Source organism: Panthera uncia, chromosome A2 (assembly GCF_023721935.1).
Source record: "Panthera uncia isolate 11264 chromosome A2, Puncia_PCG_1.0, whole genome shotgun sequence".
Lineage (NCBI taxonomy): Eukaryota > Metazoa > Chordata > Mammalia > Carnivora > Felidae > Panthera > Panthera uncia.
The window spans coordinates 157746298-157808716 of record NC_064816.1 but is presented as its reverse complement, the minus strand read 5'-3'; the positions used below and the strand labels follow the sequence as shown (position 1 = coordinate 157808716).

The window sequence follows — 62419 nt, the reverse complement described above, 5'->3', positions numbered from 1 at the left end:
CGCCCGAGGCGCCGAGGGGACGACGGAGGCCGCGCGGGCTCAGACGCCGCCGAGGCCGGCCGCGCGCTACTCACCCCGACGCCGGCAGCGCAGGATCCCGGCCTTCTGGGACTCGGGCCGTGGCATCTTCTCTCCCGCCACAGCCCGGGTCCGAGCCGCATGAGCCGCAGCGGGACCGAAGGAAACGCTGCACCGGGCGCTCTGGCGGCCGCGGGCTCGCCCAGTGCCCGCGCCGCAGTCTCAGCCCGAGCGCGCGTGCCCCTGGGGCCACGTGACGGAAGGCCCCGCCCCCCGCGCGCGCGGGAGTGACGTCACCCGGCTCGCCCGGCGTGGGCGCCCAGCGGCCGCGGCGAGGTGCCGGGCGCTGTCGAGGCTGAGGTTTGGGCTAGAGCCTTGAGGGTCTGTGACGGGCGGCCTTCGGGTTTCTTCTCGTATAAAAAGGCCTCGTTAAGGACAAGTGGGCTTATACGTTTTAAACGATGTTCAAGTTCCGTTGTGATAAAAGACACGTGGGTTCAAGTGTGAAGGCTTTGCGGTGCACGCCCCCGAGAAGCCGTGGGGAGACCGACCGCACGCGCCGGTGGGAGGAGTGCAGGGGTGCGGGGCTCCCGTGCGACCTTGGCCGCAGCGCCGCCAGTGTCGCCGGGGGCTTGTTACAACTGCTGAATCTTAAGCCCCGTGCGGACCTACCTAGGAAGGGAAGTCTGCATTTTACCAAGATCTCCGCGTGATTCGCATACAACCTAAGTTTGAAATCGGCGCCGTAGGGAACGGTCAGTGCCAGAGAGCTTCCGTTACTGCACCTTCTCCCGACCTTTGATAGCGTCAGATGTTTAAATGTGTGCCATTCTGATGGGTCTTCAACGGATTTTTTTCCTAGCTGTTATTTTAAAGGGTTTGGGTGGGTGTATATCCTAGTCTAGCAAATTGATGTATAATGGTATACTTCTAGCATTTGAGGTTTGGGGAGAGCTCCAGTTTGACCGTTGTGAAGAATGACACTAAAATGCTCTTTGCAGTGTAATGTGGTTCAACCCAGAGTCTCAGACTGGGCGGATCCTGCTAGTGTATGGGCTGTGTTAGTTTGCCCCTAGATGAAGTTACCAGATGAAATCCACGATGACCTGAAATGTGATTTCAGAGAAATAACAATGTTTTAGTATAAGTATGTTCCGTGGAATATGTGAAATACAGCAAAATGTTGCATATCCGTAATTCAAATTTCAAATACAGAGCATCCTGCATTTTTATTTGCTAACACTGGCAACCCAACCCTGGACAAATCTAACTTTGGTTTTCTCGTCTAGGAAATGGGCATGACAATAGGGCCTATTTTACAAAGCTGTGTGAGTGAAATGAGATAATCAAGGAAGAGTACTTACTGCAGAGTATGGAACATAATGGGAGCTCAATTTTCACGCAGGTGTATGTTAGGCTAAACTCCTAGATGTCTGCTTTAGCTACAGAACTCCCAGGCTTACTTTAGGGCTTGTCTGAGCATTTGATCATACCAAAAACTGTGTTTTGAGAAAAGCTTTGAGAGGGTTAGCAAATATTCCTCAATTAGCTCCAGAACATAAATCAGATTTTTAAGTTTCCACCTGAAATAAAAAGTTGCCACCTACAGGCTAATGTAGATTTCCTTTCAATCACACCAAATACTTTGATGTTGGGTTTTTTATGACTCTAAGAACATTTCTTTCTTTTTTTTTTTTTTTGCAAAGATGGAATTTATAGCATCCTCTGTTATGCTTACCAAAGAAAACAATTATTCTCAACTTTCAAAACTAGAAAAAGTTATTTCAAGATGATACTCTTATATTTACTCTCTAGTATTTATCCTAGAATTCTTTTCTCCTGTTAAAGATTTCTGTTTTGTACTTTACACTAATTTTAATAGACTCATGGGTTTATTATAATCATTTCTATTGCTTTCTAGAGGCAGAGATGGTATAAAAATGGGCCAAGAACAAAATCATAATGTGGTGCTTATTTTGTATTGCCAGATTGACTTTTTAAAGTCTCAATCAAGATACCCTGGCCATCTGTAATATCTGAGCCCAGGTCTCCCGATGTCTATCTATCAATAGATTTTATAGAGTATCTTGCTAAAATACATATGTAAAAAGAGATTATACACTGGTTCTTTCATCTTCACATTATGTAGATTATCCCAAAGAATACAAGTTCCATGAAGGGAGAGATGTTTTCCTGCTCCCTCACTTAGAAGGATACCTAGCCCTAGATAACCAACCACTCAATTATTGATTGAGCACAATAGATAAGTTGTTTCCTGCTATAAAAACCAGCTTCTATTTTCTTCAATGTAGGCTAGGTTTAGTGATCCCACCCTAAGTCTCCCCCAGTCCTTTTATTCCTTTCAGTGTGTTCTTCCCCTCATTTTCTCCTTGTCTTTGTGAATCAAATACGTTTCCCCTCTCTAGCCACCTTCACCAGGGTGAACACAACAGCCATCCCTCTAACCCAAGAGAAGTGCTTTAGACATTCGGGAGTGTGTTCACACAGGGTAGATAGGGAGCCTAGCCACTCCTTCCCCCAATCCCAGCTAAACAGGTCTGAGTCAGAAAATCAATCATCAACAAAGTGCAGAATGCAAGAAGTGTTAGGACAACTGTAGGCCAGAGCCATAGGAGGGGAGAAATAGGAACAAGGCAAAACCAGAAGCAAGGCAGGGGGACTGTCTCCAAGTGACAAAGGGACTGACAGCCACAGACAACAAGGCTGGTCTACAGGACTGGACTGGGCCACCAAGGCAAGTGGACGGGACATCTGGGACTCAGGAACCCAAGCAAGAAATCACCAAAATCGACACTAGCAGCAAGAAAAGGAGCTAGACACAGTTGAGCCAACGTTGGCACGTGTCAACCAAGGCTCTCTGTGAACGTCTTTCTGAGTTCTAGAGTAGGAATGGACAAAGCCTCCCAGAGTGGAGCATCCCCTGTGGTTTAACGGGACCAAGCGAGTTGGGCAAATTCTAGAGACAATACACTTCACCTCAATCAATGGTGTGATAGTTTGCACTGTGTGACAGCGTATATTTCTAATGTTCACGGTTTTGCCACCCCAGAAATTCAGTGATGTGTAACGAAGGGTTACACAAGGTTAAGAACCATCATCAAAGCAAGACAGAAAGGCACTCTTATTCTAGAGCACTCTGGTTGTATTTCTTAACTGCATTTCACACAATTTCTTGATGTTCCGGACTTTTCTCCTCTATGTTGAAGACATAGGGGTTTTTTAACCCTTTTTTAATGAAAATGATTTATTTGTGTTTCATCTGCTGCCCTCAGATGCCTCCAGTTCTGGGAAGACATTATCCAAATACCACTGAAATGATTTGCAACCCAATCGTTTCCTTAATTCAACACGCTCGCTAATGTTTCCATAGGCAACAGATTTCAGGCCAGGTCTTCGTAAAAAAAACTGCTCCTAAATGGAAATAGAGAGTAGTTTCATTAAAACCAAACAAATCTTTGGTAATCAAATCGTATCTAACATAGCAGTGTATATTTTCATCACCTGAACTAAAAAAAAAACAAAACAACAAACCCAAAAACAGAACAAAATATCTTCCAATTTCATCCATACGGTGTGGGCAGAGACCCACGTGGTGCCTGGAATTCACTCACTCTGCACATATTTGCAGGATGTGTTGTGATGAACCACAACACAGAGGTGGTGTAGTGGGATCCAGGAAGGTTGGGTCCTGCTTCTTAGGAGCCCAAGAATCACAGCCACCTATTGTTGTATGTCTCCTTTCTCTTGCTCTCTCAATACTCCAGGAAAACCCTCCCTCCCTGGTCCCCATCAACACTTCCGTGGTTTCAGAAATGAGAGATGGTGTCGTGGCTTAGGGCAAATGGACTGTGGGGGGAGACAGCCCGGGTTCAAATTCTTGCTCTGTCATTTGTTCTGTGACCTTTGCCCTCACCCTCATGAGGTTGTCCTGAGGACTGAACACTTTAATACGTACGGAGCACTGGGTAAACGCAGGCTGACACAGGGTGTCACATCAGCATTGGCCATTGTTATCACCTGGTTAGTCTTCTACGCGCTCTGGATTTAAGATAGTACTGAGTACAAAAGTCTAATGGATTCAGCCTGCCCTGTATTCAAAGAGCTGTCCTAAAGAGACCAAAGCCTCCTTGAAAGCAGAACTCCGTTCTGTGTCTCCCTCTCTCTCTGCCCCTCCCCTGCTTGCACTCTGTCTCTCTTTCTCTCTCTCAAAAATAAGTAAACGTTAAGAAAAAAATTTTTTTAAACATGAAAAACCTTTAAATGTTATCATGATTATGTATTCACGTCTTTGCTTTTCCTTTTAGCTTTGCTATCTAATTATGAATACATAAATTGTATGCCTTAATTTTACTCACTTTTAACATATAGACATGGAATAAATCAGTATATTGCGTTGGGCTGCTTTTGTTCACCATGATGTCTGTTTTTATTTATTTATTTAAAAAAAATTTTTTTTACTGTTGTATTTATTTTTGACACAGAGAGAGACAGAGAATAGCGGGGAGGGGCAGAGAGAGAGGGAGACACAGGATCCGAAGCAGGCTCCAGGCTCCGAGCCGTCAGCACAGAGCCCGATGCGGGGCTCAAACTCACAGACCGCGAGATCATGACCTGAGCCGAAGTCGGACGCTCAACCGACTGAGCCACCCAGGCGCCCCTGTAGGCCTCACGCCCAGTCCAGTGCAGGGCTCGAACTCACGACTATGAGATCGAGATCCGAGTCAAGGTCAAGAGTTGGATGCTTTACCGACTGAGACACTCAGGTACCCCCAGCAAGATTTAAGATTTACTGTACCGTTGTGTGTATATCTCCAGTTGGGTAATTTTCATGGCTGTATAGAATTATATCAGCTAAATATGACCCATTTATCCATTCTGCTCTTTATGAGCAGCTGGGCTGTGTTTTGTTTGGGCTCACATCCACCATGCTGTTTCTAAACATTCTTGTTTAGATGTTGTTTAGATGTTCTAAACATTCTTGTTTGGGCAACCAGAAGAATGGACAACCATTCTTCTGGTTGCCCAAAGGCGTGCCTTTCTGTGGTGTGGACACAGAATGGAATTGCTGGGTCATGGGATACTCATGATCTTTACTCGACTTTGCCAAACGGTTTTCCAAAGTGAGTTTGTAATAATACTCCCACCAGCCGTGTCTGAGAATTCCTGTGTTTGCCAATACTTGGTCCTACCAGACGTTTGACATTTTTGCCAATCTAAACGGCCATGTAGAAATATTGACGTTTTCAAAAAAGACTATTACTCCTTTTATAATTTAAAATGATAAAGAAATATTAGATTGGAACCAGGACATATAACATCACAGCAAGTTCTCCCATTTTTCTCCCCATATATCTGAAAGGAGGTCTTGGGGCTACTGCTGTCTATGTGCGTGGATCCTGGAGGGACACCTTTCAAGTTCAAGTGGGGCCATGGCTACATGTTCTCTGTGTGTGCACCCTTTTAGGTCCTGGCCAGGGGTTGCAGCCTTGGGGAGACGTGCAGATGAAGGGGTCTGGCTCTGATAGAGAAATCGACTGTCGGTAGAAGAGAGGTAGTGAAGTCTCTCGCGTGGTCTCCAGACCACAGTAGCCGCACCCTTGGGAAGTTGGTACCAGAGGAAGAGAATCTAAAGAATTGCCTGTGGGGATGGGAACAGCGGGAGATGTTTGCTTCAGAGGGGGGATCCCACAGGGTGGGGGGCGGGAGGGACATAGATCTGGGCCAAACAAACAAAACAAACTTCCTGGGTTGATGAATTTACTTCTGAGAAACTTGAGTTTCCCCAGCAATTGAAATACAAAGGAACGTTCAAGTGTAGTGGGTTCGAATGAACTAATTGAGAATAGGGTCTGGGGAAGGTGGATGAGGGGTTGAAGGTGTGCCAAAAATTTAAGGAAGCTTGTTATCTGGAAAGGCAGGAACGGGTTCCTGGGGACCAAGCCCCATTCTGTATTCTTGCTTGTCTTTCCAAATCAGAGACCTTTCCCTCACCTTGTATTCATCCAGCCAAACGTGCGCCAGTCTGAGACTGTTATATGTCATGGCTTCTGCAAACTCAGGTTGGTTTGGAAAGCGCTGCTTACTGATGTGTCCTACCCGCGAGCAGGGGAGTACAAAGAGTTGGCCTCCACACATCCAGATCTAGACGAAAACAGACAACATTGACGTATGTGTGCTGGTACGAAGCAACTGCTGAAGTTTTTTTCACAACCATAGCAATAGCTAACATATCTTAAGTTGTTTATTTAATCCTAACAGCCCTATAATATAGGTCCGGTGACTATCCCCATTTTACGGATAAAGAAATGAATACGTATATTGGCGAAGAAGCTTGCCCAGTGACACCGAGCAGAGTTTAAGGTCAGGAGGTCTGGCCTCAGAGCCAACACTCCGAATGCTAAGTGATTCTGTCTCCCTCATACGTGACCAGTTCCGAGGCTGCTTACGTAGGAAAAGTGGCGGGCTATTTTGTCCTAAGGTATCCTCAAGAATACTCTGAGAATAATTAAGTATTGCTGGATGTCAACAGGTAATGAGAGAAATGGCTAAATTTGATGATTCATGTGTTCTGTACTTAACACACTTATAATGCTTTTTTTTTTTTAATTTTTTTTTTAATGTTTATTTACTTTTGAGACAGAGAGAGACAGAGCATGAATGGGGGAGGGTCAGAGAGAGAGGGAGACACAGAATCTGAAACAGGCTCCAGGCTCTGAGCCATCAGCACAGAGCCTGATGCGGGGCTTGAACTCACGAACCACGAGATCATGACCTGAGCCGAAGTCCGACACTTAACTGACTGAGCCACCCAGGCGCCCCTATAATGCTTATTTTTAACAAAGTCTTTACTACACAAAAGTAAACTATGACCTTTGAAAAATCAGCAAATGTCGAAAATCACACAGAAGAAAATAAAGATCACTTCTTGTCCTAACGCTTGGTAGGTCACTATTTAACCCAGGTCCCCTGTTCTTACACACATGTATACACAACATTGAGATAACTTGTGGTTTTTTCATTTAAAGCTATGTGAAGTTATGGGGTGCCTGGGTGGCTCAGTCGGTTAAGCATCCGACTCTGGATTTCAGGTCAGGTCATGATCTCACAGTTCATGGGTTCAAGCCCCACATCGGGCTCTGCAAAATCAGTGTGGAGCCTGCTTGGGATTCTCTCTTTCTCTGCCCCTCCCTTGCTCTCTCTCTCTCAAAAATAAACATTTTTAAAAAGTTATGTGAAGTTATTTTAAAAGTTTTGTATTGTTTGGATATTTTGGTACTTTCCAATTTTTAGTTATTATAAATAATAACACAAAGAATGTGCTTATAGTATAAATCATGTGCACGCCGCTTACGTATCTCACAGTATATTAGCCATGACTTCCTAGTTGACTCTGATTCAGTGATCCTTGCATGGTTCGCCAACTAAAAGCATCCTATCACTCGGGAACTTCAAAATGCAAAAGCCTCGGGCCCATCCAGCCCTAATGAATCAGGAACTGTGGGGCTGGGCCCAGTGTTTGCATTTTAACCTGGTCTTCGGGTGATTTTGGTCACATTAAAATGAGAATCACTGTTCTGACTGATCAAGATCATACATCCCAGCTTTATAGACACTTTTTAATAAAATCCATCTAATCATTTAGGAAATAAGGCTTTCACTGAAACAAATACTCAGACTTGCTTATGAGAGCAATACTTAGGGTGACACATATCACCTGAGTAGTCAGAAGGGATTCTGTTTAAGAAAATGAAACTTCTGGGGCACCTGGGTGGCTCAGTCAGTTGGGCATCCAACTTCGGCTCAGGTCATGATCTCGTGGCTCGTGGGTTCGAGCTCTGCGTTGGGCTCTGTGCTGACAGCTCAGAGCCTGGAGCCTGGAGCCTACTTGGGATTCTGTGTCTCCCTCTCTCTCTGTCCCTCCCCCGCTCACACTCTGTCTTTCAAAAATAAATATTTAAAAAATTTTTAAGAAAATGAAACTTCTGACATAACACTGAGATGTAATGACCCCCTCACCTCTAGAGTTTGTTAGAAATAGCCGGAAATAGCCCCTCAGAATGTCGAGAAAAATATCGATGGAATTCGTTTTCCTTAGGAAAACCCTTAGATCAGAACTCTGAAGAATTAGGTTCTTTTATCATATCTGCCCCATGTTTATGATCAGACCCTTCCTCTCTGGATCTCATTTTCATCTGAAGCTGAGAACTACATAGTTGCTCATTTAAGCTACCGTTTGGGGGTGCTTTGTTATACAGCCAAAGCCAACTGGTACTGGCTATAATGTCCTATTCTTTTTTTTCAAGTGAGAACCTAACAAAATTTGGAAAATCATGAATATCTGTTCAATAACTAGACTGCAAACAGCACTGTTTATTATTTTTGGTATATTCTTACATGTTTGAAATGTTTAAAAAAATTTTTTTAATGTTTACTTTTGAGAGAGAGCGAGAGCATGAGAGAAAGAGACACTGAGCAGGGAAGGGGCAGAGAGAGACGGAGACACAGAATCCGAAGCGGGCTCCAGGCTCCAAGCTGTCAGCACAGAGCTCGACGCGGGGCTTGAACCCACGAACCGCGAGATCACAACCTGATCCGAAGTCGAACACTCAACCGACTGAACCACCCAGGCACCCCGAAATGTCTCTTTATTGGAAAAGAACTCTGGCCATGAGTGCAGAATAGAAAATCAAAGTAATCAAAGTGATAAAAGAGGTACCAGAGTAAAAATGTTATCAAAAACCTTCCTTGAAAATCAAATTGAAGGAAGCTATAGCAACGTTGCCTAACCTTCATAGGGCTCATGTGTTTGTTCTTCTCAATGCATTTGTGTCTCAGTTTCCTCATCGGGAAAGTGAGAATAACAGTACCTACCTCATGGGGTTGTTATGAGCATCACATAACTTGATACCTGTAAAGTGTTTAGAGTTTTTATTTTTCATATTGTTTTTAATTTAAATTTTAGTTAACATCCAGTGCAGTATCGGTTTCAGCAATTCATCACTCACGTACAACACCCAGTGCTCATCCCAACAAGTGCCCTCCTGAGTACCTGTCACCATCTAGCCCATCTCCAACCCACCTCCCTCCGTCAACCCACAGTTTGTTCTCTATCATTAAGAGTCTCTTGTGATTTATTTCCCTCTCTTCTCTTCCCCCCCTTCCCCATATGTCCATCTGTTTTGTTTCTTAAATTCCACATGAGTGAAATCATATGGTATTTGTCTTTCTCTCATCGACTTATTTTGCTTAGCATAATACATTCTAGCTCCATCCATGTCATTGCAAATGGTAAAATTTCATTACTTTTGATGGCTGAGTAATATTCCATCGTGTGTGTGTGTGTGTGTGTGTGTGTGTGTATACCACATCTTCTTTATCCATTCATCAGTCAATGGACATTTGGGCTCTCTCCATAGTTTGGCTATTGTTGATAGCACGGACATTGGGCTGCATATACCCGTTCAAATCTGTATTTTTGTAACCTTTGGGTAAATTCCTAACAATACAATTGCTGGATCATAGAGTAGTTCTTTTCTTTTCGAGAGAGAGAGAGAGAGAGCATGAGCAGGGGAGGGGCAGAGAGAGAGAGAGACAGAGAGAGAGAGAGAGAGAAAGAGACAGAATTCCAAACAGGCTCCAGGCTCCGAGTTGTCAGCACAGAGCCCGATGCAGGGCTCAAATGCACGAACCATGAGATCATGACCTGAGTCCAAGTAGATGCTTAACCGAGTGAGCCACCCAGGTGCCTCTAGAATAGTTCTATTTTTAGTTTCTTGAGGAGCCTCCACACTGTTCTCCAGAGTGGCTGCACCAGCTTGAATTCCCACCAATAGGGCAAGAGGGTTCCCCTTTCTCCACATCCTCACCAACACCTGTTATTTCTCGTGTTATTAATTTTAGCCATTCTGACAGGCGTGAGGTGGTGTCCCATCATGGTTTTGATTTGTATTTCACTGATGAGTGATACTGAACATCTTTTCATGTGTCTGTGAGCCATCTAGATGTCTTTTTTGGAAAACCGTCTATCCATGTCTTCTGCCCATTTATTAACTGGGTTATTTGTTTTTTTGGGTGTTGAGTTCGATACGTTCTTTATTTTGGATACTAACCCTTTTTCCAATATGTCATTTGCAAATATCTCCTCCCATTCTGTAGGCTGCCTTTTAGTTTTGTTCATTGTTTCCTTCACTGTGCAGAAGCTTTTTGATCTTGATGAGGTCCCAGTAGTTCATGTCTGTTTTTTTTCCCCTTGCCTTTGGTGACGTGTCTAGCAAGAAGTTACTCCAGCCAACGTCAAAGAGGCTGCTGCCTGGGTTCTCCTCTAGGATTTTGATGGTTTTTGGTCTCACATTTAGGTCTTTCATCATTTTTTTTTTGTTATTTTTATTTAATATGTTTTTTAAATTTACATCCAAGTTAGTTAGCATACAGTGCAACAATGATTTCAGGAGTAGATTCCTTAATGCCCCTTACCCATTTAGACCATCCCCCCTCCCACAATCCCTCCAGCAACCCTCTGTTTGTTCTCTATATTTAAGAGTCTTTTATGTTTTGTCCCCCTCCCTGTTTTTATATTATTTTTGCTTCCCTTCCCTTATGTTCATCTGTTTTGGATCTTAAAGTCTTCATATGAGAGAAGTCACATGATATTTGTCTTTCTCTGACTAATTTCGCTTAGCATAAAACCCCCTCGTTCCATCCACGTAGTTGGAAATGGCAAGATTTCATTCTTTTTGATTGCCAAGTAATACTCTATTGTATATATATACCACATCTTCTTTATCCATTCACCCATCGATGGACATTTGGGCTCTTTCCATCCTTTGGCTATTGTCGATAGTGCTGCTAGAAACATGGGGGTGCATGTGTCCCTTCGAAACAGCACACCTGTATCCCGTGGATAAATACCTAGTAGTGCAATTGCTGGGTCATAGGATAGTTCTCTTTTTAATTTTTTGAGGAACCTCCATACTATTTTCCAGAGTTGGCTGCACCAGTTTGCATTCACCAGCAGTGCCAAAGAGATCCTCTTTCTCTGCATCTTTGCCAACATCTGTTGTTGCCCGAGTTGTTAACATTAGCCATTCTGACAGGTGTGAGGCAGTATCTCAGTGTGTTTTTGATTTGTATTTCCCTGATGATGAGTGATGTTGAGCATTTTTGTGTTGGTTGGCCATCTGGATGTCTTCTTTGGAGAAGTATCTATTCATGTCTTTTGCCTATTTCTTCACTGGATTGTTTGTTTTTTTGGGTGTTGAGTTTGATCTTTCATCCGTTTTGAATTTAATTTTTGTGTATGGTGTAAGGAAGTGGTCCAGGTTCACTCTTCTGCACATTGCCGTCCAGTTTTCCCAACACCATTTGTCAAGGAGACTGTCTTTTATCATTGGATATTCTTTCCCGTTTTGTCTAATATTAGTTGATCATATAGTTGTGGGTCCGTTTCTAGGTTTTCTGTTCTTTCCATTGATCTATGCGTCTTTTTTGTGCCAGTAACATACTGTCTTGATGACTACATCTTTGTAATGTTGCTTGAAATCTGGAATTGTGATGCCTCCGGTTTTTTCTTTTTCAGGATTGCTTTGACTCTTCAAGGTCTTTTGTGAGCCCATGCAAATTTTGGGGTTGTTTGTTAGAGCCCTGAAAGACATCACTGGTGGTATTTTGATGGGAATTGCATTAAATATGTAGATTGCTTAGACATTGTATCGACATTTTAACAACGTTTGTTCTTCCAATCCATGAGCATGGGATGCTTTTCCATTTATTTGTGTCTTCTTCAATTTCTTTCCTAAGTGTTCTATGGTTTTCAGAGTATAGATCTTTTCTCTCTTTAGTTAGGTTTATTCCTACGTCTCCCATGGTTTTTGGTGCAAATGGGATCTTTTCCTTAATTTCTTGTTCTGCTGCTTTATTATTGGTGTATAGAAATGCAACAGATTTCTGCACATTGATTTTATATCCTGACACTTAGCTCAATTAGTGTATTCTAGCAATTTTTTTGGTGTAGTCTTTTGGGTTTTCTACAGAGAGTATCATGTTGTCTGCAAATAGTGAAGGTTTGACTTCTTCCTTGCTGATTTGGATGCCTTTTATTTCTTTTTGTTGTCTGATTGCTGAGGGTAAGACTTTCAGTACTATCTTAAATAGTAATAGAGTGGATATCCTCGTCTTGTTCTTTACTGTAGGGGAAAGGCTCTGTTTTTCCCCATTGAGGATGGTATTAGCTGTGGGTCTTTCATATATGGCTTTATGATGTTGAGGTATATTCCCTCTATCTCTATTTTGTTGAGGGTTTTTATCAAGACTAGATGCTGTATTTTGTCAAATGCTTTGTCTGCATCTATTGATGGATCATATAGTTCTTATCCTATCCTTTCTTCTTTTTTTTTACGATTTATTTTTGAAAGAAAGAGTGGGCACGAGTGGGGAAGGGACAGAGAGAGAGAGGGGGAGACACAGAATCTGAAGTGGCTCCAAGCTCTGAGCTGTCAGCACAGAGCCTGATGTGGGGCTCAAACTCACAGGCTGTGAGATCATGACCTGAATCAAAGTTGGATGCTCAACCTACTGAGCCCCCCAGTGCCCATCCTTTCTTTTATTAATGTGGTGTATCATGTTGATTGATTTGTGGATATTGAACCAGCCCTGCATCCCAGGAATAAACCCCACTTGATCATGGTGAATAATAATTTTAATGTACTGTTAAATTCAATTTGCTAATATCATTGAGAATTTCTGTATCCATGTTCATCAGGGGTGTTGGCCTGTAATGCTCCTTTTCAGTGAGGTCTTTGTCTGGTTTTGGAGTCAAGGCAATGCTGGCTTCATAGAATGAGTTTGGAAGTTTCCTTCCATTTCTATTTTTTTGTTTGTGTTTTTGGAACAGTTTGAGAAGAATGGGTATTAACTCTTCTTTAAATGTCTGGTAGAATTCTCCTGGGAGGCGATCCGGCCCAGGACTCTTGTTTGTTGGGAGACTTTTGATTACTGATTCAGTTTCTTTGCTGGTTTTGGGTCTGTTCAAATTTTCTATTTCTTCTTGTTTCAGTTTTGGTGGTTTGTGAGTTTCTAGGATTTTGCCCTGTGTTGGACTCTGCTGACAGCTCGGAGCCCAGAGCCTGCTTGGGATTCTGTGTCTCCCTCTCTCTTTGCCCCTCCCCTGCTCACGCTCTGTTCCTCTCTCTCTGCCCCTCCCCTGGCTCACACTCTGTCTCTCTCTGTCTCTCAAAAATGAATAAACATTTAAAAAAATTTAAAAAAAAAAGCCTTTCTGAATAATTACATCAAAGCTGTAACTGTGGACTGTGCTGGTAGGAAGGAGCAAAGTGGACAGAAATGAGTGATGATTTAGACCTAGATCTAACCACACATGATGAAGGAAAGTGGGGCATGAAAGGGAGATTGGAGACCAAGAAAGTACTCTGGGGGGCTGGATGGTTGCGGGTGGGTAGAGGGCATCACATTATCCACCCGAAGAGGAAAGGACCATGGGAGGAAGAATGGGTTCGAGGGAGTAGAAAGAGCTCTCCTTTTGAAACGTTGGGGTTAGGATGCCTATGGGACACACATCCTACAGGAGAGTAACCTGTAGGCAGTGAGATGCGCAAGCTTCTGGCACAGAAGGACCTGGGAAGGAGCTAGAACTATGTCACTGGCATGTAGTCATTGAGGCACGATGCGGATGAGGTTACTGAGAAGGGGAAGGGAGAAAAGAAACAGGGCCTTGGGGAAACCTATGGAGTCAATGGCAGGGTCCCAGGTCCAGAGCAGTGTACCTTGTCCGCATCTAGGGCCACCAGGATGGAGTGCCAAGCCACGCAGGCTGTTGGGGACAATTGGAGGCCAGCCTCCAGTCCACCAGGAAACCAAAGTGCAGATCTGAAGCCTGGTTAGTACCATCCCGAGGCTGGGGGTCAAGCTGCAGCTCCGTGGGCACCCAGCCAATACCCACTTTCCCGAGTGACGGTAACACTGAGGTCAGGGCAGCTAAAACAAATTCAGAGCTTTGGGGGCTTCCAGAAATGACTTAGAATAGAACCGAGCTGGTGAGGTCTCCAGGCCTGCCGTTGAGTAGATAGTGGAAAGCAGGACAGAATAGGCTTGGGGCATATACCTCCGGTTCTGCGAATTGAGCCAAGTTGCTGGAGCGCTCAGAGCCCCAGTTTCCCCCTGTAAGTAGGAGATCCTGGTGGCACCCACCTCACAGGTTTATTATGAAGACTGAGTTGATATTTGCAAGATTTCAGAGCAGTGCATGTCACACAGATGAGCACTTGTTAAACAAAGGAAACGTATTTTTCTCCTTCACCCCATGACTGAAACATGCCATTTCTGCAGGGAAGGCCATCTAAGACACACACCTCCCTCAACACAAGTCTAGATTCCCCTCTCATATGATCTGTTGGTACCCTGTACTTCTCCTCCACTGTACGTATCAAAAATACCTAATCATTGGGTCGCCTGGGTGGCTCAGTCAGTTGAGCATCTGACTTCGGCTCAGGTCATGATCTCACGGCTCGTGGGTTCGAGCCCCGCATCGGGCTCTGTGCTGACAGCTCGGAGCCTGGGGCCGGCTTCGGATTCTGGGTCTCCCTCTCTCTCTCTCTCTCTCTCTCTGCCCTCTCCTGCTCATGCTGTCTCTCTCTGTCTCTCAAAAATAAATAAACATTAAAAAAATTAAAAAAAAACAAACAACCTAATCATCTCTCTCTACTTCAACAGAATGGAAGCTCCAAGCCATCGGAAGCCACGTTTGCACTGCATGAGGCTGCATTGCACACAAGGCACAGCCCTTTGCGCATAACGGGTTCTCAGTATTGTTGAGTGAATGAACGAACGAACGAATGAATGAACGGGCAAGGGTTGTGCCTTCTTCCGAATGCCCAGCATGTGGCAGAGCCTCACATAGGAGGTGTCCCTTAAATGACGGCTACGTTGACTCTAACCAGAACTCCTGAGAGAGTCTAACCTAGCAAAATACAGATCTGGGTACTGTCACCATACAGGTGTTAGCTACGGCCTCGGGAGTAGATACAGGTATGCCACGGCCCCTGGCCGGTCAGCACGGAGGTGCTACACCCAGTCCTGGTGACCTGCCCTGCCAGGTGCTGTCTCTTTAGTCTCTGGATCATGGGAAGCCCACAGGTCTCCCTGGGAGCAGGTGCGCTGCCTGTGGGAGGCTATCAGTTCAAAACTGAGGTTCTTTCCCACCAGATAAGGAAATACTGCACTATATTAAGTCAGCCCAGAGGAGCACATGGAGGGAGAAGGGACAGCTGATAAGATAACAGTCCTGGGAATACCCACGCTTCAGAGATGCACAGAAGAAATTCCTGCAGAGGAAACTTGAGAGCAACAGAGCTATGGAGGAGGAACCAGAACACTGTTCTAGAGTGCCAAATGTTGCAGCCACCTCCAGTACATAGAAGAACAAAGCCGTCCACTAGGGACATCAATATTAAATGGGTGACAGTTCCCTGAGGGATGTCCCCGAGTGCTGAGGGCCGCCAGGATGCTGATTTATTGGAAAGAAGAGTGAGGAACGGAGACGAACGTACAGGTGTCAATGGTCTCGTATCAGGAAAGACAGGGCCCCTTATCTCAGTTAGAGACCGCTGGTGATGTCAAGAGAGCTCTCTAGCTATTTATTAACTTACGTGTTTGTGAGAAGAGAGACTCACACACACTTAAAAAAATATGAAGGGGCCATTAGGAACGGAGCAGTCGACGATACTGAAGCAAGGATAATTAGTACCTTTGAATAATAAGTTAGCTGCTATTGGCTATCTGGAGGGAAGAGAGAGCCAGAAAAAGGAAGACACCCCCTCTTCAAATATGTACGTATCTATCATTCACAAAATTGATTTTATTCTGAGACAAACAATGTGCTCATTAAGATATTAGGTCTTGAAAGGGGGAAAGCCCATATACCATATTCACAAAGAGCGATGTAATAAAACAGGGAATAATCAACCAACCAATGAAAAGCACTAAAGGCCTGGATATTCTAAAATAATGCCTGCATCAAAAGGGAACAAATGATTGGGGCTGGGGCCGGGGGTTGCGGGGGAGAAGCAATAAAAAATAATCAGCTCACAACATACTGCCAAAGTATGTTATGTATTGCTCTAGATGTGTTTATATTCACAATAAAGTGTCTGAAGCATTATGAAAGAAGTCTGTGCTTAAAAGAACACTAAGCCAGTGAACAAAGCCAAAGGAAGGAAGTGGGAGAGAAAAAGTCAGAAAAAGAAAACACAAAAAAAGCAATTACAGTAAACATTTTAATGCATCCTAAGAAAATATATGCAGTTCCAAGCATGATCTCTGCAGATGATTTCAGAATGTAAAGAACAGATGGCAACATTTAAAGAATAATTATAGCTGTCACTTATTAAGTAGCTTCCATAAATTATCTGTCTTTACAGCTTTGTACTAAAGATCTTTTTCTTTTTCTTTTTTTTTTTTTTTTCATTTTACCCGCAAGGAAACTAAAGCTCAACCAGAATTTGAATTTAGTCATTGATTAAGCTGTTTCCTCTACACCAGGTTGTCTCTGTTGGCAAGAGACAAACAAGGCAGAGAAAAGTGAGAAAAATTAAGGGTGATCAGGGTGAGCGCACAGCCCAGATTTTCATGCACAGTTCAAAGTGGCCGTTATAAAAATCTATTAGAATTTAGTCAAAAGCCAAAACTTATCTATGATAAACACACCATAAATATCCGAACAGTACCTTAGTGTTTTCTTCAGCCTCTCTCTCCAGGAATATTTACCTTGTACTTTATTCTCTACCCCAATTATTTCATTAAATCTTCACAAAATTGGAATTTAAGAAACCAAATGAGCAAAGGAAAAAAAAAAAAGAGAGAGAGAAAACCAAGAAACAGACTCTTAACTCTAGAGAACAAATTTCTGGTCATCAGAGGGGAGGTGGGCCAAGGGGTGGGTTGAACAGGTGACGGGGTTCAAGGAGTGCACCTGTTGTGATGAGCACAGGGTGAAGCATGGACTTGTTGAATCACTATATTGTACACCTGAAACTAACATAACGCTGTGTGTTAACTATACTGGGATTAAAACAAAATAAACAAACGGGCGCGTGGGTGTCTCAGTCGGTTAAGCAACCTCCTTCGATCTCACAGTTTGTGAGTTCAGGCCCCGTGCTGGGTTCTGCGCTGACAGCTCAGAGCCTGGAGCCTGCCTCAGATTCTGTGTCTCCCTCTCTCTGCCCCTCTCTCACTCGTGCGCGCGCACTCTCTCTCTTAAAAATATATTTATTTTTAATTTTTAAAAATTAACTTTAATTAAAAAAAAAAACAAATATTCACAAAATCCTGAGAATGGCATTTACATTTATTCCTATTTACTGGGTGCTGACCAAGGATCCTACAGAGCTGGGACCCATTCTGACGTCTAACGTCCACTGATCTAATATCACGGGAATATCTACAAGCCAAATCTACGTTCACATTTGAGATGTAATTCACATTCCACAAGAAATTCACCCTTTTACAGTATACAATGACTATTTTCACAAGGTTGCCCAATGATCACCACTCTCTCATTCTGGAACATTCTCACCACCTCACAAAGAGCCCTGGGACCTATCAGCACTCACTCACCTACCTTCTGTTTCTATGGATTTGCTTAGGCTGCACCTTTCCTAGGGCCGGACTTAGTCATATAAATATGTGGCCTTTTGTGTCTGACTTCTTTCACTCACCATACTGTTTTCAAGGTCCACCATGCTGTAGCAGGTATCCCGGGATTCAAGAGTTGAAAGACCAACCCAGACGTCCCCTACCAAGTCCTCTCAACTTGCAGATAGAGAAACCGAGGCCTAAGATAGCCCACAGAGTTAGTGGCACCCGAGTCCGCCACCGTCTAATTCTGTTATTTCTACCGCACCACAACCACCAAGAAAATCGGTGTAACAAAATAGAGTTTTCACAAATAAATAAAAATATTGCATTAGGTCAACACCTCATACGTTAGAAATAAAACAGCATACAGTAATATAAGCTGATATTTTACTATTGTCAAATTTTGCAAGGAGCCCCCTAGATCCTTTATTTCATGTGATGCGGGAACGGTACCGGATGTTCAGGCGGGAAAACGGGGCATAAATACCACGGCACGCCTCTGGACTTGACGTCAGCTTTCACTCTCTCTGTACAAAGTGAACTATTTAGAAAGTAGAGTCTGAATTACCCTTAACGAAAGCTCCAAATTTTCTGCTCCCCAGAGGTTCATGCCCTTGTCATACTGTCCGATCTCATGAAAGTAATGTCTATTTATAGCAAAAATTCCCCCAGCCATTGCAGGTGACCTAAAAAGGATACATAAATATTAAATCACAGGTTCAGCCATTATGGATTTTTGCCAAAATTACGGTGAATGTTAGCAATAACATGAAAACTAGAAAATGACGATATTAATACCAAAATCGTTAAGTTAATGTATATTTAACTTGATGGATATACATTACATTGAATGTAAAATTAGTAAATTGAAGCCATAACTACCTAAAAGTAGGCAGTAACTTTCCACTTAGCTCTCACCAAATTGTGTAAGCTATATATTCTAAATGTTGTCTTTTTCTTTTTCTTTTTTTTTTAAAGTTTCTTTAGTTTTGAGAGAGAGAGAGAGAGAGAGAGAGAGAGGGCATGAGCAGGGGAGGAGCAGAGAGAGAGGGAGACACAGAATCCGAAGCAGGCTCCAGGCTCCGAGCTGTCAGCACAGAGCCTGACATGGGGCTTGAACTCATGACCTGTGAGATCACAACCTGAGCCAAAGTCGAATGCTTAACTGACTGAGCCACTCAGGCGCCCCAAATGTTGTCTTGTTCTTAAAAGGGAACATTATCTTTAGAATGTGAGTTTCCCCTGGAGATAACTACTTGACTTGGGGAGCAGAGCTTACAGATCTCCCTTTCTAAGTGCGTTAAGTGAATATACTATTTACTTCTGGGAAAACCATGAAGTTACAAAGCATCTTTTTTGTTTTGTTTTGTTTTGTTTTGTTTTGTTTTGTTTTGTTGTCCCACAACAGCAAGGCCCAATAACACCGAACTGAGTAGTATGAAAATAATTTCAAGTTCATTTATTCGTTCATGTTTGAAAAAGTACACATGAAGCACCTGTGATGTGTTAGGGGGAAGTTAGTGCATCAACGGGCCAAGATCCCAGCTCGTGCGGGGGGCCAGGGTGGAGGGAGGGACACTAGTCGCTGCAGTGGTGCCAGAGAAAGACGATGGAATCGTGGATAAGGTAGCGGGACGTGGTCCAGTGTCTGATGTATTTTGAGGACGGGAGCCAGCAGGTTTGCTTACAGGTGGGGGGTGGGGTGAAGGAAGAAGAGAAGGGTGAAGGCTCACTCCAGCGTGTTGGCCCGGGGACCTCACATCTGCACTGAGATGGAGATACCGAGTGGGCAGGTTTTGGGGGGAAGATTCAGCTGGGGACATGAGTGAGCTCTCCATTCACTCTAGGGGAGACGCCAGTAGGCAGGTGCATGGAAGCGTCTGGCACTCTGAGAGTGGCCGGGGGCAGAGACATAACTTTGGGAGTCCTCAAGATACGGCGGATACACAGCACTCTGGCAGCGAGGGGCGGGGGGGGGGGGGGTGGAGGAGACCACGAAGAACCGTCCCGGGCACCGTGACAGCAAGAGGTCGGAGGGAAGAGAGGGAAAGCGGAGCCACCGGTGTAGGAGGAAGACAGGAAAACCGTCTGCCGATGGGCCCCGAGGTGAGGACTGAGAACCAGCGCGGCACTGACACGGGAAGACCACCAGCGCGTTTTAGCGGGTGGGGGCGCAGAGCCAGATTCAAGCGAGTCTGAGACACCAGAGTTCAGAGTTGGAGATCGTGACACAGCCAGCTTTTTCTAAGAGGCTTTAATGCAAAGGAGAGCAGAGGAAAGGAGAGGCGGCCGATAAAGGAAGATTGTTTTTTGTAATTGGGAGAGGAAACGGTGGGCCTCGAGAGGAGCGGTCTCATCTGGTGGGCCAGATGCGACCCGCGCCGTCTGCGCCCTGGGTCACCGTGATCCTGGCCAAGCCAGGGGGCCCCGCTGCCACAGCGTTGCATTGAAATTACATCTCTACCCGACTTCCTTCGCACTGGACTCTACACCCTCGAGGGCAAAGGCCACGTTTTCTGTTGTGACCACAGTGTCTGGCAGCAAAGAGTTGTTAAACTGGTAACTGAAGCAGGTTCACAAACGGGTCTTTAAAGTTAGGCTGTAGGTTCTGTTGAAAATAGGGTTAAAAAATACTTGCAGCTCAGAGAACCCAAGTTACACCCTTTCGAAAGGGAAAGCTTTTATTCTAAAAAAAAAAAATATCTCGAAACCGCTGGGAAGTGTGTGCATGTGTGTGTGTGTGTGTGTGTGTGCACATGCGTGTGTCTTACCGGAGAAACGTTGAGTCGTGGTGCTAACTCAGGCACGTCTGAGACACCGGGAGAAAGGATAAAATGTCGTGATGCGTCCTTGAAAAGGCCCCGGGTGGAGTACAGGGGGCACGTCCCTTGGTAGCGGTGATCTCCCCGCACCCCTGCACGTCCCCTCCCTGGGGAAGCTGCGGGGGGAGCCACTGGTGTGAGCTCAACGCCACAATTCTCCTTGCTTCCTCTAAGTTTGCCAAAATTCCTTGCATCTACATTTTTTTTTTTGAGCTGTTGCAAATGTGAAGAAATGTATCTTCAGATGTGAATGCTAATTAATGCCATGGATAATACCTAAAATTCATTTTTCCTTTTAACCCTTTAAAACTACCGACTTTTTCTTACGTTATCATACATTATCCTTATGATATAACAGTCGAGCGTTGAACCACATGAGTTTGAACTGTGTGGGTCCACTTACATGTGGATTTTTAGATAAATACAGCACAGTACTGTAAGTGTATTTTCTCTTCCTTCTGATATTAACATTTTTTTTTGCTCTAGCTTATTGTAAGAATACAGTATGTAATACACGTGGCATTTAAAACGTGTTAATCGGGGCGCCTGGGTGGCTCAGTCGGTTGAGCGTCCAACTTCAGCTCAGGTCACGATCTCGCGGTCCGTGAGTTCGAGTCCCGCGTCAGGCTCTGGGCTGATGGCTCGGAGCCTGGAGCCTGCTTCTGATTCTGTGTCTCCCTCTCTCTCTGCCCCTCCCCCGTTCATGCTCTGTCTCTCTCTCTGTCTCAAAAATAAACGTTAAAAAAAAAAAAAAACGTGTCAATCGACTGTTTATGTTATCAGTAAGACTTCAGTCAACAGTAGGCTCTTAGTAGTTAAGTTTTTGGGGAGTCAAAAGTTAGTATGTACAATATACATTCTATAAATAATTAGTATCATACTGTTTTTTATGGCCTGAGTTTTTATTTAGCCTATTGTGAGAATTTTCCTTTTACATTAGCTTTCAAAAACTTTGTATAATATTCTACAGAGTATGAATATAGTTTTTAACCATTTTAATATTGAACGTTTATGTTGTTTTTATTTTCTAACTGATATGAATGTTGGTACAATGTGTGTCTCTGATTTACTTCTCCTTAACTTCTTAGGGAAACATTTCAAGAAGTGGGAGTGTTGCGTTAAAGAATAACATAAGATTTTTAATGTATATTGTCAGATTGTTTTCAAAAAGCACGTGTGACTATGTGTATGCTAACAGTGTATTAGAATTCAAAAAACATTACTACTCAGCGACTATCAGGAATATAATTTCCCTAGTAAAATTTTTAGAGCCTAAAGCACGCCTGATGTGTGAAATATGGAAACATTACAAAATTATGTAGATCTTTTTTGTAAATGGAATACTTCATTTTAAATTAAATAAGTTCATTTTGAGATGAACTCCAAAGATCGATGGTTTATTTTTTTTTTTCAGTAAATTAAGATGTCTACGCACGACCTTTTATTTATTTATTTAATTTCAAAATTTTTTTAGTTTATTTATTTTGAGAGAGAAAGAGAGAGAATGAGCAGGCAGAGGGGCAGAGAGAGAATCCCGAGCAGGCTCCATGCTGTCAGCACAGAGCCCGATGTGGGGCTCGAACTCACGAACCGTGAGATCATGACCTGAGCCGAAACCAAGAGTTGGATGCTCAACCGACTTGAGCCACCCAGGCACCCCCACGTTCCATTTTATTTAAATAAAATGTGTCTTTGTCCCTTTTCATTTCGAAGTCTCTAACAGTAACAACAGCAAGTATGTATGCTGATCGCTTCCCCTGTGTCAGGCCTTGAGCTACGTTCTTTCCAGGTGGTTCTCACTTAATCTCCTCACTAAATCAGAGAGGCATGTGTTTTATTATCATCACCATTTCACAGGTGAAGGTACTGAAACTGAAGTAACAGACCCAGCAGAGGCTACCTTACTGCACAACTCCATGGATGCCAGTCACCTCTAGTCTTTGTGAACAGTACCTTCTGGAGATGAGCAGTACACAGCCTATACAGCTGTACACAGCAGCCCTGAACAGCTAACAAGTGATGGCTGGAGCAGAGCAAAGATCAGAGTCATAACACAGTGGAAGGCACGTGAAGGGATCTATTATCCTAAAAGCAATGGAAAGACATCGGGTGACACGGGCAAGGTGGAGTTTTAAGAACCATGAATGTAGCCAGAGAGAGATCGGCCTGAGGGAGGACAGCCTGCAGGCCAGACTGTTCCTTACAGTGAGGGCCTGGACCATGGGGACAAGCAGAGGGATGGACAGATGTGGTTGCGAGTCGTCACAATGGATGGGGCACCTGGAGCGGGTTAATCACTGGGTTAGAGTAGGCAGTGGGAGACTGCAGGTGTGGTCATGCTTATGGCTATGTAGCATTTCATTATGGTTCCAGAGTAAGGTACTAAATAATTCCCCGGTTATTCCTCCCGACTTAGTCCTTATCTCATCCTCGAATTGCGTCACCAAGGGCAGGGGCTCAGGGTGGGGATAGGTACTGGGATCAAGGGAAGTGATAAGGTTTGGAAAACCCACTTGGAGCAGTGAGTAAAGGGACTGTGGAGAAGCACGAGACTGAAACTATCAACGTGTAGAAGCGTTAAGTTCACGTCTCTTAAAGGAACAAAAAACAGATGGCGGGCTTGGTCCAGAGTTGGAGATTCGCAGGGCTACTGTGGCAGAAGGGGAGAGGGATGTGGCAGTTGAAGGTATTGGCAAGAAGAACCGTGAATTTATAGATCAGAAAGTCTAGGCCACAGAAGAAGAAAGAAACCGTGAACAGTAAAAGCAGAAATCAAAGAACTGGGGATCCTGATGATGTCCAGGGGGAGGTGTGGGCGGAGCAGAGCAGGAAAAAGTTAGGAACATCCCAGGCTGTGGCCAAAGAGACGATATCCGGTAATTTAGAAAAGAAAGGTACAGGATATGGCTGTAGGAATAATAGTAGCTAACAGGTATAAAATAGCTAATATATATGTAGTACTTATTATGATGGACAGATACTGCTCTAAGCTTTGATATACAGTGAGTCATTTAATTCTCTAACAACCCTGTAACATATCATTATCCAGACTTTACACATAAGGAAATAAGGTGCAAAGAGGTTAAGCAGCTTGCATAAGGTCAACAGCTCTAGTTAAATTAGAGACAAAGATCAAGGACTTGCTAAGCTATAGTGTTAGAAAATTGACTCATGTGGTTTGTGAAACAGAGAGGCTAGCAGTAAAAGAAGAGAAGGAGGCTGGCGTCAGAGTTTTCAGGAAATGTGGGGAGTGACCTGGAGGAAGTCTCCAGCAATAGCCTCATAGATGCAGTTAAAAGTCCCAACATCAAATTGTTCTCACACGTAGAAATACATTTTCCCAGACCAATAATCAAGGAAAATCATATTCATCTGTATAAAATTACTGATGAAAGCACTGAGATAAATATTTTATATATGAATTTAGCAAAGACATCTACTTTTGCTGAGCTATCCACAGCACTAGCATTTGCTTCATTGACCACATACAACTTGCTCCTGAGAACCATGGCCACCTTCTAAAGATGGACACCTGAAACCAGAGGGACACTATCCATGGTGGTGTTTTCTTTCTCTCTCTCTCTCTCCCTCTCTCTCTCTCTCTCTTTCTTTCTCTCTTTCTTTCTTTCTTTCTTTTTTCTTTCTTTCCTTCTTTCCTTCCTTCCTTCCTTCCTTCCTTCCTTCCTTCCTTCCTTCCTTTTAAGTAGGCTCCATGCCCAACATGGGGCTCAAGCTCACCACCTGTGATCAAGAGTCACATACTCTACTGACCGAGCCAGCTGGGCGCCCCCATGGCAGTGTTCCTAACGAGGGTGAGATGCTCATTTCCAATCAGAGAAACTGAAAATCTACCAAATTCTATTATTATAGATCTTTAGAGACAACATAAATGACAAAATATTTCTCTTCATTAAGCCCAAGAGATGGAAAAAATAATCTCTGAAAGCTTCTCCCGCCGCCCCCCGCCACCATGTCTCAATACATATATGATATTTCCCCGTCACCTGAAGGAATCTCACCGAATGGGTAGAGTGGGTCCTTCTGGTCCATCCATCTCATAAGAGAAGACATTATCCCATTTAAATTGTAGGTGCCAGTTGAAAGCACCCCTTACAACAGGAGAGGGCCAGTATTCTAGGGTCACAGAATCAATGACATCTATCAGAGGACACACCACCATTTTGGGGTCCTTGGCAATGGCATGCAGCAGGGGCTCCAGCCATACTTTATTCACCTCGCAGTGGCTATCCAGGAACACCAGAATGTCCCCTGGGGAGGCAAGAATAGGCTAGTGTTAGTGCATATGGACGAAACATCCGACGACCCAGATCGCAGTTCAATGCAAGGAGTACCTGTTGAGCGTTTACTATGTGTTTGGCTTTTATGGTGCATTCCATTTCACTGGCGGTGGGTTGGGACTAGAAACTCATACTTTATTTTGTGCAAAAATGTGGGCCATGATGTGTCATAGAAGTTCAGAAGAAGTTAGTGAACTGTGGGTTAGAGAGTAGTTTGAAGATTCTAAAGAAGTAGGTGGGGGGCACCTGGGTGGCTCAGTTGGTCAAGTGAACGGCTTTTGGTTTCAGCTCAGGTCATGATCTCACAGTTTATGAGTTCAAGCCCCGCATCAGACTCTGCACTGACAGCTTGGAACCTGCTTGGGATTCTCTCTCTCTCTCTTTCTCTCCCTCCCCCCCCTCCCTCCTTCCCACTCTCTCTGCCCCTCCTCTGCTCACACACACACACAGTCTCTCTCTCAATATAAATGAAACTTATAAAAAAGGTTTTTCTCAAGCTGTCAGCACAGAGTCCAACGTGGGGCTCGAACCCATGGACCACGAGATCATGACCTGAGCTGAAGTCAGACACTCAACCCACTGAGCCACCCAGGGGCCCCGATGCATAACCATTTTTGTTCTTGAGTTCAAGCTTTAATGAGTGTCTGCTTAGAGAACATGGGGAAAATTGGCATGGCCAAAGTAAAGAAAACATGTTGCTAAAGTACATTAGATGAGCTCAGATTGGAAGGGACCTCAAAATTCAGGTGCAGAGTTCAGACTTTTTCTTGCAGCCAACATAAAATCATAGGAAGTTATGAGAAATAGCCCATGTTTGATGAGAAAAGTTAATATTATTCATATGGTAATAATCCCCAAATGGATCTATAGATTCATACAATCCTTATCAAAATCATACCTGGTTCTTCTTGCAGAAACTGATCCCAAAATTCGTGGAGAAAGGCAAGGACCCAAATTAGCTAAAACAATCTTGAAAAAAGAACAAAGCTGAAGGACTTCTGGATTTCAAAACTTACTACAAAGCTATAATAATAAAACAATATGATACTGTCAGAAGGAAAGACATAAAGACCAAAGGATAGAATTGAGGTCATAGACATAAACCAAATATCTGTGGTCAATTGATTTTTGACAAGGGTGCCTAGACAATTCAATGGGGGAAAAATAGTTTCTTCAATAAACAGCCCTGACCCAACTGGACACCCACATGAGAAAGAATGAAGTTGGACCCCCTACCTCATAGAAAACACAAAAATTAAGTCAAATCAATCACAGACCTAAAAAGGTCAGAGCTGAAACTATAAAACTTTTAGAAGAAAATATAGGCATACATTTCTGACCTCAGGTTAGATGTGACACCAAAAATAGAAGTGACAAAACAAAAAATAAGTAGGACTTCATCAAAATCAAAAACCTTTGTGCTTAAACAGACACCATAAAAAGGTTGAAAAAAGCCCACAGAATGGGGGAAATTGTTTGAAAATCACATATCTGATAAAGAACTTGCGTCCAGAATATATGAGGAACCCTTTCAAGTCAATAACAAAATGACAACTTAATTAAAACATGGGCAAAAGATTTGAATACAGGCGCCTGGGTGGCTCTGTCAGTTAAGCATCCAACTCTTGATTTCAGCTCAGGTCATGATCTCACAGTAGTGGGATAGAGTCCTGCATCGGGCTCTGTGTTGAACATGGAGTCTCCCTCTCCCTCTCTCTCTGCCCCTTCCCACCTCAAAAATAAAATAAAAGTCTTAAAAAAAAAAAAAAAAGGATTCGAATAGACATTTCTCCAAAGAAGACGGACAGGTGGCTGATAAACGTACGAAAAGGTACTCAACATCATTAACCATTAGGAAAATGCTAACTAAAATCACAGTGAGAGAATACTTCACATCCACTAGGATAGCTAAAATCAGAAAGGCAGAGGATAACAAGTGTGGATGAGATTGTGGAGGAATTAGAAGTCGCTGATAGCAATGTAAAATGTTGCAACCTCTTTCAAAACTTACGTGGTCGTTCCTCAAAAGTTACACATACACTTGCTATACAGCCCAACAATTCTACATCTAGGTACACACATACCCAAGAGAAAAGAAACAGGTTTATACAAAGTCTTGCCCATGAATGTTCATAGCAGCATTCTTCCTAAGAGTAAAAAAGTCATAACTTAGGGGCACTTGGGTGGCTCATTGGGTTAAGTGTCCAACTCTTGATTTCTGTTAAGGTCATGATCTCATGGTTTGTGGGTTTGAAGCCTGAGTTGGGCTCTGCACTGACAGCACGGAGCCTGCTTAGGATTCTCTCTCTCCCTCTGTCTCTCGTGCTCTTGAAGGAAGGAAGGAAGGAAGGAAGGAAGGAAGGAAGGAAAGAAAGAAAGAAAGAAAGAAAGAAAGAAAGAAAGAAGAAACTTAAAAAAAAATCATAACTCAAATGTCCAACAATGGGTGAATGGATAAACAAAATGTGAGATATCCAGGGGTGCCTGGGTGGCTCAGTTAGTTAAGCATCCAACTCCTGATTTTGGCTCAGGTCATGATCTCATGGTTCATGGGTTCAAGCCCCACATCAGGCTCTGTACTGACAGCTCAGAGCCTGGAGCCCATTTCAGATTCTGTGTTTCCCTCTCTCTCTGCCCCTTCCCCGCTCATGCTCTATCTCTCTCTCAAAACTGAATAAACATAAACAAACAAAAAAAATCTCACTCCTTATCTCTGCCCCTCTCCCTCACTTACATTCTCTCTCTCTTTCTCCAAATAAATAAATAAACATTTTTTTTAAAGAGTCCCATTTTGGGGTGCCTGGGTGGCTCAGTTGGTTAAGTGTTCGACTCCTGGTTTCAGCTCAGCTCATGATTTCACCGTTTTGTGAGTTCAAGCCCCATGATAGGCTCCGTGCTGACAGTGCGGAGCCTGCTTGGGATTCTCTCTCTCTCTCTCTCTCTCTGCCCCTCCTCCACTCACGCTGTCTCTGTCTCTCTCAAAATAAATAAATAAACTTATAAAGAGTCCCATTTTGAACACATCTAATTTTTCCTACTATGGGAAGTACACACAGTGTTCAACACTTTGCATTTTTCACTTCAAATAGCTTCTATAATATTACCCAACATTAACATTTTCAAAGCATGTCTGCTAATTTGACAGGTGAAAAATTAACATCCAGTTCTCAAGAGGCCATCTACAAATGGCCAACAAGCACATGAAAAGATTCTCAACATCATTAGTCGTTAAGGAAATGCAAATTAAAACCATAGTGAGATACCAATTCATCTCTACAAGGATGGCTGGAATTTTTAAAAAAATTTTTTTAATGTATGTTTATTTTTGAGAGAGAGACAGAGACAGAGACATAGCATGAGCAGGGGAGGGGCAGAGAGAGAGGGAGACATAGAATCTGACGTGGGCTCCAGGCTCTGAGCTGTCAACAAAGAGCCTGACGCAGGGCTCGAACCCACGGACTATGAGATCATGACCTGAGCTGAAGTTAGACGCTTAACCGACTGAGCCATCCAGGCGCCCCTAGAATTTTTTTCAAATCTTTTTTTAACTTTTATTTATTTTTGAGAGAGAGAGACAGAGCATGAGCGGGGGACGGGCAGAGAGAGAGGGAGACACAGAATCTGAAACGGGCTCCAGGCCCCAAGCTGTCAGCACAGAGCCTGATGCAGGGCTCGAACCCACAGACCACGAGATCAGGACCTGAGCTGAAGTCAGAGGCTCAACCCTCTGAGCCACCCAGGCGTCCCTAGAATTTTTTTTTTTAAGACAGAAAATAACCAAGTGTTGGCAAGGATGTGGAAAAGTTGCAACTCTTCTCCCTGGCTGGTAGGAATGTAAATGGTACGGCTGCTGTAGAAACACTTAGCACTTCCTCAAAAAGTAGACTTCCTGTGCGACCCAGTAATTCCACTCCTAAGTACACACTCAAAAGAATTCAACTACACGTATGACCGTGTTCCTAGAAGTACTCCTTACAACAGTGAAAAGGTAAAAACAGCCCAAATGTCCAGCCACAGATAAATGGAGAACCAAACTAAGGTATATTTATACGACGGAATATGATTCGGCCATAAAAAAGAATGACGGGCAGATACATGCTACCTGTAGAAGAATCCCCAAAACGTTGTTGGATGAAAAAGCCAGACACAAAAGGTATGACTCTATTTACATGAAGTATCCAGAATAAGTAAATCTAAAGACAGAACTCAGATTACTAATCTACCGGGGGCCGAGAGAAGGAAAAGTGGGGAGAATCTGCTGAATGGGGTTTTCTTTCGGGGGTGACGCAAATGTTTCGGGACAGGACAGAGAGTGGGCTTACAGATCACTATGAATGTACTAAGTGCTGTTGAACTGTTCACTTCAACATGGTTAATATCACGTTATGCAAATCTCACAACATTGAAAAAAATGACGTCTGCCAAAGAAGACCTACAAATGGCCAACAGGTACGTGAGAAGGGGTTCAACATCACTCATCATCAGGGAAACGCAAATCCAACCCACAACGAGCTGTCGCTTCACCCCGGTTAGAATGACTCTTACTAAAAAAGAGAAGAAATGAGTAGTGTTGGTGAGGATACGGAGACAAGGGAATCCCTGTGCCCTGTTTGATGCGGATGTAAATGGGTGCGGCCACTGCAGAAGATAGTGCGGAGGCTCCTCAAAAAATTACAGACGGAACTACCACGTGATCCAGCAATCCCACTTCTGGGCATGCATCACAAGAAAATGAAATCACTATCTTGAAGAGATGTCCACACCCCCGTGTTCATTGCAGCATATTGACGATGGCCAAGACATAGAAACAAGCGAAGGTGTCCATCGAAGGACGAAAGGATGAAGTTATAGTATGTACATGATGGGGTATTATTTTAATACCAGCTATAAAAAAAGAAGAAAATCCTGCCACTGGTGGCATGGATGGACATCGAGGGCATAATGCTCAGTGAACTAAGTCAGAGAAAGACGAATACCGTCTGATCTTCCTTATGTGTAAAATCTAAAAAAGACCCTGAACTCTTAAGAGTCAGAACAGATGGGTAGTTGCCAGAGGTAGGGGGTGGGCGATATAGGTGAAGGTGGTCAACACGTACAAATTCCCAGTTCTAAGATAAATAAGTCCCCGGGATGTAAGGAACAGCATGGTGACTATCGTTAACAACGCCGTGTTGGTATTTGAAAACCGCTGAGAGAGTAAATCTTAGAAGTTCTTGCAGCACAAGAGAAAAAAAAAACTGTAACTCCGCGAGGTAATGGACATTAACTAAACCAGGTGGTGACCATTTCACAATATATATGTGTATCGAATCGTTACGTGATATGCCTAACATGGATTCAGCGTCATGTATCGATTATATCTCAATTAAAACAATCAAAAATCTTGTTAAAATTATAGCTAGTGAGGTTCGGCTCTTTTCAGGTGATTAGCGATTTGTAAACGAAATGCTTATATTCTTTGTCCATTCAGGTTTTGGAACCATAGGTTGTTTGGTTTTTTAACGGCTTTGTAGATACATTTTACCTACGGAGAATATTAACTGTTTTCCTGTGAAAGTGGTACTAAGTCTCCTAGTCTCGAGCTATTTCACTGTATCATTCTTTGTCCACAACCGTGTGACTGTTTTGGGAGTCAGCTCTGTTCTTTCCCTCAGGTTTAAGCTTCGAAATTTCTACTTTATTCATAGAACAGATGAGTACTGATTGAGGGTTTTTTTTTTATTTTTTAAATTCTTATCACGATTTAATGGTTTGATTTTAAAAACTAAAATTAACGATAGAACTGGAACTTATTTGAGTTATGGTATGAGACGAAGATGAAAATTTTTCCCAAATTACTAATTACCTCCCAAATAACTGCCCCATCACGGCAGCGACAACGGAAAGGGCTTCCTTCCCATGCTGACTTGTGGTGTGCTATTTGTCATATGCAGTATACCCCTGGCACGGAAAGATTTAAATATTTTAAACTTTGGCAATTTTTTTATGGTTTTACTCAAAATTTTTAAAATTTTGTTATTTATTTCTTTAAATTTACGTCCAAATTAGTTAGCATATAGCGCAACAATGATTTCAGGAGCAGATTCCTTAGTGCTGCTACCCATTTAGCCCCTCCCCCCTAAACTTTGACAACGTTAATGACCCAGAAAGACAGCAAATGCAAAGTAATTTGAGATTATTCAATGTGCCATACCGAGCTTCTCTTCGTTCTGAGTTAAACTGGGAAGCATGTGGGAATCAGCTACCGACACCTACATTCCAATGAACTTCACGGTTTTTACACTCATCGCAAAGCATTTTATGGGGAAATTTACACGCCATAACGAGGGCGAAGGGGCATGGGGTGCCTCTTGGCTGAGTCCTACACTCACAAGAATATTCCGTGGGGATCTTCAGCTTCTGTTGGTTCAGTTAAAGAAAGGAGAATACTCTTTAGTGCTTACAGAGATAGCCTGTTCGACTATCTGAATCCCATCTAATCCCAGATTGGCATCTTCCCAGATTAAGCCAACTTCTCCGCAGGGTCTAGAGTGAGTGAAGGGCGTGAGGTCAAATCCACCTGATAAGGACCTTGCCCAGCTCCCTCCCAGAGAATGTGTGTGGGCTGTACAAACGACCCCTGATAGCTCAATCCATCTTCCTGAGGAGAGGCTTGCTCTCTGCCCGCTGCCAGAAGATCCACACTTTCTCAGGGGCCCTGGCGGCCAGCTCTGTTTTCAGAAAACAACAAATGCCATGTTGACCTCACGAAGTCTCCTCCTCCTCCTTCATTTCCTTTTCTTTCCCGCCTGTCTTTAGTTTCTGCATTTTTTACATTTAAGCATAGCTCATTCAGGGCGCTTGGGGGGCTCAGTTGGTTAAGCGTCCCACTCTCAGTTTCGGCTCAGGTCACGATCTCACAGTTTCGTGAGTTTGAGCCCCACATCGGGCTCCACGATGGCAGCATGGAGCCTGCTTGGGATTCTCGCTCTCTCTCTCTCTCTCTCCCTTGCTCTCTGCCCCTCTCCTGCTCACGCTGTCTCAGTCTCTCTCAAAATAAATAAACTTAAAAACAATTTTAAACATAGTTCATTATATTTTATTTATCTTAAATAACTTTTTTAAAAAAATACTTAAGAATGTGGTAAAAAAAAGAATGTGGTATGCAAATTATGTTTTGGAGGGGTGGGGAATTTACAGAGAATCTTTTTGTGCTTGAGTGAAATGATCAACTCTGGTAAAATATCTAAGCATGTTCACTTAATCCGCACTGTAAATCTGTTAAACATAGCCACTCGGCTCTTGTACCAAACAATTCAAGTGACTATCCTACTTGAATTTCTAATTTCTGTTTGTTTGCTACATTCCCATAGCCTGGAACTGTGATGCAATCTACCCCCGCAGAAATCGACTTCTTGGGTCTGAGTCCTGAGGTCTGGGGGCTGGAGAAAATCTCTGATCTTTCGGGAATGTAACCTCTTTCACTGGCAATGAGGCTCGTGCGTTCTAAAACCTCCCAAAGCCTTTTCACCATTGCTATTCTGTACTTTTATTACTTTTGCCCTGAGTTTCTTCTAGTTTTTCTGTATGTATTTTGTTATCATTCTGGAGCATATAAATTCAAAATTTATATTTTATGAATTTATTTGTACTAGTCAGTGTATGCTGAGCATTTTGTTTAACACTTACTGCTAGAGAAGGGAATGTTCCGAATTACCTCATTTAATCATGGCAACAACCACGTAAGATGCCACTGTCCCCACATCACGTGTTGGGAAGCCGAGACTCAGAGAAGTGACTTGCCCAGACTGCCGTTGCTGACAATGAGCATGTGAAGATCTCGAAACCCAGGCTCTGGCTTGAAACCCAGTGTTCTTTGCATGGTCCTACGTGGCCTCCCTTTGCTGTTTGTGGCCAAGAACCAGCCACCGCCCTCCGTATGGCTGCCTTTGCAGAGCTCAGCTCTAGGGTCCCTCTCCCCAAAACCACGACCCCTCTGCATCCATCTGTAAAACTGCCTAATCAGCCTGAGCGGCTGCAATTCTAGAAGCAACAGAACTGCCAGGAAGTCAGATAATTACCGCACTCCAATTCCAGGCCAACCGCCTGCAGAGAGAGGTCTCCTTCTCCATATACTGGAGTTCTTTACCACCAAGTGGCTTACAGCAACATAAATGTATGATCCTATAGTTCTGTAGGTCATGTAGTCAACACAGGTCTTCCTGGGCTAAAATCAGGGTGTCGGTGGAGCTAAGACCTTTCCTGGAGGCTCTAAGGGAGCATCATGTCTTTTCCAGCTTCTAGAAGCTGCCTGCATTCCTAGGTCCCCTCGTCCATCTTCAGGGCCAACCACAGAGGACGGAACTGTCCCGCACAGCTCTCTGACCCTCTCTGCCCACCGCCTGCAAGGTCCTCCCGTCGTAAGGGCTCCCAAGGTCAGAGTGAGCCCACCTGCATAGCCCGGGCTAATCTCCCATCTCAAGGCCCTTAATTTTAACATTTTCATATTTTTTATTTCACAACTTTTAGTTGCAAGAAACATGTATACCAAAAAAAGAGATAAAATATAAATGTAGAACTTAATGATGTATCATAAAGCCAACACAAATATAACTACCCCTTCATCAAAACCTAGAACATAGCGTCCTAGGATTTTGTTCCCCAGCTCCTACCACCTGATTCTACACGCTGATTTAACCAGGCGTGGGGGCGCCTGGGTGGCTCAGTCGGTTGAGTGTCTGACTTCGGCTCAGGTCATGATCTCGCGGTTTGTGAGCTCGAGCCTGCCATCGGGCTCTGTGCTGACAGCTCAGAGCCTGCTTCTGATTCTGTGTCTCCCTATATCTCTGCTCCTCCCCTGTTCACGCCCTGTTTCTCTCTCTCTCTCTCTCAAAAATAAACATCTAAAAAAAATTTTGTTTAACCAGGTGTTTATGGCAATAGCTTCCCGGTCTTTTTTCCTTCAGTTTTTCATCAAATTACGCATCCATACACATTGTCTTTTAGTCTTGCTGATTTTCCAACTTTATTCTTTTGCATTTAGCTTCTTTTGCTCCTTCAAAACGATAGGTATTCATCCATGTAGTCGTGTATAGTGTAGGCCATTCACGGTTACTGAAGTATTCTATTATTTGATTATCACTAGTCTGTCATTACCTGGTGAGTCGGGACCTGTGTATAACTCCATAACCAAGCAGTTCCACTCCTAGATCCATGCTCTGTGGAAACGCTGCCCATATCTACCAAGAGACGGGCATTTGAGTACTTGTGTATTTGGGGAGAGCCCCAAACGGAAATGACCAGAATGGGATTCAGCAGTAGAATGGAAAAATAATTTAGCATCATCAAATAATAGAGTCCCTCGAGGCGTTTACTTCTGGCCACACGTGCCACAAAAGGTACCATGCTAGCAGACCCTGGGGGGATTAGGACAACCTCCTCGCGGGACGGCGTTATTCTGTCCACCACGCCAGACAACCAAAGTCTCTCCTTCCTTGTGAATGTCCAGCACCAATGCCAGCTCTCGACGCCGCGCTAGACTTTAAAGCTTTGCTTTCAGGATGTCAGTTGAAGTCAACACCTCATCTCTGCCTTCTTGGCTGCTTCTTGACCGTCCAAGCCAATTCAGTGAGAGATCCTGTCCCGTGTTCTCACCCCCGCGGCTGCCCTGTATTTGTTCCCTGAAACCTTTCCTTCCACTGCGGACCACCCTCTGACCTTTGCCAAGGGTCCCTCATTCAGAGTAAATTTCTCTACGCTAATTTCTGTCCCCACAAAATTCTCCTACAGCCTTCTTGCCTCACGTACACCCTGACCCTGTCTAGAAGATGTTGCCTCCCCTACGGACGTTCCAGATAGGAAGCTCGTCGTTCTCGCCAACGGCAGGAATTCTTGGGTCCCGGACAACACTGGCATTTCCTACCTACCCACGGCTGCCCCGAGCTGCACCGACCCTGCTCCCACGCAGACTAAAATCCCCTTCCCTTTGGATTCATGCCATGTGACGATGGCTCTCTCCTCCTTGTCTGCAAAACCCTTGCCTTCTGATTCTCCCGATGGAGGTCTCTCCCCAGTCCCAGCCATTTCTCCTTCATTTCTGGGAGGGGGGGGCAACATAGAGTCCACAGCAGCTCTGTCTCCACACCTAGTTTACGGACAACTCGTGTCATCCTGTGGGCAGAACCACCAACTTAGACAAGCTGACAGGTAGCGACAATCCTAGGGTGCTACGTTCATGAAGAAGAATCAGAGTAAGGATGATGGAGAGAGATAGGAGTTTGCTGTTTTATGCGGGTTGCTTTGGGAAGGCCTCTGATAGAGTAGCCTTTGAACAGAGAACTGAACAAAGTCACGTAGCAGGACACGTGGAAACATGACGAGAATCCCAGGGGGACGATACCATGCGCCGGGGCTCTGAGACAGGAGTACGACTGGGGTGTCTGAGGAGAGTAAGAAGGCCAGTGCATCCGGGGTAGGGCGAGGGGAGAGGGGTAAGAGGCTGAGTCTGAGTGACAGCCGGGGAACGGATCTGTAGGCCTCCGCCAGGGACACGGTCACTTCATGGGTTCAGCGGGTCTCATTTATCTCACGAGAGTTGATACAATGAAGAAAACAAGAATAAACGTGCATGGGTAGCACATAACAGGGGCTGGATGAATCCTGGACTGGACGAGTGAATACACGAATGAATTAATGAGGGGCCCCGAGCGGCTGCCTCACCTGCCCGCACCGCAGGACCCCAGAGCTTCAAACCTGGGAGCAAGCCCACGTCACCGGTGGGGGCGACAGGCAAATACAGGTAGATGGGCAGACAACAAGCACGGACCAAGTTGTGAGGAGAAACGAATAGACGAATCCATAGGCACCGGTGAAGATTTTCATACAAGTCTATCAGAAATGTACGGGTTGAGCCCAGTTAGATGGGTCGGAATATAGAGTATTAGAAAAACAAAATTAGACATATGTGGAACCTACGGCCACAAAGGTAAAATTTATTCTTTGGAAATCCACATAGATATTTTGAAAAATTGACCCAGCTTTAAGACACAAAGGAAATCTCAACAGAACAACAGGCCACAAATTCCACCCACAATATGAATTAAGCTTTCACAATATGAATTACTCAACAATTAAAAGACAGTTTAAAACATCCGTTATGTTTCAAAACTCTAAAATTCACTCCTTAAAAAAAATACCTGGATTAGGGGCACTTGGGTGGCTCAGTCGGTTAAGCGTTGGACTCTTGATTTCGGCTCAGGTCACGATCTCATGGTTCATGAGTTTGAGCCCCACATCGGGCAGAGCCTGCTTGGGATTTTCTCTCTCTCTCTCTCTCTCTCTCTCTCTCTCTCTCTCAAAATAAATAAATAAACTTAAAAAAAAATACCGGGATGAAAGAGGAAACCAAAAAAGATACCAGTGCCTTGACAGCTTATAGGACAATTTTACGGAATTTTCCAAACACAAATCATCTGTTTTACATAGATATTCAGAAAAAGGGATAAGAGGCAGGGCGAGAAACATACAATTCATTCTATAAGTCTAGTAAAGCAAAATATAAGAAAACAGTTCAAAAAAGAAGTATAAGCTGATCTTACTTTTTTTTTAAATGTTTTATTCATTTTTGAGACAGAGCAAGACAGAGCATGGGCAGGGGAGGGGCAGAGAGAGGGAGACCCAGAATCTGAAGCAGGCTCCAGACCCTGAGCTGTCAACACAGGGCCTGACGCGGGGCTCAAACCCACAAACTGCAAGATCATGACCTGAGCCGAAGTCGGACGCTCAACCCACGGAGCCACCCAGGCGCCCCGATCTTACTTTTAGACATAGAAGTAATGTGTGTGTGTGTGTGTGTGTGTGTGTGTGTGTGTGTGTGTAGGGGAAGGGATGGCAGGGAAAGAGAGTATGTGTGTGAGTGGAGAGGGTATTGTAAGATATCAACATCTCGTGGATCTTTATATAAGTGTTCTATGGGTTTGAAACTTTTCTAAATAAAAAATTAACAAGACTTTCTCCTTAACAAAAACAAAACAACCCCATCCCAAACTCTCTGGTAGTATTGTGTGTTGAATTGTGTCCCCCAAAGATATATTCAAGTCCTAACCCCCAAGACCTCAGAATGTGACTGTATTTGGAAATAGGATTGTCGTAGACGGGATTTGTTAGGAGGAGGTCCTGCTGGAGGAGGTGGGCCCTTAATCTGAGGGAGATTTGGACACAGACACAGAGAGGAGGTCATGTGACCACAGAGACTGGATGTGGCGATGCCCTTCAAGACAGCCTGCAGGGAGGGGCCGTTTGACAGCTTCCCAATCTTCGGGATCTGCTCAGTATTCACCCCAAGGCCACGGCCTCCCGGGGACTCCAGCCAAGGACGAAGCACACGTGCGTATTGGGGGCAGAGGCAGAGCAGGGCCGTTTGGGCCTCGAGGCAGGACTGTGCTCCGGGACTCCCCACCAGCCCCGCGACCTACTGACAGCCACACGGCCCAGACCTCCTTCCTTCCCTCTCCCCCATGGTGAGTTTCAGGCCAGAAGCTTCTGGTCCACACTCTCCCTCTCTCCATCATGACACACTCTCTCTTCTCATTTTGTCTTGGCCTTTGGTCCCCACCTGACTTCAGGGTTTCCCTGTGGGACAGGTAGCTGCACCAGGGCCCCACCGTCCCTAGAAAGTCTTGCTCTCCTGGCTGCATGTGGAGCTCCAGGCCAGAGTCTGTATCTGGGGGAATTCATCCTGTAATGGGATCTAACCTTATAGCTCCTACAAAAACACACCTTCCATTTGAAATAACAAAGCAGGGGCGCCTGGGTGGCTCACTGGGTTAAGCGTCCGACTCTGGCTCAGGTCATAATCTCGCAGTTCGTCGGTTCAAGCCCCGCATCGGGCTCTGTGCTGACAGCTCAGAGCCTGGAGCCTGCTTCTGAGTCTGTGTCTCCCTCTCTCTCTGCCCCTAACCCACTCGCATTGTCTCTGTCTCTCTCAAAAATAAACATTAAAAAAATAAAAAATAAAAAGGGGTGCCTGGGTGGCTCAGTTGGTTGGGCGTCTGACTTCGGCTCAGGTCATGGTCTCGCAGTTTGTGAGTTCGAGCCCCACGTCGGGCTCTGTGCCGACAGCTCAGAGCCTGAAGCCTGCTTCAGATTCTATGTCTCCCTCTCTCTGCCCCTTTCCTGCTCATCGTGCTCTGTCTCTGTCTGTATCTCAAAAGTGAATGAATATTAAAAAAATTTTTTTTCAACTTTTTTTTTTTTTTTTAATTTATTTTGGGGACAGAGAGAGACAGAGCATGAACGGGGGAGGGGCAGAGAGAGAGGGAGACACAGAATCGGAAACAGGCTCCAGGCTCCGAGCCATCAGCCCAGAGCCTGACGCGGGGCTCGAACTCACGGACCGCGAGATCGTGACCTGGCTGAAGTCGGACGCTTAACCGACTGCGCCACCCAGGCGCCCCTAAAAAAAATTTTTTTTAACAAATAAATAAAGGGGCCCCTGGGTGGCTCAGTCGGTTGAGCGTCCGACTTCGGCTCAGGTCATGATCTCGCGGTCTATGAGTTTGAGCCTCACGTCGGGCTCTGGGCTGACAGCTCGGAGCCTGGGGCCTGTTTCGGATTCTGTGTCTCCCTCTCTCTGACCCTCCCCCGTTCATGCTCTGTCTTTAGAGCAGAATGTGTACTTTCAGAGTCCAAAGACTCATATGGCTGAAATACACATCCACTCTTCTTCTTATGTCAGCGGAGACTTGGAGGGGCCCCACGAGAAACTATCTCTGCACGGGCAGGAGGGTCTCTGTGATACAGACATGGGGTCAAGTCACAAATGGAAGGCTCATACCTGAAGCACGAGAGGCCCCTATCATCCGTGATCGGATCAGTCCCTCTCTCTTTTTGTTTCTTATTAATTTAATCTTTCCCCGAAAAATTTCCAGGTGGTGGTCTAGTTTTTCTTTCAAATCATCTGGAAAAAAAAAAAAATCCAACACTTGACAACGTAGAAACTAGAGCTACAGACAAGATAGCAATATATCACAATTTTGACGGATTGCAGAAAACCATGTTCTGCCACAGAAGGTGCTAACGTTACAAATGTGATCCTATGTGAGGAAGGGAGAGAAACGTGATTCAGCATTGAAATCAACCGTAAATATTCTTCTAGGTTTCTGGTGAAATACCTCTATTTTGATAAGTCACTGTTAAGAATTTAATAGGAAAAGCGTGAGTCTTGGCGCTTTGGAGCAATCTGACTTTCTCACTAACATGTCAGCTCTGGACATGCCTCTTACACGCTCTGGGCTCTGTGCGGACAGCTCGGAGCCTGGGTTCTGCTTCGGATTCTGTGTCTCCCTCTCTCTCTGCCCCTTCCCTGTTCATGCTCAGTCTCTCTGACTCTCAAAAATAAATAATAAACATAAAAAAAAATTTTTAAGCCACAGTCTAGCAGAAGGTCTCCCGCCAACCCCCGTCCCTTGTTCAGGGCTTTGGGGACTTCTCGCTCAGCATGTGGCCAAATGTGCTGCCCGGTGCTACTGATGGGATAAGGACTCTGACCATCTCTACACATCCCCTCCTGTGCACAATAGTAGAAATAAAGAGTGGTTCTCGGAGAAATCACGTCATACATGGTAGTGCCGGGCCAACGTGTGAAATTCCTAAGCGTAGCTGACGTTGGCTTGAGTAATCTTCAGTTGGACAAAGTAGAGTCACTTCCCCACGGGTCAGTCTCCTGGAACATGCTCTTTTGTACCCCCGCCTGTTCGTCTCCCTACTCTCTCTCCTTTTTTTCTTTCCCAGCCCGCAGGGGGTCAGATTCACAGATTAGGTTAACTCTTCTGTAGGAAACCTATCCAATACTGATATATTGCTCCCAAGGGAAATGGACCCCTACAGGGACTTACAGACTCCAAGCTTTTCACTAGTCTGGGTCCTCTTGGTTTGCCTCAGGTTTATAATTAAGCTGTAAAACGGATAACTAATCAGATTTTGTATTCACATCACGACTCTTTGAAACCAATGCGCAGAGGAGCGCATGCTCTTGACTGCAGTTGGTCTGATGAGAATTCTTTCATGACAAGGACTTAGGTCCTGTCTCTTCCCTGCATTAAGCCTCTGATAGCACTCCATTTCTCCAGAGAAAATTCAACCAGAGTCCCTCATGAGCGGCGTTGCCTTTTTGTGGTTCTGGCTGTATGTCCATACTCTCTCCCGATGCTATACTCATATGTAAACTACAGGAAGTACGGAACTATCCCCAACTCAGGATGTTACCTCCGGGCCTTGACAACGCTATTTCCTCTGCCTAAAACACTTTCTCCCTCCTCTCCATCTAGGTACCTCCAACTCACCCCTCAGACATGGGTTTAGATGTCACCTCTTCCTGAACAGCCTCCATGACCTCTGAAGGCCAGGTTGGTGCTCCTATATTTACCTCAAGGAAGCACTGATCGCCCGTGAGCCCAACACCGCGGGGCAGGGACCGGCTCTTACATCCCCACCGGTGAGCCAAGGGCGCCTGCCTCCACACCCATCAAATGTAAAATGAGTAATAAAAGAACCCAAGCGCCATCAGAGATCGCCGTCAGAGCACGTGACGTCGATGGATGGAGTTCTGTCTTACCAGAGTCGCTCATGTCGTCTACCAGAATAATTTCTTCAAGGAAGAGGCGTGGGGTGAGGTTTACGACACTGAACATGGTCCGAAACAAGGCGTTAAACTCCTCGTTGTGGAAGCAGATGACAATGCTGGCAGTAGGTAGGTTGGCTGGGTAACGTTTTTGAAAACACCTGCCAGGATACGTAAAGGGAAGAAAATGATTTGTGGTCTCACTGACGCAAATCACTTATGGTTTTTCCTCTTTATTCCCTTAATGGATGATTACGATAATAAGGTGACCGAACATTTGAAAACACCAAAATTAAGGTACAAAAGCTTTTCTAACTTCTTATCTATTCTAATATTTTCTCTTAAATTTTTTTTTAACATTTATGTATTTATTTAACGTTTATTTATTTCTGAGAGACAGAATGCAAGTGGGGGAGGGGCAGAGAGAGAGGGAGACACAGAACACGAAGCAGGCTCCAGGCTCTGAGCTGTCGGCACAGAGCCCGACGTGGGGCTTGAACTCACAAACTTCGAGACCATGACCTGAGCCAAAGTCAGATGCCCAACCGACTGAGCCACCCAGGTGTCCCAATATTTATGTCTTTTTGAGAGAGAGACAGAGAGAGACAAGAGAGAGGGAGACACAGAATCCGAAGCAGGCTCCAGGCTCCAAGCTGCCAGCATAGAGCCCCACGCAGGGCTCGAACTCACGAACCGCGAGATCATGACCTGAGCCAAAGTCAGACCCTCAACCGACTGAGCCACCCAAATGCCCCTAAGTCATCCCCCCCTTCTTCATGCCAGCAATAAGTGCTCTTCCCTGGAGACTCTGTTTGGACCATCTTAATTCAATTCGAACACAATGTAAACGTGACTCATACCGGTATTTTGGTTTCTATTATTAAAGTGTATTAATACGCTGATTCACACTGAAAGGCACAAATCAACCACATTGCACTGTCTGCAAAGAAAATCTGGTCCCTCAGTTTGTTGCAACAAAGAAATGCAGTGGATATAGCGTAATTGGATTTCTTCCAGGGATTTGACAAAAGCGTGTCATTATTTTCGTGCATAGGAGAGAACAGAAGCTGAATTGTAATAATATTAGTTATTAGCTGTTGATTAGCGTTCAAAATGCTGCATCATGTGGTTGTATTTTGAAATATTTCTGTTGTAAATGGCAATCCCCCTGGTGCTAGTTTAAGCAAAAGAAAGGGGAGTACATTGGAAGGGGACCCCCCCCATGCCCCACAGGACCTGGTGACAAGTGTACAGGCAAGAAGAATGACTGGAGCCAGAGGCTTGAAAGCCACTTGGACACTCTGTCCACTTCTGCTGTTGTCTTTCCACCTGGGAATAATAGTAACTATAACAAGATCAGCCTTCCTCATAGGTTGTGTGGGTCCAATGAGTTGCTATGTCAAATGCTCAGAATGGCACCTGGCAGACAGTAAGTATTACATCAGGCTCATTATAGGATTCTTATCCTCTGTCTGCAACCTGACTCGTTTGCACCTCTTTATTCCACGGGAGTGGGAATTGTGGCCAACATCAGCACCCAAGGAGAAACTGGTAAGACTTTCTCTCTGGCTCAAAATGCACAGTAAGGATTCACTGGCCCAGCGCAACTCAGGTGCCCGTCCCTGGGCTAACGGACTGTGGCCAGACAGGCAGTAGGTGAGAGAGAGTGGGGTGGGGGCTAATGGAAGGATAATACGAGGGATGTGATGGTCCAGGGAGAGCTCGTGCTACTTAGGCCCGTCTCTAACGTGACATTCAGTCCTGGGCATATCATTTGAAGAAAACTGTGGATAAATGGAAGATAGACCATGTGAGTGGAGGAGCCTGAGACTACGTCCCACCAGGACCCGTTAGGCCCCTGTGTGTATGAGTTTCTCCAAAATTAACTGATAAATGTTGCTGTGGTCTTTGCTGACTTAAACGTTTCTTACCTAAGCAGGCAGTTTTTCAGGGTAAAAGTAATTTGGACAAGACCTGAGTTTGGTCATCCTTGGTCAGCTGCTCTGTTCTTTGCTGATCATATAGGTGACCAAGAGTCCGGTAGAAAGCAGGACTATTGTGCGTTGAATTGTGTCTCCCCCAAATTCATCGGTTGAAGTCCTCACCCCCAGTTCCTCAGGATGTGCCCTTATTTGGAAATGGGGCTGTTGCAGAAGCAATGAGGAAGATGTCATTAAGGTGGACGTAAGTCCAATAAGACTGGCATCCTCGAAAAAAGGGAAAATTAGGGCACAGGGACAGACACAGAGTGCACTGGGTAGGGGGGAGATAGTTGGGTTATACCTTGTGCACTAAGAAGAAAAGACTGTAGGACTGGGGGCGTGCCGACTTGCCCCTTTTGTGCTTTTTGATATTTGCCAGGTTTTCTGTACTTAAAATTTAAAAGAAAGCTACCCAAGTTATTAACTACAAAAGGATAAATAGTAATTTTGCGGTGCAGAAATCTGACACCTTCTGTTTTGGTCAAGTGATCAAAAGTATCTTCACCCCCAGTCACCTCGTTAGTAATGGGACAAATGGACATCAAGTGCCTCCTGATATGATGCTCGAGGAGGACATAACATCATTTCTATGGGATTCCTACCAAAAAGCATGACCAGGATTTGATCACAAGGAAACATCAAATTCCAACTGAGGAACATTCTAGAAAAAAACTGGTTAGCTCTCTTAAAAAGTGTTATAGTCATGAAAGATAAAGACTTGGGAACAGTTTCAGATGAAAGAAAACCGAGGGCATGGGAATGCCACAAGTCATCCTGGGTTGGACCTTTCCAGAAAAAGGACACTAGTGGGGCAGCTGTAAATATTTAAATTGTGTCTGTAGAAGATATTAACATTTGGGGAATCTAAGAAAAGGCTCTACAGGAATTCTTTGAGAGATTTTTTTCAACCATTTTGTAGGTCTGAAATTATTTCCAAACTGAAAAGTGCAAAGACAAAAATTACATCAGAAGACCAAGCAACATAAAAATGGTCTCTTCAAAGATCTGTATCAAATACTTCAATAGCTAGTGAAAATAATCATATGAACTTTAAGGCAAAGCTGAAATGGAAATCCCATTTAGTGAAATAACAAGATTAGTACAAGAATGGCTGAAAAACGAATTTCCCGTCAAAGAAGTTAATATTCTGAATAGGAAAACTTCCAAGTTCACTTCTGTCTTTGGACAATCTCTCTCTCTCTAGGGGGCCTGGGTGGCTCGGTCGGTTGAGCGTCCAACTCTTGATTTCAGCTCAGGTCATGACCTCGTGGTTTGTGAGATCGAGCCCCGCATCGGGCTCTGGGCTGACAGTGTAGCATCTGCTTGGGATTCTCTCTCTCTCCCTCTCTCTCTGCCCCTCCCCTGCTCTCTCTCTGTCAAAGTAAATAAGTAAACATTAAAAAATTAAAAAGAAAGAAAAATAAATATCCCTTTGTCTAAATGTCCTCATTGGTAATTTAGTAAAAATATCTTGGGGAAGATGCAATTCTTATAAATACCTAGGATACATTTGGTGCAAATGGGGAAAGTATTCTCAACTCTAGAATTTTGAAACTATCTACTCCAAGTCCCAAAAACAGGAACCTATATTACAAGACTGCTAATATGCCAAAATTAAAATCTGGTTAGTAACTGTTTATTTAAAAACTTAAAACATGTTCATGTTTAGACTTGTACACTGAAAGCTAGAAGACATTAATAAAAGAAATTAAAGAAGACACAAATAAGTGGAAGGGTGTTTTGCGCTCAGGGGTTAAAAGAATTTGACACTGATGGGGGCCTGGGTGGCTCAGTCGGTTAAGCATCCGACTTCGGCTCAGGTCACGATCTCACAGTTCGTGAGGTTAAGCCCCACGTCAGGCTCTGTGCTGACAGCTCAGAGCCTGGAGCCTGCTTGGGATTCTGCGTCTCCCTCTCTCTGTGCCCCTCCCCCACTGTGCTCTGTCTCTTTCTGTCTCTCAGAAATAAACATTAAAAAAATAAAAAAAAAAAAAAGAATTTGACACCATGAAGATGTCCTTACTACCAAAGAAATCTACAGATTCAATGCAATCCGTATCACAATTCCAATGGCATTTTTCATAGAAATAAAACAAAGAATCCTCATATGAAATCCTCATATGAAACTATAGAAGACGCTGAAGAAGCAAAGCAATTTGGAGAAACAAGAACACAGCTGGAGGCATCACATGCTCTGACTTCAAACTCTGTTGCAAAGCTGTAGTAACGAACACGGTTTGGCATTGGCATAAAAAGAGACACATGGATCAATGGAACAGAGTAGAGTGCTCAGAAAGAAAATAAAATCATCCATTTATGATTAATCAATTAAGAAAAAAAGCCAAGAATACACAACGGGGAAAGGACAGTCTTTTCAATGTTGCTAGCCACATGCAAAAGAATGAAACTGGACCACTCTCTTAACACCAGACACAGAAATTAACTTGAAATAGATTAAAGACTTGAAGGTAAGACCCAAAACCATAAAGATCCTAGAAGGAGACAGAGGTAGTAGTAAGTTTCTTGACATCAATCTTGGGGATGATGTTTTGGATCTGGCTCCAAAAACAAAGACAACAAAAGTATAAATAAGTAAGAGGAACTATATCAAGCTAAGAAGCTCCTGCAGAGCAAAGGAAATCATCAACAAAAGGAAAAGGCAACCTGTACTGAATGGGAGAAAATCATACACGCGATAAGGGATTAACATCTAAAATATACAAAGAATTCGTAAAACTCGATACCAAACAAACAATTCAATTAAAAAATGGGCAGAAAATCTGGGGTGCCTGGGTGGCTCAGTTGGTTGAGTGACCGACTTCGGCTCAGGTCATGATCTCACCGTTTGCTAGTTCGAGCCCCACATCGGGCTCTGTGCAGACAGCTCAGAGCCTGGAGCCTGCTTTGGATTCCGCACACGCACTGTTCCTCTGTCTGTCTCTCAAAGAATAAATAATCAATAACAAAATGTTTTTTAAAAATGGGCAGAAAATCTGAATAGCTATTTTTCCAAAGGCATACGATGGCCAACAGGTACATGAAAAAGTACTCAATGTCACTAATAATCAGGAAATGCAAATCAAAACCACGAGATATCTCGCACCTGTCAGAATGGCTATTGTCAAAAAGACAAGAAATAACAAGTGTTGAAGAGGATGTGGAGAAGAGCCAACCCTTATGCCCTGTTGGTGGGAATGGAAATTGGTGCAGCCAAAATGGAAAACAGCATGGAAGTTCCTCAAAAAATTCAAAAGAAAGCTAACATATGATCCAACAATTTCACTGGCAGGTATTTACCTGGAGAAAATGAAAGCACTAACTCATAAAGACATACGCACCCCAAGTTCACTGCAGCATTATTTACAATAGCTAAGACACAGAAACAACCTCACCGTCCATCAGCGGATGGATAGATAAAGAATGCAGTGTCATATACACAATGGAATGTTATTCAACATAAAAAAAGAATGGAATCTTGTCATTTGCAAGAACATGGATGGACCTTGAGGGCGTTACACTAAACGTAATAAGTCAGAGAAGTCAGAGAGAGATAAATACCATATGATCTCACTTATATGTGGAATCTAAAACACAACCAACCAACCAAACATCCCCAACCCAAGCTTATAAATACAGAGAACAAACTGGTGGTTGCCAGAGGAAGGGGATGGACAAAACAAAGCTCCATTATAAAATAAATGCATCGTGGGGCGCCTGGGTGGCTCAGTCGGTTAAGCGTAATACTTCAGCTCAGGTCACGATCTCGCGGTCTGTGAGTTCGAGCCCCGCGTCAGGCTCTGTGCTGACGGCTCAGAGCCTGGAGCCTGCTTCCCATTCTGTGTCTCCCTCTCTCTCTGCCTCTCCTCCGTCCATGCTCTGTCTCTCTCTGTCTCAAAAATAAATAAACGTTTAAAAAAAATTTTTTTTAATAAAATAAAATAAATGCATCGTGGGGATACAATGTCGATATGGTAACTATAGTTAATAATACTAGGCTGCATATTTGAAAGTAGCAGAGAGAATAGATCTTAAAATTCCTCATCACACACGCAAATATTTTTGGTAGGTATGTATGGTGGCCAATGTTAACTAGCCTTATTGTGGTGACTATTTTGCAATATATGTAAATATCAAATCATGTTGCACACTTGAAACGAATATAATCTTCTATTTCAACTATACCTCAATAAAAAATTAGGAGAAACATACTTTTTATTTCTGGTATCTGGCACTTCTCTCTCACTGCCCAAGCTTTTACTGAGAATGGTGTTAAATCCATATTTTAAAAATCCATCAACAAATTCTGAGCTTGAATAGTTAAAATCCTTACCTGCAAGAAAGGGTAATGAGAGTCACGTAAGTAACAAGTTTACTAATGTCACTTTGATCAAGGACCATAAGAACAACTATATCCTGAATTCACTCCTTTTATAATGAGTCAGAGTCATTATCCTGGAACCTAACTACCCCCCGGATGACAAGATTAAAATCAGAGCAGATTCCTTAGAAAAGTATGAACAAGCCAGTCTTTGGTCACTCAGTCCCTCTAGGGAAGGATGTGTTCAGCCTCCTTGGTCCCATCATGATTCACAATGGTCCTGAGATTGTAACTGAGGGATTTCCGGAAAGGGGCTTGAACCCCTCCCCCCCCCCCCCATTCATTCCATTGCAGAGAATAAAAAATGCCACTGGCCATTTTTTAATAGCAAGATGCCAGGGGCGCCTGGGTGGCTCAGTTGGTTAAGCATCCGACTTCAGCTCAGGTTATGATCTCACGGTTTGTGAGTTCGAGCCCTGCGTCGGGCTCTGTGCTGACAGCTCGGAGCCTGGAGCCTGCTTCGGATTCTGTGTCTCCTCCTCTCTTGCCCCTCCCCAACTTGTGCTCTATGTCTCTCAAAAAATAAATAAATGTAAAAATAAAAAAAATAACAACATGCCAGAGGCCACCCCCAAATTACCAGTCCTAACACAAAACGAAGTTGGAGTAAATTTCCTCTTAAGAGAGAAAAATTCTCAGATGTCAATGAAGAAATAAAATGTAATCACAAAAGATAAACAGAATGAACTAGAATGGTTAAAAGGTAAAAGAAGGGTCTAAGAAGGCAGGAGTCAAAATATCATTAAAAAAGTACAGAATTGGGGGCGACTAGGTGGCTCAGTCAGTTGAGCGTCCGACTTTGGCTCAGGTCATGATCTTGCAGTCTGTGAGTTCAAGCCCCACATCAGGCTCTGTGCTGACAGCTCGGAGCCTGGAGCCTGCTTCGGATTCTGTGTCTCCCTCTCTCTCTGCCCCTCCCCTGCTCATGCTCTGTCTCTCTCTGTCTCAGAAATAAATTAAAAAAAAAAAAAAGTACAGAATTCATCGGAAGCAACATCCAGAAAGTCATTTTATACTCACAATAAGTTATAATAAAGACTAACTAATAATGAGCTTGCAGACATCAAATAATGCTACAGCAAAATACGTTAAAATCATTAGAGATATCAATATATACCTGCCACAAGTAGTAATGGAATATTTTAAGAACAACTCTAAGTCAGAGAAAAAGTTAGAAAGAAACTGATAAATGTCATTAGCACTATTTCCTTAGTGGATTTGAATTTTGCTTTGTTTTTGAAGAATGAACTTTCTTTTCCAATGCCTACGGAGTGCTTTCCAAAACCGATATAAAAGGCTATATTATATACAAAAGGGATTCTCTTCAGGATGCAGTAACCCCATTTCCCCTAAGCCCTCTTTCCTGCACCTGAGAAATCCCGAACGTAACACAATAGATGAGCATAGGAGGACTCAGAAAAGGGGAAATAAGGAGGCAGATGCCTCAGGACTGGAGGAAGGACATGGGAGCTCCTAATTTCCTCGCTGCCTCCCGTATCTCCCAGACAGAGGTCTGTAGAAGCCTCCCAGTAGAACCACCAATGGCACAGGCCAAAAAGCCTCCCAGATAAGTCTGTTCCCTCCAGCCACAGGGCGGGGAGGGGGGGGGGGCAAACCAAGAAATCCTTTGGACAAACCTAATCAAGTCAAGCAGAAGTGGGAGAACCACACCACCCCCTGGGGCAGGGAGGAGGCCTTCCACCACACCCAAGGGAGTAAAGGGCAGTGGTGTGGGTGGGACTGAGCAGAACCCACCCTTCTATCCCCCTTCGTGGCAGAAGCAGCAGGGCTCTGATTACCTGGGGGGTGCGGGCAGGCTGGGCAGGGAGCTGCCCCTCGGTAAGCCGGCCTGGGGGAAACAGGTGGCACTCTCATTCTCCCCCAGATAGCGCCGTGGCAATAGCAATGCTGAGCCTCCAAGCCCAGCTGGCAGCGACGAGGCTTCTGGAGGGGACGCAAGGTGGGGCTCGTCACCATTCCACATAGCCCCTGCCCCTCACGTTAGCAGGGCCCAGTGGAGAGCTAACCCTCTACCCCACCCGGTGGCAATAAGAGAAGCAGGTTATGCAAAGCTGGACACTGACTCTGCTTCTCCTGTCTCCTAACTGGCTGTCCGCGAGGCCCACTGGGGAGCTAACTCCGAGACAACAACTTCATGCACGTCTGTGCCTCATTTTACCAAAGCGGGAGCTGAACTCCTCCCCTCCCCCAGGGTGATCCCTGGCTGCAGGAATGGTGTCAGCAGACCCAGTGGGGAAACTGAGAATACCTCCCACCTGGCCCACCCTTGTGCTGCAGGGGATGGCCCCTAATAAAGAAGCTTAATTAGGACCCGGTGTTGCATAATATCCCAAAGGCCCAGAATACAATCGAAAACCCATTCTCACGCCAAGAACCAGGGATCTCAAATTGAATGAAAAGACAATACAGAGATGAATCAGAGGTCAGAATGATCTGACTTCTCATGCTAAAGCAGTCATCAGAAGAATGTTTGGAAACAAATGGAAAAGGGAAAATCTCAGCAAAGAAACACAAGTTATATTTTAAAAAATGGAAGATATAGAACTAAAAAACACAATGGTCTAAATAAAAAAACCTCACTGGACGGGCTTAATAGTAGAGCGATGATGGCTGATCAGTGAAATCCACCGGATCTGAACAACAGAGAAAGCAGACAGGAAAAAAATGCAGAGTTTCAGGAACCTGCACGCTGACTACGAAAAGAGCCGATCCTTGTGTTATCGGAGCCCTGGGGGAGGAGTCAGAGTAGGACTGAAAAAGTACTCTGGAAATAAGGCTGGAAACTCCCCAAATTTGGTGAAAGTTGGACATCTATAGACTCAGGAGACTGAACAAAACCCCAACAGGATAAACCAAAGAAATGCATGTCGGGCCACATCATAACTAAATTTCTGAAAACTGAAGGCAAAGGCAAACTTTTGAAAGCGGCCAGAGAGAAGAGAAGTAGGACTCACAGAGGATCAATCTGAATGGCCGTGGATTTCTCGTTTGACAGCGCGGAGGAGGCGGGGCACCTGGGTGGCTCAGTCGGTTGAGCGTCCCACTTCGGCTCAGGTCATGATCTCACGGTTTGTGAGTTCTAGCCCCGCATTGGGCTCTGTGCTGACGGTTCGGAGCCTGGAGCCTACTTCAGATTCTGTGCCTCTCTCTCTCTCTCTCTCTCTCTCTCTGCCCCTCCCCCACTCACACTGTCTCTCTCTCTCTCCCTCAAAAATAAATAAACGTTAAAAAAATTTTGAAATCGTGGAGGAGGGAAGGAAGTGACAGAACATTTCTGAATGCTGCAAGAGAAGAACTGTCAATAAGCAAATTCTACATTCCTCAAAAATATCCTTTGGGAATTGTGAGAAAATAAAGACACTCCTAAGTGAAGACAAACTAAGAATTTGTAACCTGCCCTTAAAGAACAGCAAAAGAAAGTTCTCTAAACAAAAAGGAAATGATAACAGAAGGGTGGGACTTCAGATAAGAAAAAAGAACATCAAAATGGATAAAAATAGGGACAAAATAATAGGCTGTCCTTTTCATGAGTTTCTTTTTTTCATTGTTTTAATGTTTATTTATTTGAGAGAGCAAGACCGAGTGGGGAGGGACAGAGAAAGAAGGGAAGAGAGAGAATCCCAAGCAAGCTCTGCCCTGTCCATGCAAAGCCTGATGTGGGGCTGGAACTTAGAAACCATGAGATCATGACTTGAGCTGAGTCAGGAGTCAGACGCTTAACCGACTGAGCTATGGAGGCACCCCTATCATGAGTTTCTTAAATCATATTTGGTGTCTGAAACAACAATTATAGCACCAGGTAATGTGACGCTCAATGCTGAAGACAAGTAAATTTTTTAATTGAGGAGGGCTAAGGGAATGCTTACACTTGAAGTGGAAAAACATCAATTCAAGGAGACTGTTAAGTTACAGATAGATTGCATGATACCTACAGCAACCCCGAGCGAAACCATACAAAGCAATCTGTTGAAAAAAAAAAAACAGTATAAAATAAATCAAAACGGAATTTTGAAAAAATGTTCAAGTAACTCACAGAAAGGAAAGAAAAGGGAAACACAAGATTGAGAAACAGAGGGAACAAATGAAAAACTGGCTAAGAAACTCTGACATCAATAACTGTCTTAAATACAAATGATCTAAATATATCAATTAAAAGCCTAGATTTACAGAGTAGATTTAAAAAATGTTCCAATAATATGCTATCTACAAGCACCTTACTTCAATGAAACATAGGTTGATTGATAGTAAAAGGATAGAAAAGGATATATTTGCAAATATTAATCAAAAAAGCAGCTCCTGGCTGGCTCAGTGGGTAGAGCCTATGACTCTTGATCTCGGGGTCATGAGTTTAAGCCCCACTTTGGGCATGGAGCCTACTTAAAAAAGAAAAGCAGGGGTGGATCTATTAATATTAGATAAAATAGACCAGAGAAAATTCCTAGAGACAAAGAGAGACATTACCTTATGATAAAAAGCTCAGTGCACCAGCAAGACATAATGATTCCAAATACAATCACATCAAAAAAGAGCCTCAAAACACACGAAGCAAAAGCTGATAGAGTTAAAGTAGAAACTGACAAACCCATAAATACAGTTGGGGTCTTCAACCCCCACCCTTAGCAATTGACAGAACTACTAGCCAAAAACTCAGCGAGGACACAGAAGAACTGAACAATACAATCACCCAACAGGATCTAACCGATGTGGATGTAAAGAACACCGTACCCAAAAAGAGCAAATACGCATTTTTTTCAAGTGTGCATGGAGCAGTCACCAGAGACAGAGCATATCCTGGATCCTGAAACAAACCTCAAAAAAAAAAAAACCTCTAAAAGAATTGAAATCATAGAGTATATTTTCAGACCATAAATGAACCAAACTGGATTATCGGTAGTAGACGCTAGAGAATTATTCCATGAGTTGGAAATTAAAAAACCCATTTCCAAATAATCCAAAGAGAAAGTCTCAAAGGGAATATAAAAATATACAGAACTGAATGAAAATGAAAATTCAACATTTCAAAAGTGGAGCCTGTTTGGGATTCTCCCTCTCTCCTTCTCTTTCTGCCCCTCCCCTGCTTTCTCTCTCTCGAGACAAAACAAACAAAACAAAACAAAACCCAGCAGGCTTTTTTGTAGACGTTGACAATATGTTTCTAAAACCTATATGAACAAGCAAAAGATCTAGAATAACCAAAACAGTTTTTTCAAGTTTATTTATTTATTCTGAGAGAGAGAGAGAGAGAGAGAGCATTGGGTAGGGGCAGAGTGAGAGGGAGAGAGAGAATCCCAAGCAGGCTCCCAACTGTCAGTGCAGAACCCAACGTGGGACTCGAATTTGCAAACTGTGAGATCATGACCTGAACCGAAATCGCGTCAGCCACTTAACCAGCTGAGCCACCCAGGCACCCCAAAACAATTTTTGAAAAGAATGAGAATAGAGTTCAGAAAGACACCCAACAAAAACAGTCAACTGATTTTTGACAGATGGAAAGATGGACAGATTTTTGATTTTTGGCAAGATGGAAAAAGGGAGCTTTTTCAACAAGTGCTGCTGGATGAAATGGATATCCACCTAGGGGAAATGAACATTGATCCCTACCTCACATCATGGCCCTGATGTAAAATATAAAGTAAAACCTAAACTTTCTATAAGAAAACACAGAAGGGAATCTGAGAACTTGAGGTAGGCGAAGGTTACTTTGATAAAACATAAAAAACATGAACCATACAAGAAAATGGGATGGACTGAACATCAAAATTTAAAATTGTTCTTCTTGGAGGCACCTGGATGGCTCAGTTGGTTAAGCAGATGATTCTTTTTTTTTATTTTTTTTTAACGTTTATTAATTTTTTGATAGAGAGAGAGCGTGAGTGGGAAAGGGGCAGAGAGAGAGGGACGCACAGAATCCGAAGCAGGCCCCAGGCTCTGAGCTGTCAGCACAGAGCCCGACGCGGGGCTGGAACTCGCGGACCGTGAGATCATGACCTGAGCCGAAGTTGGACGCCCAAACGACCGAGCCACCCAGGCGCCCCATAGCATCTCATTGTTGATTTCAGCTCAGGTCATGATCCCAGGGTTGTGGGATCGAGCCCTGAGTAGGGCTCCATGCTGGCTGCTTAAGATTCTCTCCCTCAAAAATAAATAAGTAAATAAGTAAATAAACAAATAAATAAAAATAAGTGAAATCAATAAATAAAGCAGAATAAATATAATATCAAATAAATAAATAAAGCCAAATAAGGAAAAATAGAAAGTAAAAGGATAAAATAAAATTGTCCTCCTTGAATGACACCACTGAAAAGAGAATTTTAAAAAGTACAGCATGGTGACTATGGTTAACAATGCTATATTGTATATTTGGAAGTTGCCAAGACAGATCTCATCACAAGAAAAAAGATTTTAACTGTGTGTGTGATGGCTGTTAACAAAAATCATTGTGGTGATTATTTTGCAATATATACACATATCAAATCATTATGCTCTACTCTAAAACTAATATAGTGCTTTTTGTCGATAAAAAAGAGAATAAAAAGACAAGGCACAGACTTGTACTATTTGCAACTCACATATCAAAGTCCTCAAATCCAAAATACATTTTAAAAAGTCTTAAAAGGGGCGCCTGGGTGGCTCAGTCGGTTAAGCAGCCGACTTCGGCTCAGGTCATAATCTCGCGGTCCGTGAGTTCGAGCCCCGCGTCGGGCTCTGTGCTGACAGCTCAGAGCCTGGAGCCTGTTTCAGATTCTGTGTCTCCCTCTCTCTGACCCTCCCCCGTTCATGCTCTGTCTCTCTCTGTCTCAAAAATAAATAAACGTTAAAAAAAATTTTTTTTAATGAATAAATAAATAAATAAAAAGTCTTAAAAATCGAGGCACCTGGGTGGCTCAGTCAGTCTCTCAAAATAAAATAAAAACATTAAAAAAAATTTTTTTTAAGTCTTAAAAATCAGAAGACAAACATCCCAATTTAAAAATGGACAAAAGACAGGAAGAGACATTTTACAGAAGATGATATATGGGTGGTCATTAAGCACATGAAAAGGTGCTCAAAATTATTAGTCCCCAGGGAAATGCAAATTAAGATCACAACGATACCATTGGTTACCCATTCGAATACCTAACATCTAAAAAGCTGACCGTGTCAAATGTTGGCGAAGATTTGATTCTCATATGCTGTGGGAAGGGATATTAAATGGCACGCCTACCTTGGAAAACACTTCGTCATTTTTTTTAAAGTTAAGCATATATCTACCTATATCCCATCTGTCCCAAACCTGGGTGTTTACATAAGAGAAACAAAATATGTCCACACAAAGCCTTGTAATCCATGTTTACCGCAGCATTGCAATTCATTGCAGAGTATCTACAAATACATTAAAAATGTATAATATTGCAGGGCGCCTGGGTGACTCATTCAGTTGAGTGTCCGACCCTTGATTTCAGCTCAGGTCATGATCCCAGGGTTGTAGGATGACGCCCTGTGTCGGGTTCCATGCTGAGCGTGGAGGCTACTTAAGATTCTCTGTCTCTCCCTCTGCCCTTCTCCCTGGCTTGTGCTTTCCCTAAAATTTGTATGTAGTAAAAATACTTCCCCTTAAAATGGCTAATGGAGAAAATGAAAATACTTACTCAATTTGAAAAAGGATTTCTGTGGTTTGGTTTCTTCTTCATCAGGACTTTCAAATCTCACATACGGTCTTGGAATTTCCTCTGAGCCATGAGTAACTTGCCGATGAAATTTTTGTTCAAGGGACCAAATTGAGGCAGGCTCCTGGGTTCTCTTGTCCAAGTTGCTCACATGATTGTGGTTAATAAATACATACAACAGAGTTGTCCAGATTCCAAATGTCAAGGATCCATACAGTAAAGTTTGAATTAAAATGCCTCTCATTGTAAACCTAGCATTTTTGAAGGCTCATTTGTTAATTTCCTAAATCAGAAGAATTTAAAAGAAGCTATGTTAGATACTCCCATGACTTATAGATCACCTACTTGGTTTAAATTCAATTTTCAGTGTTTTCGAAACAGACACATTTCTACGTATGCATCGTATACTTTGATGTGCTGAAGTCCATCTCATTTTCTATTAGCAAAACCTCTTCAAACGGGTATTCAGAAGATCACTTCCCACCAAGGGAAGTGACCCAAGATGGCGGCTCCAGCCCAGGAAAGAGGTAGCCCGCCTTGGAATGGGGGCTCTAGTGAGCCCTGGCACTCAACCCCTCCCCTAAAAGGAGATGGGTCAAAAGAATATCAGATTTGATAGATTCTTTGGGGCGGGCAAGTGCAAGTCGGTGTCCTATCTGGTGGTAAAAATTAAGGAATGATGTTTGTAGAATGATGAAGCTGTAGGCACTGGCTACCGTATTAATCAAAACATCACATAGATTCGTAGGGAAAATACGATTTCCCACGCTGTCCGCGCCGTCTGCCACAGGGCTCAGACTCACCAGCTGTGGGATCACCACCTGAGTTGAAATCCAGAGTCGGATACTTAACCCACGGAGCCACCCAGGTGCTGGGGTGGGGGTGGGGAAAGCTAAGATTTTAAAAAAATGGAAGTCACATCAGAAAAATGAAGTGAACGTGCAAAACAAGCCAAGAAGCAGAAGCCTAGGAATATTATTTAAAATATGAAGGTTTGACTGTCATAAGAAATATATTAAAAGAGTCTAAAGCCATTGCTTTTGGAGAGTTGAACTGGGGATTAGGGTGGAATTGGGCAGGGGCCTGCCGACTCTCTTTATAAGATTTGGTTTTATTTTTTTGTGTATACATTACTTTGGAAAAAATTTAAAAATAAGGATTGCAAACTGTGTCTATCAAATGGCATCATTGTAATAAACACATGTGTATATAGCAGCGTTTCTCTCCCACCCCAACCTTTTATTTTTTTTTTTTAATTTTTTTTTAACATTTATTTATTTTTGAGACAGAGCATGAACAGGGGAGGAGCAGAGAGAGAGGGAGACACAGAATCCGAAACAGGCCCCAGGCTCCGAGCTGTCAGCACAGAGCCCGACGCGGGGCTCGAACTCACGGACCGTGAGATCATGACCCGAGCCAAAGTCGGACGCTTAACCGACCAAGCCACCCAGGCGCCCCATCCCACCCCAATCTTTTAAATCAAGTGACAGCCTGGCGCCTGGAAGAGGGAATCAAGGATACGAGCCCCAAGCTCTCCAGCATCACTCTCTTTCTAGGACCTCCTGGTGTGGGTCCTCCTCACGCTCTGACTCAAGTATCTTCCTCCACATTTGACCATGTAGTATCGTCTCCCATTTTTACCCTTTCTAGGACTCGAGGGAAGAGGCGGGCTTCTGAAGTGTAGACCTCAGGCCAGCACTAGGAACCAGCCTGCCCACCCGCTCTGGCTCTTAACCGCTCTTGTTCACAGCAGAGACCCATTCTTCCCCCCACAGGACTCAGGACCCACAACAATTCCATGGCATCAAACCACCCGGTCAGCACCTTGCCCCCCAAACACCTGAACACACCTGGATATGATGTCTTACGCGGTGGTGCCACCAGGTTCACTGCGTGGGACCCCGCTGCCCGAGTAATGGCTCATGGTTGAGACCCTCCCCCAGAGTTACCACTGGTGGGGGCAAGCGGCTTTGTCCAAAGTTTCCCCCTCCCTGAGGGAACTCATGTTTAAAGACCGGCTGATGAGCCCAACTTGCTTATTTCAACTTGAGATGACTCTGAGGACTCATCCGGCCCAGAGATTTCCACAGAGGTCCCTGTGGCAGCCACGTCACTGTCTAGCCTTTCTGTTGTGAAAATGAAGGAAACGAAACTTTGTTCAGAATGGAGTCAGGAGGCCGGCAGGGGGCGCTCTCATCTCCAGCACTCCCCGTCAATTGTAGCCCCAACTCCTGGAGCATCTTGCAGAGGATGCTCCCGCACTCTACTATCCCTGCAGGAGGACAGAAGGTTTCCTCCTCCCCCGGCAACAGCCCAGCCAATGAGGGACAGTCACAGCTCAGCCAATGAGAAGCCGCTATACTGTGAACGTCCAGTTTACTCCAATGAACTCTTAGTTTACAGCAGCCTTCCCGACGTCCCCCTTTCCTCTATAAAAGAGCCTCTTTAGTCTCCAGACTTGCCTGTGGTTTTGCCTTGCTTCTGCAGGTTGGCGGTTCTCCACTATTACCAAATAAATCCATTTTTGCTGGCAAGATAACCGGCAGTTTTATAATTTTTATTTTTACTTTTAAATGTTTATTTTGAGACAGAGAGTAGGAGTGGGGAAGGGGGAGAGAGAGATGGAGACACAGAATCCGAAGCAGGCTCCAGGCTCCAGCTGTCAGCCCAGGGCCAGATGGGGGTGGGGATGGGGGGGCCTGGAACCCACCAGTTGTGACATCACGACCTGAGCCGAGTCGGAGGCTTAACCAACTGAGCCACCCAGACGCCCCGCAGCAGCTTTATTTTTAAGGTTAACATTGCTTGACCCAGTTTGCTTTGCTTGCAGGTGTTCCCCCAAACCCATGCCAATAAAGTGCCCACACGCAAATCTCAGTCCCAAAGCCTGTTTCTGAGGATCTTGACCTACGAAAGTTGGTAGTGGGGTGGTCCTGCGAAACAGACACCAAAGTGGGATTTTGGGGGTGCATCACCGCTCGCCCGCTGGCCTTAAGGACCCCCCATGCTGGTGGAAAGGCAGCGTTCGACTAGAACGCAGCAGGCTGGAGCAGTGCGCTTGTTACAGCTTCACCAGTGGCCAACTGGTGGGAAGGAACGTTCTGGTTGGTGCATTTGGGAGCTGGGGGCAGGGAAAAGTAATTATAAAAGCTGAAGAATCAAAATGTTTGTTGTTGGGTGCTACAGACGCATTTGAGAAAGACAAAAAAAAGGCTGAGGGTGACGAGTCCCCACTTTAAGGCAAAGTATCAATCTCACTTCCTTGGCAACACATAAAGGGATTCGCATCTCCTACGTTGGAAGGGCAGAGAAAGCTGAGACTCATGTGCAGGGCTTGGTGATAGGGCAGCGAGACTCCGAGGAAGGTGACTCCAGGGAAGGAGGGAGAAGCTAAGACTTGGGATGGGGGTGTGTGGGTGGAGGGCCATGAGGACCCACCCTCTGGATCTACAGAAATGGCCCATTGCTCCTATGCTTGAGGATGCTTGGCAAGCCACGCACGACCTTCCTCTGGATCCCCCCACCCCCAGTCCTCTCCTGACCGCCAGATCAATAATTAGGGTCAAGTGACAGCATAGCCTGGCTGGGAATGTGCTAGTCCTGCTCAGGGAGGAAAGAGTGTGTCCCCAGGTAACTGCAGAACCCAGGCATCACTATCCAACCGGATCAGGGTCCTGTGCATGGGCTGAGACCTGAGGATTCTAGATCAAGGGAGGGGGTGTAAGATTGGATTGGGGGAGGGGCGCCTGGGTGGCTCAGTCGGTTGAGCCTCCCGCTCTTGATACCTGCTCAGGTCGTGATCTTGCGGTCCATGAGATGGGCCCCACATCGGGCTCCAGCCGAGTGTGGAGCCTGTTCGGGATTCCCTCTCTCCCCCTCCTCCCTCTCTCTCTGCCCCTCCCCAACTTGTGCACGCATGCTCTCTCTCCCTCTCAAAATAAAACATGATAATAATGATAATAAAATTGGGGCATTTATTCGTATAGGAGCATCCTCCCAAGACATAGGATTTAACACCCTGACAGAGATCTAGGTTGCACAATGAAGGCCCATTGACTGGAAAAATTACTCTTCAAAAATGCAGTATTCGATTATGCAAAGAAAAAGTGTCAAATGTGTAAGAGAAGAAGACAGCCTCTAACAGGGAGAAATGGGCAGATTCAAATAAGTGGGAAGAGAATGAAGCCGTTTAACTTCTATTAACCCCACTTCTAGAGATTAAAAGTCACATTTTGACACTGTTTTAATTTCCACTGAACACCAAAAGCAATTAGAAGCTAACGAAAAACACAAGTGAGGGGAGGCAGATTGCATATACAAAATACACATGTGGGGTCATGCTAGGACTAAAACCGGAAAAGAAAATAAATCCATATTGTCTAGAAGGATTCTCGTATATTAAGAAAATTTGGAGCAAATTCTCTACATGTGAACACGTAGGAAAATTAGCCTCCTCCATTTTTTTTTTAATTTTACTAATGTAAGCTTTCTTATGCAATGTCTTCGTAAAGCAGAGCTCCCCCTGGTTCTCTGGAATATGGACCTCATCTCTGCCCCACCCCCACTCCCACCAAACGTATACACGCACACACACGCTCACACACACACGCTCACACACATGTACACACTGAAAAACCAAAGCCCTAAACTAAATCTCGATTCACAGCCATCGAGTTTGTTTTAAAGTGTGAGTTTTTAGGGTCAAGAAAACATGGCTATGCTGTCACAACTAAATTCTCTATAAATGATCAGATTTTCAAGAACTGAAGTCATTATAATGCCCAGTCTACCTCTAGAGTGGTATAGCCCAGCCTCTTATTACAAATCAGATCTTAATCCTAATCCCCAGAGCCAGCATCCCATTCAAGATTCAGCGATTTGATGTCGCTTCCACTGAATGCAGGTGGAAGGCACCCCACCCCCCAACTTTGTTCCCATTTTTCTCAGCACGCCGAGGTCACCCACCTACCACTGAGACATTGGCCGCTCTGTAGTTGATACGTTGTCTAAGCTGAGTCGCAGGTGAAATTAGGCAGGGGTCTAGGCTGAACGATCTGAAAGATGAGATTTTTTTTTTTCTGAATGGCCTGGATTCTGAGAAAATACTTGATTGTACTGGGTGACCCTGCCCGCCTTGTACTGCATGCACATGATGTAGCATCAGGCTGTGTCACAAAGTCCTATGACATCACACAGGGCATCACCAGCAGCTGGAGGTTCCTGCTTAGAAACTCCAAGCAGCAGGTGGAATCCAGGACTTCCAGAGTTCAATGGGTCCTTCCAGAGAGTCTTAGAATCCTCATTCCTCAACCAAGGAAATAGGAAAAGCCTCCTATTGGGAAAAATCTAGGCTCAGTCTCATTTTTAGCCTTTTTTTTTTTTTTGGAAATAAACATGATAAAAATAAGCTTTCAGAACACCTCTCAAGGGACCCAAAGATGAGCCAAAGGGTTGTTTGGCTGCCTTTTAATTTTTTACTCTATATTACTCAATATTTAGATATTAGTACACAAGTTCAGCCAAATGCTTGCGAAATTTCTTCTTAACACGTCTGAGCAGATTTGACCTTTCCCTCACTGAGGAGGCTGACCCTGTTTTGTCGGGGACCCAACATCTGCTTCAAAGTATGTGGTGGGTTGGGTTCTCCCTGGAGAACCAGGAATGAGAGAACAGAGAACATTCTAGATGTCCGGTATTTTTCTGTAGGTATAAAGGACAAGGAAGTCATGGGTACTACCCAGGAGTTGCTTAAGGGAGACAAGAATCATGTGAGAAATTAGGGGAAGATACAAGATAAAAAGTGTACTGAGTTGTTACAGCCTGGGGTCCTGACCCAAGAGTCAGGGGGCACTGTTGCCAGAAACGATTCATTAGGGGAAAGAATAACGTAACAAAACAAAACAGAAGGCATAGAACAAACTCATGACGACACTAGGGAGCTGGTAGGTGCTGAAGAGAAGAGGTTAAGAGAAGGAAGATAAAGATTGCAGAGGGGAGGGAACGTGGGGGTGAGAGCAAAGTGCACCTGTGACAATGGAGGTAAATCCTGTGGGGTGACCAGAAAGCCTGGAACCTTCCCTAAGGATAAAAGGAAATTAGGAGGTTGAAACAGTGCATGTTTTCTCTCAAATGAGTAGGCAAGTTTCCTCCTAGTTGATTCTAATTAAACAATTACAAGGAGAAACAAAGCAGCCCAGAGTGTTACTCTCAGTCTGAGGAGGAAAAGGGAAACATGGATTTCTTAAGCTAGGTTAAGACTTCAGACTGGGAAACCATCTTTCTGGGCCTGTGTCTTCTGAGGGATAAAGGCAATGCTTAAAACAAAGGGCAGGAAAAAAATCCAAACACCAAAGGGCAGAGAAGCAGAAATAGGAAATGCAAATCGAAAGAAAACGGGCAAAAACATCTGAGTATAAATTTGCCAATTATCACATACCACCCCAGGCATCTGGGCGGGGTGGGGGGCGGGTTGTAAGCTCTTGGAGGAAAGGGCCCCACACTCACCCATTTCTGTGCTCTATGATGCTATATCATGTGATTGGTCCCAGTAGACGTTCACTCAGTAAACCCTCAAATAATTGTCACTCTTAAGACAAAGGACTTGGTAAGCAATGTCCAAAGGTGAATATCTTTGGTGGTAAAAAGGAAACAAAAGGAAGGAGGAGGGAAAAAGAGAATTAAAAATTAATGAAGGAGACTTAGTCCCAGCTCTGCCTGGTTCTCTCCCACCAGCCCTGCTGGGCTCATTCATCTAAAAACTCCTTTCTGACTGATTCTTTGCTCCAGCGCCAAAGGTCTACAGACCTTCCCCACACACTGTTCTTCTAAATTCCTCCATATGCTATTGGTCAGACTTGCCGACATATGCTCTCCTTTGTCTTGAGAACCCTTCGGAAGAATCCAGTCCCCATCCACTCTGGTTCCCAACCATTAAAAGCATCCACTGTGACCATCCTTTTGGATCTGACCATCTCAGGGTCTAAGTAGCATGGCCCTTAATAACCACGTAGTAAGTTTTCCCATGGAAGTGGGCAATTATGGGTGGGGTTGTGATTTGAGAGGTTCCCCTAGAAATTCATGACCTGCTATCTTAGAATGTGGGGGATTATTTTGGGCCCAGAGCTGGGGATGTGGAGGTGGGGAGAAGGGAGACTCTGGTAATAAGTGTCAGGCAGGGACCTTCCTTTGGCTAATATCCAAGGAGGACCATCTTGTTGGATGGACCATGTGCTGACTGCTTCAATTGTATACCAGTGTTTCGCTTATTTGAGTCAAGGTTATAACAATGAGTGTAAGACAAAGGAATGACAAAACGTGAATATTTGGGGGTGAAGGAAGATTTTTTTTTTTTGTCTTTACACACCTACCTCCCAGTTAGAGTAGGTAAAGGCACTGTATACTGAGACCTGTGGTAGGCTACCCCAGGAACACAGAGAAAGAACCTGTGGTCCCAATCGTAGAGTGGCTCACATCTCCAATGGGGAAGAAGACATTGTTCAAGACATTGGTTCAAATTCTATTAACAGATTTGGCCAAATGAGACCAGTTCCCCTGGATAAATAATACCAAAATTGCTTTTTTTTTTTTAAGTTTATTTATTTATTTTGGGAGAGAGAGAGAGAGAGAGAGAGAGAGAATCCCGAGCAGGCTTCGTGCTGTGAGTGCAGAGCCTGACACGGAGCTTGAACCCACAAACCGTGAGATCATGACCTGAGCGAAAATCAAGAGTCAGATGGTTAACACCCAGGTGCCCCCCAAATTGCTTTTGGTAGATGTTAATCAGTGGCCTCTTGGGTGAACAATTGGTTTTCTCTTTCAATTAATTTAAAACAAAACAAAACAAAACAGAATCTTTGGTTCTGGGATGCCAAGAACATCTACCAATGATGCTCTAAAGATGAGAATTACATGAATTTTGGTTAGTTATTCAAAATACTAATGATTTAATGAGAAGGTCTATTTGGAGACTTCTGATGTCGATAGCTTGGT

General features: G+C 44.1%; 2 protein-coding genes across 6 annotated transcripts in view; both read right to left on the bottom strand.

Annotated features, from left to right (window-relative positions):
* GALNT11 (polypeptide N-acetylgalactosaminyltransferase 11) overlaps window positions 1-251 on the bottom strand; it is a 43712-nt gene extending 43461 nt beyond the window's left edge. For both annotated transcript variants that reach the window (XM_049643096.1, XM_049643098.1), the window contains exon 1: window positions 75-251. The gene's annotated coding sequence lies outside the window, so the exon portion shown is untranslated. The remainder of the gene's footprint in view (window positions 1-74) is intronic.
* Window positions 252-3160: 2909 nt separating this feature from the next.
* GALNTL5 (polypeptide N-acetylgalactosaminyltransferase like 5) lies at window positions 3161-59606 on the bottom strand. 4 transcript variants are annotated; one of them, XM_049643109.1, is made up of 9 exons: window positions 59400-59484; window positions 54413-54713; window positions 46595-46715; window positions 40398-40564; window positions 38619-38741; window positions 24527-24776; window positions 18254-18371; window positions 6031-6180; window positions 3161-3450 (listed from the first exon to the last, which is right to left on the bottom strand). In XM_049643109.1, the coding sequence occupies exons 2-9, from the start codon at window positions 54672-54674 to the stop codon at window positions 3295-3297; spliced, it is 1347 nt and encodes a 448-aa protein (XP_049499066.1). In that variant the 5' UTR covers window positions 54675-54713; window positions 59400-59484; the 3' UTR covers window positions 3161-3294. The 4 variants fall into 4 exon arrangements, with proteins under 4 accessions (XP_049499066.1, XP_049499065.1, XP_049499064.1 ...); XM_049643108.1 differs by having other exon boundaries at window positions 59396-59482; XM_049643107.1 differs by lacking the exon at window positions 59400-59484 and adding an exon at window positions 56281-56556.
* Between the last annotated feature and the right edge of the window lie 2813 nt (window positions 59607-62419).

What these genes read in the sequence shown, in the direction of transcription:
- GALNTL5 (XM_049643109.1), bottom strand. Translation starts at nt 54,674, where the DNA reads ATGAGAGGCATTTTAATTCAAACTTTACTGTATGGATCCTTGACATTT. An exon ending in GGACCCACTCTACCCATTCG is followed by an intron (nt 18,372 to 24,526) that starts GTGAGATTCCTT and finishes TATCCTTTTTAG; the next exon opens with GTCACCTGCAATGGCTGGGG. An exon ending in ATTTGGAGCTTTCGTTAAGG is followed by an intron (nt 6,181 to 18,253) that starts GTAATTCAGACT and finishes GTTTTCGTCTAG; the next exon opens with ATCTGGATGTGTGGAGGCCA.